The sequence below is a fragment of the Peromyscus eremicus genome, chromosome 4 (assembly GCF_949786415.1).
Source record: "Peromyscus eremicus chromosome 4, PerEre_H2_v1, whole genome shotgun sequence".
NCBI lineage: Eukaryota > Metazoa > Chordata > Mammalia > Rodentia > Cricetidae > Peromyscus > Peromyscus eremicus.
In genome coordinates this window covers 124,736,219-124,807,497 of record NC_081419.1, presented here as the reverse complement: position 1 = coordinate 124,807,497, position 71,279 = coordinate 124,736,219, and the positions used below count along the sequence as shown (strand labels likewise).

The following is a 71,279-nucleotide window of genomic DNA, read 5'->3' as shown; positions in this document are numbered from 1 at the left end:
GGGTGGGGGGACATATAAAAAAAACTGCTAGACCCTGAGGCCACACTCTTAGCTAAGAGAAAACTAAATTCAACTCTGCAACACCACACAGGATTCCTCTTGGGGACAACAGAAAGCATTCTGGGGGACTCACCTCCTGAACTAGAACGACACTAATTAGCTTCACCAGCCACTCTTTCTCATGTTGAATCAAGTGAGTCCTTCAGGGGCTTGGATGTGGCTCATCTGGTAGAGTGCTTGCCCATCACATGTGAAGTCCTGGGTTCAATCCCCACCACCACATAAACTGGGCGTGGTGGTGCATGCCTGGGATCCTAGATTCCAAGAGTGAAGGCAGGAGGATTAGAAATTTAGGGTCATCCTCAGCTACATAGCAAGTTCAAGGCTGGCCTAGAATATAGAAGACTCTGACTCAAAAAATCAAACTACCACCACAACCAAGAGGTTTTTTCTCTCTTTGGGACAGATTCCTATTTTACAATGGCTCATGGGACCAGCAGAGACACAAATACACTTGACTCTGAGTGGCCACCCTTGCTGAGGAGATGAGTGTGTGTGGAGAGTCCACAGCACAGAATCAAGGAGCGTCTTCCCACAGAGGAGTGATGTGGGGCCACACTTCCAATCCTGGGTCAGCAGGGATAGTTAGCACCTTTTTCCTGGCCACCAGTTCCTACCACAGAGCCTGGAACACGGAGGCTCTGGCTTTTGGCTCCACCCGGCTTTTCCTTTGGGTGGGATCTCCCTGGGAACAAAGTCTGAGCTATATAATGTACATCAGAAGCCAGGATGCACAGAGTCCTTCTGGCCTCCAGGCCAAGTGTTACCTTGCTTGGTCATGGAGTTACACTGGTGTTTTGATGTTTGTTTTGTTTTCCAGTCCTTGGGATACAACAGAAGGCTGAGGATCTCCTCTCTGAACTCCCTTCCCTTCCCAGCTCCACCCACTTCCCTACACTCCTCTCTCCCTCCCTTCTAACCCCTTTCCTTATGGAGTTCTTGGGCCAAATGGCCCTGAGTTCAAACCTTCCCCTATCCGAATCTCACGCAGGTGGGCAATCTTTGTGCCATACACCTGTTTACACTTGTGACTCCAGGTATTGTGGCAAGGGGAAGCGCCAAGGGCCTGCCCTGGAGGCCTTGTCGGCAGGCACTTGCTCTCTAACTCTGCCCAGCAACCCTGCGGTTCTAGGACTGAGGCTGGGAACATCTAAAGGAGCAGCACCCCACCCAGGTCTCCCTGGGACTCACCCCTGCCTGCCTTGCTGAAGAGTGGTCTCTGACTGAGCTCCAGTCCACAGGTCTCACTCTCTGAGCTGGCTATGACACAAACTAGAATCAGCTGAAAGGAGGGAACCCCAACTGAGAAAATGCCTCCCCAAGATTGGACTATAGGCAAGCCTGTAGGCATTTTCTTAATTAGCGGTTGATGGGGAGGGCCTAGCCCATTGTGGGTGGGGTCATCCCTGGGCTGGTGGTCCTGGGTTCTATAAAAAACAAAACAAAACAAGCAAATAAAAAACAGGCTGAGAAGCCATGGGGAGCAAGCCAGTCAACAGCACTCCTCCATGGCCTCTGCATCAGCTCCTGGCTCCAGGTTCCTGCCCTGCTGGAGTTCCTGTCCTGACTTCCTTCTGTGATGGGCAGTGATATGAAAGTGTAAGTCAAATAAACCCTTTCCTCCCCAAGTTGCTTTTGGTCATGATGTTTAATCACAGTAATAGAAACCCTAACCAAGACAAGCCCTGTTCCTGGGGCCCATCAGAAGATGGGGGAGCCTCAGGAACCGGGGCTTGGGGGTTGGGCTGGGGTCTGTCAGGGCTGCTAATTCTTTCTCCAGGGGTTGTCTTGCTGGACACTGGCAGGTTTGACACAGGGCACCTTTGGCTTCCTCGTGCCGCCCTGTACCCTCTGCCTGGAGCCCTCGAAAGTCTGCAGAACGATGGCAGCCCATCCCAGGGTCTCCTCACTGGCATCAGTGGGGGAGGCAGGCAAGAAGAGCCCTGGTGACAGCTCTGTGACACCCAGGCCAGACATTTCTCGAGCCCTTCCCCCACCTGGACTGCCAGACGGCGGCGCCCAGGCAGGCAGAGGGTCTGGCGACAAGGCAGGATACAAACCATAACAAGGGTGGTAATCACAGAGCCACTGCAGCATCCAAGGGCACCGAGGGGCCAGGGCTGGCAGGTTGAGGCCATCCAATCCTGCCTGAGGTCAGGCAGCTTCACAGATGAGAGGCTGGGGCCCTGGCAGGGCGGAGCCTTCCCTGAGCTTCCTGCCTTTGCTCTCTCCCGGCCAGGCCATCAGGAGGATCTGTGGGCTAGGACCTGGTACCTTTGCAGCCAAGCTCACAGGATGAGGACGATGTAAGGAAACCCAGGACCTCCTCAGACACAGGGCCCAGCAGGGGAAGGCGGGACAGAACATATAGGCAAGTAAATGAACCTTAGGAGTTTGGTGGGGGAGAATGCCATGAAGACCCTAAGACTTAAGACAGGAGGAGTCTGGGGACCGCCACATTGGGGGCCACATGTGATCCTGGAGCTTAGACATTATGGCAGAGGGAAGAACCCCAGGAAGACTGGTGAGGAGGATGCTCTGGACAGAGGGAATAGCCAGTGCAAAGGTCCTGAGGTTGAACGGCTTGTCATCCTGGAATGGAAGGAAGGGCGATAGGATTGAGTGGAGAAGGCAGGAGTCAGTGTGACTGTCAGGCATGGGCTGTGACAAAGGCCAGCTCTGGTGGGCAGCAGTGGAAGGCCTTACCTGAAAGCCAGCCTTGGGGGTGTAGGAGGGAGAATCACTGGAGGAGAAGAGACAGGGATGTCTCTGTGCCCTCCATGTGACAAGCTGGTCCCTCCCTGCCTTTTTTCTTGTTTTCACTCTATGTCTATGGCAGAGGTTGAGAGACTCAGGAGAGAGACTCAGGCCTGAATCTAGGCCCCCAGAACCTAGACCACAGTCTCATCTTCCAAAGAGCCTGGCACATAAGGGGACAGTCTGAGAGTCCTGCCCCGACTCACCTTGTGACCTGTGGCTGCTCCATGCCCTCTGGGCCTGCCCCTTCACTGTTCAGGAGGGTCGAGGCTGGAGTCGCGCTTCGCATCTGTCTGTCTCTGAGCAAAGTCTTTAGCCCCTGTCTCAACTGTGGAATGAGGATGGCCTGGTCCCAAGGTCACCACGAGGTAGCTGATCAGTCACTGTCGGCTCTTCCCATCCTTTGCCTCTCTATGGCTGTTGCTAAGGCTGTCGTCAGGATAATGTAGAGCCTGACCTGGGTCCCTTCTGGCTTCAAGGGGGGGGGGGAGTAGGTGGCTCAGTAGTCAGTGCGTAGGAGGGTGATTAATGACATTTGGATTCTCAACCTAGGGTGGGCGTGGGGACAGATCACTCCTTCAGGACTGAGTCTTCCTATTTGTCCCAAAGTCTTTCTACCTGGGCCCTGCCCTCTTCTCTCACACGGAGGCACTTTCTCTTCACGTTCCTGAAGGCTGGCCCTGCTCTTCTGCGGAACAGTGACCTGCCTGTGGGTTTTATGGCTGGAGCTCCATTAAAACGCAATTAAAATGCAGAAGGCGCCTGTGTCCAGAGCGCTGGGCTTGGTCCTAATCACTCCCAGGCGTCTTGGCTAAGTGGCCACCGGCTGCTGGCTGCCCTCATCCTCCACTGGAAGGGACGAGAGCAGACCCGGAGCCAGGCTTCAGGCTCTTGGCCGGGGAGTGGAGGGCAGTTGGTCATGGCTCACGGGCAGAGCTGAGCAGCGGCTAGGAGCGCAAGCTGCGGTGGCAGCCAGCCTGTGTGGCTTGTGCGGCTGCTGTTTGCTGGCTGCAAGGGAGGTAAGTGCTCTAGGATCGGCTTCCCCATCTGGAAAATGGGATGATAAAGCTCCCTTGGGAGAATGGCTCTGGCCCACAGGCAGCACTCAATACACCCACTGGAAGGCTCCAGCCCTCCAACTCCCCTACCCTCCTTCCCAGCTTCCCCTCTTCCTGCTACTACCACCCGCCAGACACCTGGGGAAGGGGCTCCAGGCAAACTTTAAAACTCTGTTCATGCCTCTACTTACTCCTGGACCATTCCTTTCCCATTCCCAGCTCCCAGCTCCCTAGGATGCTCACTGCACACACTGGCCAGCAGCTATATTTCCAAATAGGTACAAGGGCTCAAAACATCCTCATCAAACTTGAGCTGCGCTCGATTATGTGCCCAACACAGCTCTTAAAAAAGAATTCTGATATGACCGTTTCTGATTCAGTGAGGAAAGCTCTGGAAGGGTGAGTTAAAACTCTTTCCGTGCATGCACTCCTGGCCCCACTTCCGGCTCATTCCCAGCTCCTTACGCAGACGGTTCCCCAGAATTCACACCGCCCGAACTGGCCAGCAGCTTCCTTTGTCCCTGGAACAATGGGCTCTGCACAGAGCCTGTCAGCACAGGGACTCTGCCTCGGGCTTTTTCATCACCGCATAGTTTTCCCAAGTGTGGCCAGGCCACACGGCTGCTGTTGCTGGGCAGCTGGGCTGCGGCTAACGTCCTGTTACTAACAGGGCTGTGGGGAAGTCCTTACTGGTGCCACTATGTCCACACAAGCCTGCTTCTCCAAGAAGCATCCTAGACAGGAGGTCAGAGGACGTGTTCTTTAATGTAGGAGTCAGCCACATTACACCCTCCAGCAGACTGGTCTAGACTGTGCCCCAAGTGTGGCGTTCCCAACCTCTCCCCACCACCGGGCTTCTATAAGTTCTTTTTCTCACTGCTGTGATCAAGCACAAGACTAGAGGAGGCTTAGGGGGTTGGGGGTGGGGTTATTTTGGCTCACAGTTCAAAGACACAGTCCATGGCTGCAGGGCATCCCTGGTTACAGCAGCAGGAGATCACGTTGCCACTGCAGTCAGGGAGCAGAGCCGGGTGAATACTGCTGTGCAATCCATTTCTCCTTTGTTTCATTTTTGTGTATGAATATATGTGTACATGTGTGTGAACACTTGTGTGTGCTGGTGAGCATGGACGTGTGTGTGTGCTGGTGTAAATATACATGAGTGTATGTGTGTGAAAGAGACACACACACACACACACACACACACACACACACACACACACACACACAGAATACACACAGAGAAAGAGGGGGGGCACAGAGGGTAACATTTGGTGTCTTCTTCAGTCTTTCTCCGCTTTGTTTTTTTGAGACAGGGTCTTTCACTGAGCCTGGAGCTTCAGCTGGGTTGGACTGGATTATGGGTGTGGACTGCCCTGCTCAGCGCTCACTCTCTTTTTAAATACAGGTTCAGGGATCTGAACTCAGGTCCTCATGCTGCGCACATCCTCCTCTTTTCATATTTAGGAGTCTAGCCCGTGGGGCGATGCTGCCTACAAGAGTGAGTCTTCCCTCCTTACTCGATCCTTCTTGGAGACCTGTCTCCTACACGATCCCAAGACAAAAGCCTGACAATAAAAGAGAGCCATCCCACTGGCTTTCCCCAGCCTCAGGCCTCTCTCTCCTCCCTCTTCACTCCTAATTGCTAGAGATGGCAATTCCTCTGTGCCCTTGGCAACCAGCACCGGTGGACACCAGTTTTCATGCCCATCTCAGGGGACAGTGCCACAAGTACCCACAGAACTTGGGTTCATGGGTGCATAGGATGGTTAAGAAGTGCTTTGATGTAGGAGCTCTGGAGCCAACCAGCCATGTTCATATCCAGCCTCTGCCATCTGCAGGCTGTGTGACTCTAGGCAAGTTACTCAATGTCTCTGAGCCTTGGTGGGGTCATCAGAAGAGTCAAGATAGTAGGGGCACGTGGTTCAGGGGCTTCTGTGCGATGTAGATGACAGAGCACACACTGGTTGAATCTGCATGGGATGCTCCAGCTTCTGGTGTGGTCACCTGCTCTGTGGCACAGAGGCCAGGAGGGAGGGGATGATTGTTGTAAGCCTGCAGGGACCTCTGGCCTGCCTGGCTTATGGAATCTTTACCAGGAAGGGAACCCGGGCATCTGTAAGGCATGGGGCTGTAGCTGGGCTGTCTGCTCCCCACCCCCACCCTCTCTCTCCTCATGGATCTTATGTGCGGCTGCTCTGTCCCTATGGGGAGGGTGGCTGGTCTGAGGGTGGCTGGACCTGGCTGGTGCACAAGATTTCCAGGGCTGGGGCCCAGTCCACAGTTCAGGCCTGATGAGGAGCAGATGTGTGCATGCACCCCAGGTCCTCCTGCCCTCCTCCTGCCCTCCTCCTGCCCTCCTCCACTGTCCTCTGTGCCCAGGGCACGGATAGCTTCCAGATGGGCTGGCCTCTGAGCTGGCCCTCAAGTGATTTTGTCAGGGTCTCCTCAGGGGCAGGACGAACTAAGGGACCCTCACTGGCTCTCTGTCCCTCTGGCCTTAGAGGATACCTGACACAGCACCTTGGTTCAGCCCCAGTGACCCTGCTTAGGGGCTCAGTTTCCCCAACTGAGAAAGCATTCTCCACCAAGCTGGCCTGCTGAGTGTGTGTCTCGGGAGGCAGGAGGGGAGGGCCTCAACAGCAGAGGGCCTCCCCCAGTAGCGCCTCTGGGGAAGCAGCTTCCTCTGTTTCCATTTCCCATTTGTTTTTGGAGGGTGTACTCACCAGCCATAGCATGAAATCTCAATGTTACAACGGGACACTGTGAAGAGCCAATGTCCCAGACGCCTGCCCTCCGGACCCCAGCCCTGTTCCCAGAGGCAATTCTGTGGTCAGTTCCCGATGATTTTCCCAGGTATGTTTTATACACACGTAAGGAAACACACAGAGAGTGAGCATTGGTTCATACACGTGAGCCTGTGCTGTCCTTGGCTATCCTGACAGACCTCTTTAGAGGTGTCCCTCTATCCCACTAGGACAACTGCATTCTTTCTGATGCCTATGAAGATGGTTAGAAAACATCATGGAGTCAACATGGGCACTGAGACACCAGAGTGGATTCCATCCAGCAATGTGCAGCCCCTGAAGACATCCATGGCTGATGGCCAGTACCAATGCTGTGGCTGTCATTTCCCACAGTGCTGGTGGGCCAGCCTGCCCCCTGGCAGTCTGTAGGTGAGGGGCACAGGTGGCTTCTGATGTTTTATTTTTGAGTTAAATTTGCCATAAATGCCATCTTCTGCATTTGTGGGAGGGTAGGCAATACTTTCCCTCCCTCCCTCCCTCCTTCTTTTTTAATAGGTGGTCCAAAATGATCTTAAACTCCCAATCATCCTCAGCCTCTGGAGTGTGGTCACAGGCTTGCACCACTTGACCTGGCAGGAGGGTAATTGTCTGTCTGTCTTTCCTCTCTTTCGCACGCATACGCCACAGCATGTGTATGGAGGCCAGAGGACAACCTGGGTATTGGTCCTCATCTTCTACCTTTTTTTGAGACAGGGTCTCTCCCTGCTACCATGTACTGCCTGGCCTGAGAGCTTTCTGGCATTCTCCTGTCTCTGCCCCCAATCTTGGCACAGGGGTTCTAGGATTACAGACATGTTACTGTGTCTACTTCACACCGGTTCTGAGGATCCAAGCTTCATCTTCCCTTTGCCAGTTCAGCCACCCCCTGACCCCCAGGGAGGATAATTTTCCAGAAGTAAAATTGTATTCTATATTCCTATTAAAACAGGAAAGAGACTGAGAGATGGCTCAGCATTCACAGGCACTTGCTACCAAGCCTGAGGACTTGAGTTCAATCCCTGGAACTCATATAGCATCACAAGAAAACTGACTCCTATAAGTTGTTCTCTGCCTTCCACCCATTAGTGTCAATGGCAACACACACACACACACATACAATACACTCATGTACATACCACATACACACTCACGAATATATACTCATGCAACACACTCATGCATGCACACACACACAGGCATTCACAATCATACTCATGATTAAACACTCATATACACACACTCATGCACACACACACAAATTAAGAAGAAAATTTAAAGGAATGAAGACAAGCTCACCACACCTCATGTACTCGAATACCTTGAAGAAGAAAATCAAGATCTAAATGGAAAACATAATTTATAAAATTTCTGGACAAAAAAAAAACAGGAGAAAATCACTGTGATTTTTGGTCAAGCAAAGAATTTTCAGATATGACAGAAAAACGACGAACGATAAAAACTGGAAATTTTTGACTTAAAATGTAAAGTTTGGAGCCTGCTGGGGATGTCTTTCTGTACACTGTGAATATATGTTTTTCCCATTAGTTAATAAATGGCTACTTTGGCCTATGGCAAGGCAGCTTAGAGGCAGGCAGGAAATCCAAGGAGAGAAACAGAAAAGAGGACAGAGTCAGGGGAGGCGCCAGCCTGCTGCCCAAGGAACAACATGCCAGCAGATGGGTAATACCACAGCCATGTGGCAAAACATAGATTAGCTAGCAAGAGGCCTGCCATAGACCATACACTTTGTAAATAATATTGAGCCTCTGAGTGGTTATTTTATAAGCGGCTGTGGACTGTGGGGCTGGGTGGGACTGGACAAACTTTTGACTACAGGAGCCTGTCCTGGCAGCACATATCTATCATCTCAGTAGTCAGGAGGTGGAAGCAGGAGGATTAGGAGTTCAAGATCATGCTTGGCTATATAGCAAGTTCAAGGCCAGCCTGGGAAACATGACACCCTGTGTTAAACAAAAACAGCCCACCTTCAACTCAAGCCAGCAACAAAACCCCAGCAACAACAAAGTTCTGTTTTAACAGCATGGACCCTGTTGAGAAAATGAAAAGATAAACCAGAGACTAGAAGATGCAAGCAAAACCAACACTTGGTAAAAGGTTTGCATCTACAAGATATCTATTATTGTCTGTCCATTTATATATCTCTATTTCTATACTTGATCTCTATGTAGAGAAACAAGAAGAGAAAGTTTTCACAATACGAAGGAAACAATCCAATAAAAAAGAATAAAATTTTTTAAAAATACTATATTTATTATTTTAAAAATATTTTTGTTTATATATTTATTTATTACCTGTATGCACGCTGGTACACATATGCATGGCTAGTGACTGTGAGGCCAGCAAAGGGTGCAGGATCCCCTGGAACTAGAATTATCACCATGTGGGTGCTAGGAAGAGAATCTGGTTCTCTGCTAGAGCAGTGAGTGCGCTTAAACCCTGAGCCAGCTTTCCAGCCCCAAGATGCTGTATTCATAAGACGTTTCTATCGTGTGACAGGTCCTGAGAACACAACTTAAGGAAGGCTTCCTTTTTTGTTTTGTTTTTGTTTTTTGTTTTTTTGAGACAGGGTTTCTCTGTGTAACAGCCCTGCCTGGTCTGGAACTCCCTTTGTAGTCCAGGCTAGCCTTGAACTCTCAAAAGATCTACCTGCCTCTGCCTCCCGAGTGCTGGGATTATAGGCATGCACCACCACCACTGCCTCCACCACCACTTGGCCCTTTCTTTTAAATTTTTGCTCGTGGTTTCAGAGGCTTGGGTTCATGGTTGCTCGGCTCCCTCCATGTGTCTGAGAACATTATGGCAGCATGAGTGTATGTGTATGACCCTCACTTCATGGTGTCTGAGAGGCAGGGAGAGGGGGGACAGAGGAGAGGGAGGAGCAGCAGGAGGAAAGGGAGGTCTCAAGGGTATGGTCCAGTGACCTTAATTCTTCCAGAAATGCCCCACATCTTAACATTTCCAGAACCTCCACGAATAGTGTTATGAGTTGGGGACCAAGCCTCCATCACGCTGATTTCAACCTCCAAGTCCTCAAAGGCTCCTCTCCATCTCATAATTCAAAATGCATTTGGTCCATCCCAGAAGTCTTCACAGCTGCTTGGGTAGTTGTCACATTGTTCAAAATGGTAAGTCCAGAGTCTCCTCTGAGTCTAAAGGCAAAGACCTGTAATATCAAAAATGAGTGACATACTTCCAAGACACAAAAGCATGGGATAAGTATTCCCATACCAAACAGGAGACGTTAGGGAAAAAAAAAAACAGAAAGAAGCAGACCCAAGCAAGATGGCCACCCAGTATACACCAAATCCTGTAGCATCATGTCCCACATCAGGGAGGCATTCACACTGGTGGGATGTGAGTCCTAAAGGGCTTGGGCAGACCTGCCCTGTGGCCTTGCCCATGGCAGTCCACGTAGCTTCTGTCTTGGGCTGGAACTCACTGCCTGCATTTTGCTCGGCAGATATCTCACGTTCTTGACATTTCCAGTATCCTGTGATCTCCATTACAGCTTAGGCTTCATCCTCACAGTTTTATATGTCAGCCTCTCAGAGGCCTCCTGTAGGGACTCTGACCCTGGCACACATCATCTGACCCCCCTACTTCCAAGGCCTTCCATTTGAATCTAGGTGGAAGCCATGACCCCAGCCTTTCATACCCTTTCAAAACACGCATCACTTGACCAACACCAAGGTCTGCCACCAGTGTGGGGGTCCCCTTGGACCACAGAGTATTGGCCTCCAAGTGCTTGGCAGCTGAAGACAGTCGATCTTGGAAAGACACCTTCCCTAGGTGATCCTGTGTGAGCAGGTGCCTAGGTGATCCTGTGTGAGCAGGTGTCCTGCAGGTACTCTTCAAGTAAGGGAACATCTTTCAGGTGACTTTACTCTTTCACACTGTCTTAGGTTTTTATTGCTGTGAAGAAATACCATGACTACAACAACTCTTATAAAGGAAACATTTCACTGTGGTGGCTCACTTACAGTTCAGAGGTTCAGTCCACCGTGGTGGGGAGCATGGCGACATGCAGGCAGGCATGGTGCTAGAAAAAGAGCTGAGTGTCCTACATCTTGCAGGCAACAGGAAGTCTATTGACTCACTGGACCATATCCTGAGTATATGAAATCTCAAAGTCTGCCCCCACAGTGACACACTTCCTCCAGAATATGTGTGCCCTCCAGCCTTGAAGTTTGGATTAAAGGTAATGTGTCATCCAGCCTCTGTTGGTGGTTTTTACTCTTATGGTGGGTGTGTGTACGTGTGTACACATGTGCACATGTACCATGGCCACATGAGGACAGCTTGTGGGAGTGAATTCTCTTCTTACCCGCTATGGGTCCCGATGCGTGCTCAGTGCTGCTCAGAACCCATAAGGAACGGTGACATTTGTGATCTCAAAGAGCTGCGTGGCCCAGAGCGGCTCCGTTTGCTCATCCGTGAAATGGCTCTTCCTGTACTTGGCTGTCCGAGGAGGAAACCGCCAAGCACAGAGGCTGTGCTCAGAGGACCAGGGATCTGGTGGCTCCACAGGCTCCTTCCCTGTCTCTCCCCTTTCTCCATCCCTCCCAGCTTCCTTTCTCCCCCAGTTTTTCCTTCACCTTCACTGTAATTTACTACTACTACTACTACTACTACTACTACTACTACTACTACTACTACTATTTAAAGCTAGCATTCAGAGAAAGAGGTTTAAGTTGGGTGTAGTAGCACTCATCTTTAATCCCAGCACTCGGGAGGCAGAGGCAGGCAGATCTCTGTGAGTTCAAAGCCAGCCTGGTCTACACAGAGTTCCAGGTCAGCCAGGGCTACATACAGAGAAAAACCTGACTGAACAAAACAAAACACAACAACCAAGAAGGGGTTCCACCGTGGCGTTCTCAAACACGCCCATCATTGCACCTTGTCTTTATCCTCCCCTCCCCCAATCTCCATCCCCCTCCTTCTTGTCTCCTTCCCGCCTTTGGCTTCCATGTTGCCTATATTCCATTATCTTCTCTTGTCCTCCTCGTCCATTTAGACTTCTTCCTCTCTCACAGTTCCATTTCTGTTCTCACGTCCTCCATTCATGGGTGTGAGCGCCTGTGTTTAACCAGATTCCTCACACGAGAGAAAAACACGGTGTTTGCCTGTGCTGTACAGTTTCTGTCAACGTGACACACAGTAGAGTCATCTGGGAAGAGGAACCTCAACTGAGGAACTGCCACCATCAGATTAGCCTATGGAGCATGATTTTGATCCATGATTGACGTGGGAGGGCCCAGCCCACTGTGGGAGGCGCCATCTCTAGACAGGTGGGCCTGGGGTGTATTAAAAAAAAAATGTCCGAGGGCCGGGCGGTGGTGGCGCACGCCTTTAATCCCAGCACTCGGGAGGCAGAGCCAGGCGGATCTCTGTGAGTTCGAGGCCAGCCTGGGCTACCAAGTGAGTCCCAGGAAAGGCGCAAAGCTACACAGAGAAACCTTGTCTCGAAAAAAAAAAAAAAAAAAAAAAACAAAACAAAACAAAAAAATGTCTCCAAGTTACTGCTTGAGTTCCTGCCCTGGCTTCCCTCCCTTAAGGGCAGACTGTGATGTAGGTAGGATGCTGGTGGAGAAATGGGTACTGTTGGTGGCCTCTCCCCCAACCCAATTCAGCCTCAAGGTTCCTTTCCCAGCTTTCCAGACACTGCTGCCCCCTGGTGACCTAGACAGGTATAGGACAAGCAAAGCATAGAAGGGGGAGCTGGTGGAGGAAAGAAAGGTAAATAGATCAAGTCTCCCTGAAGGAGGAGTGTCGATGTGAAGAGGATGCATGACTTCATTCAGGGGTTGGTGACAGAATGAAAGGAATGATGACAGAAAGAGTTACCTGTCTCACGGAGCCTTGCTGAATGCCTGGTGTTGACACCTCACTGAATTGATTCCACCACCATCCTGGGAAGGCCACCAGGGTGAGGTGCTCACTCGCTCAGGGCCAAGCAGCCAGCCAGGCACAGTGCTGGAGACATGCCCTGTGACTTGCTGACACACTCTATGGCTTCACTTCAGGGAGGACAGAGGGACCCAGAGAGTGGAGGCCCAGTCCTGCAGAGTCTGGGCATCTGGACCATGTCTTAGAAGCATTACACCCAGAGCCTGCTCGGAGGTGGAGGAGTGGACACGGCCTGTGTGGACATGGACATGGAGGTGGAGGAGTGGACATGGTCTGTATGGACATGGAGGTGGAGGAGTGGACATGGTCTGTGTAGACATGGACACAGAGGTGGAGGAGTGGACATGGCCTGTGTGGACATGGACATGGAGGTGGAGGAGGGGACACGGCCTGTGTGGACAGGAGCAGGCTTGCTGGGAAGCAGTGGATGGTGCAGCTTTCAAGATTGGACCCTCAGTCTTTGACAAGCAGCTGGAGCTGCACGCTGTGGGCGGGAGGAGTGTCTCTCCTTAAGTTCTAAACATCGTCTGAAAGAGGCTTCCTTTCGGAATTTACGCTGAAGCCTTTGGAGTCCTTTTAAGGGCATCTTAAGACCAGTTTTCGTGATATTTTCCGACCTGCTGTTAAGGTCAAATGGCTTAAATTCAAAAGGCATGGAAGTGAAGTCAGGCCCTCACTGCCTCCCTCCAGCTCCAGCCTTTGCCTAGTTCCCCCAAGCCGCCAGGGTCTTCTTTCACACAGGGTTGGCCCACGCCTGCCCTGCACACCAAGGGCGGTCCTCTCCCCTCCACAGCTGTCTCACCCTGCACTCTGTGATGGGATCTGCTTTTTCTGTCAGCAGGTCCATCACTTAACCGTGCCATCCATCACAAGGCCCTTCACGATGCCTTTATGCCAGTTGGTATCCACGGAGAGTGTATATTCACAGCCCTCCTGGGTATTTCTAGTTTCCTTGTGTGCGGTCATATATGGGACTAGAGGAGCAGCCGTGGACCCAGGAACCCTTGACATTTTGATTGTGGGCCAGTGTAAGTGAAAGGGGAACCGAGGCAGTGGGTGGTGGGACCAGGAGATGTGTGCATGGCCGTTGTGGGGACACGGTCAGCCTTCTAGAGTAGCTGGGCCGAGTCTCACACCTTTGAGGAAGGCGGGGGAAATGGAGACTTGTGTAATCACCATTCCACCTCTATGAAAGATGGCGTCTTTGTGATGGGCCACCATGATTTGGATTTCCTGTGGGAGGACCTGTTCTGCTCTCCCGTGTTGTGCAAAGCAGGTCTCGTCCTTCAGGAACAAAACAAGCTGCAGGAAGGGTCATGGAACTCAACCTGTAGATACCCCACGAGCTGAGGGTGAGGATGGTCCTGGTCAGTGTGTGATGTGGCTGTGGTGGGGTTTTTTGTTTTTGTTTTGTTTTGTTTCCATGTTCCCACTCTATTGCTTTCTTTCTAAGTCTTGGATTCCCTGTTTATAAACAAAAAACTAATGAAAGAACCCACTAAAGAGTGTTCTGGTGAGGATGGATTTAGTGTTCCCTGTTAAATGGCTGGCCTAGCTTCTTGCTCCAACAGCGTGCTTAGTTAATGTCTGTTGAATGCAAATGTAGTGAGCAGGCCGATCGTAGGCACTTAAGTTTCTAAACCCTTTCTCACACACTGCCTTGCTGAAACCTCACACTGACACCATGGAGACTACTTTTATCCCCTTTCACAGATGAAAAGACTGAGGCAGAGACTGTGGGTTCTCGTCTGTGGCTCATAGCTGGGCGGGGGTGCAGATGGCATTTGTGACTTTGTCCTCAGTTCTTACACATCTCATGTCTGCCCTAGGAGATAGATCTCATGATCAGTCCAATCCAGCTGTGTGCTGCTGGGAAATGGCCCTCTCCTACCCCAGGAGCAGAAAATGGCTGTTCTTTTATCAATCATGCCCTCGGGTTCTGAGGGTCAGGAGCCCAGGCAGGAGGGCAGCCTTCACTGGGGAGACTCCAAGCTGGGGCTGGAACCATCGGCCTGGAGGAGCCGCTTACTGGCCCTCCGCCTTTTCCCAGCGTAGGAGAGGGTGTGTGTCTGTCCTGCCTCACGGAGACAGGCAGGTGGCAACCCAGGGCTGTGGGGTAGGCTGAGTGATAGAGGCCCAGGACAGGAACAGCAGCCTCACCTTGGGCCCATGGTCCAAGATCTGGACGCTTCTGAGGCTGAAGTTGGTATGGGAATAGATCTTGTGGCCCTTTGTATAAAGTGATTCCACACAGCCTCCCTCATGCCTTTTGCTATCAGCGGGCTCTCTGGGCTTGAGATCTCTGACCAATGGGCTGTGGATGGATGTTTTAACCCTCTTCCCAGAATGCCTCCTTTGCAAAAGGCCTTTCACACAATGGGAGTTGACTGAGCACACAGGAGACAAATGTCCAGGTCTTTATCACCAGCATCCTGCTGTGTGAAGCACACAGTAGGCATCTTATGCATTTTATACTCAGTGGATGAGGCTGACGGATCTGGATGAGTCCCTCTCTTCTATAAGCTGGCTGACAGGGTTGTGAGTACAAACAGGAGATAAAGGTTGTTAAAATTCAGGTATATAGGAGGGAGTCAGAAAAATGTGAGTTACTGTGGTCTCCACTGAAGAGAAGAATCAAGAGACTCTTAACCTCTACCACGCACCAGGCACTAAACTAATACGGAACACCATCACCATCACTATCATATTTATTGTTAGAATGTACATTTCCAAGTCAGAAGGGTTCCACGGGATGAATGAAATTTTCTTAAAACTACTTGGGATGTTCACGGTCGCCTGGGGCTGGTGTCTGCAGAGGTCAGTCAGTACGGCTCTCCTGGAATGTTGGCTGGTGTCTTTGGAGTCAGGCTTCTGTTCTGTTCTTGGAGTGGCCTGGGGCCGGGGTCTGGACTCTAGACATTGTGTGCTGCTGTGAAGGCCATTCCACTGAAGTCACTGGTCAGTTGAGGTGGGAGGCAGTCTCTCCCTGTCCTCCAGGACAGCAATATGCCCCCAAGCTCAGAGAGTGGGCAGCAAACAGGCTGGCAGTTCCTGATTGAGTCACACCCTCTAGTGGCTGTATGTGGGAATAACAGGCAACCCATGGTGACCCGTCTGGTGGAGATGGGGACAGCGTAGGTACATCAGGCCTGGTTCAGTCTAGCAGGAATGGCAAAGGGTAGGAGGGGCAAAGTGTCATCTCTGCCACTAGAACATCACTGAGGGGCCAAACAACCTCACTGGCCTTCTCCATGACTCCAGAAATTGGGCATTTCTGAACTTTTCCAGCTTTGCCTACAAGCAACGTTCAGATGAGTTCTTGATGACATGGAGCTTCCCTTACCAGGAAGGTGGGAGAAATGGACCACAAAAGTGTAGTAGTTGGCAGAAGCCCTAGGTTACAGTGGGGGCCCTGGGAGAATCATTTAAACCTTGAAACATTAAAACAATATTTAAAAAAATACCCAGAGCTCTCAGTTAGGGGCAGAATATCAGGTCCCCCACCTCATGGGAGAAAGAACACGGCTAGATAATGGCAGGCCAGAGAACAGGTCCCGGAACAGCTGTGGAATTTAGAGCCTCCAGTGGCCCAGGGCTTGAGAACTCCAGACAGAACATATCTCCGTCTCCAATCTATCCACACACTCAGACCTTTGAGCTGTGGGGTCAGAGCTGGAGCTATGGCCCTCAATCCAGACCCTGAACTCAGCGTGCCCTTCCCCTCAACTCAGCCTCGAGTAAGTTCATTTGTCTCATTTGCTTCTCAGATTGTTCATAATGTATAGGTCTGGGGTGGGACCCCAAAATCTGAAGCTTAAAAAAACCCTTAAAGCCCAGCACGTGGCTGGACCTTCCAGATGCAGGCAATGGGACGAGTCCAGCCTTGCCTCCTCTTCGTTCATCAAAAGGAGTAGTGCAAGCCCCAAGAGGACATATGGCTTGGCCCAGACTCACAGTCAACCGCTCACAGGCTGAGCTTACACCAGGTTACCAGGAGTCCAGGTCACAGCCATGACTCAGCCACCATGCTCTTTCTGGTGGCTCTGGGTTTCTAAGAAGTCAAACAGAGGACAAGTGTGGACCTGGGCTGTAACTAATTCATGATGCTGAGGCTTTGCTAGGATATGTCATCTTTTACCTCTGGCTGAAGCTCACGTGATCGATCTCTCTCTCTCTCTCTCTCTCTCTCTCTCTCTCTCTCTCTCTCTCTCTCTCTCTGTGTGTGTGTGTGTGTGTGTGTGTGTGTGTGTGTGTGTGTGTGCTCACATATGTATGCCTGTTGTGTACAAGTGTGTAGAGGCCAGAGGATAACCTCAGGTGTTGTTTGTCAGGTGCTGGCTACAGTTTTGGAGACAAGGCTCCTTACTGACCTGGAGCTTGCCTCTTGGGGCAGGCTGACTGGCCAACAGCCGCAGGCATCTGCATGTCTCTGCCTCCCTGGTGCCATGAGACCACAAGGGCATGCCACCATGCCTGGCTTTATTCATGTGGGTGCTGGGAGTCACACTCAGGTCCTACTGTAGCAAGGCAAGCGTTTTAATGACAGAGCTCCTGAGTCCCCTTCTTAAGAGGATCTGGAAGCACTCCAGTGGAAACCCTGTCCCGTCAGTCCCCACGAACCTTGGCCCCCTCTCAACCTGAACACTCTGGTGGAAGCTGCCCCAGGGAGTTTAGAATCTGCTACTGTGAACTTCTGGACATGGTAGTTCTAACCCTATCTGATGCCCAAGAAGCTCTCATGAGTTTCTTTCTTTTTCTCTTTCTTTAAAAAATAGCCGGGGGTCTGAAAACAAGAAAGCATTTCAGGGGTGTGAACTTCTACAGGGAAGTGGGGAGCCTGGCCTGGCCAGCAGGGGATCCGGCTGTTCTCCGTGGGACACCATGGAGGAACACAGCTATGGGATCAGGAGTGTGCTGAGGACCCTCACCTGCCAAGTGTAGAGTGCATGTGAGGGTTACTGCCTGCGGGTGTGGGGGGGTGACATGACATCACATGGAGCGTCTCTCTTGCCTGTACCGCGTCCTTCTCCAGCTGTCCTTGAGCTCTACTGCCCAAACTCCTCCCCAGCAACGGTGGCAGCTCCTAGGCCAATGGCAGGGGTAAGGACAGCCTTGCCAATTAGTTTGAGCTACTTGAAGGCTCCTCCCAGTGTCCTTCCTGCCTGGAGTTGGAGGAATCCCAGTAGAGGATCCTCAGGATGTCCACACAGGAGGTGGGTAAGTGGGAAGCCATCCCAACTGCTGACCCGGCAATTTTCCTACTGCTTCCCCAAACACCCTCAGGCTTCTTCACAGACATGATGTGCTGAGTGAAGGCCATCACTTCCTTAACTGTCGGTTTCTCTATGGGTATGATGGGCAGGCAGGTAGGAGGGTGGTGAATAGAGTGGGTGGGAACAGCTCTAAGCTCCACTTAACTTCAATAGCCTTTGAGATGACAGACTTATTCCCTCAGGAATAAATGTCCCACTTGATTCTGTGCATGGGTCCCCCAAGGCCTTGGGAGGGTGGTCAGCTGGGGGAAAGGTCACGGGCACTATGGGAGGGAGACCAGAGGGGGCACTGAGGGTGTGTTGCAGGTATTTCCAAAAGGATGTGCCAGTGGGCCTGAGGCCACTGTCTAGCCAAAGGGTCCCTAGTGACTCCTACACCACCATCCTGGACAAGGGGTGCAAGGGAGATCCTGGAACCCATCCCCGGTAGCCTCATTGCAGAGGCCATGGCTGGGTGCTGCAAAAATGGCCGTGAGGGACTGGTCCTGGTGAAGGGCTCACACCTCAGGTTACAGGGTCTCTCTGGCTCGAAGCTGGGCTCCCAGGACCAGTCAAGTTGCACCCATCCCTATTCCTCCTAAATTGTAACTCTGCAAAGGTGGGGTCAGGGTAGAGTCACAGAAAGATCTGGAAGAAATACGTTGGCTTTGAGGTGTCGAGAGCCACATGGAGAACACAGGCACAGTCTCTTATGTGTGTCAGTGAATGGGTTGGGGGTGAACAGTGAAGAATAGAAAGTAAGGCAGGTAGAAACAAAAAACAAAAGGTGCACAGAGAGAGGGAAAGGTCCAAAGAAGAAACCAGAAAGTAAAGAGGGGGATGAGGGGAGAGAAGAAAAGGGAGATGGATAAAGTGCAGCAGACAGACAGGAAGGTAAGACAGAAAGAGGGAGGATGTGGGAAAGAGCGGAGCAGGGGGAGAAGGGAAGTGCAGCGAGCCAAGGGCAGAGGCCAGATGATGGAGCTGGAGCTGGAGCCGGTCATTGTGAGCCATGCTGCTGTGGCCTGCGCTCCGACTTCCTGTCCTTGCGCTGGCGTCGATCCTTCCGGCTCTTCTGCCTGGGATTTCTCTCTGTAAGAGAGCACAGGTCCAGGGAGGTCCTGAGAGACCAGGGAACCCCAAGTATTCCCAGCAGGCTTGGAGTGCTGGACTCAAAGTCACCCTGTTTTAAGTGTGGGGCTGCAGGTGAAATTGTTCGGGACAGAATCCTCCTCGGTGATTCCTAGGGGGTCGGGAGGACACTGACCTGAGGAGGGTGTTGCCTGGAGTGGAGGTGGAGCTGGGCAACGGCCTCACAGGGGACCCCGTGCCTCTCCACGTATGTTAATAAGACTTCCTGCTGGAGACTCAGTTTCTCTGCACAAGTCCCTGTCAACTCTCCGGCTACTTCCAGCCAGGCTCTGCCCTCACCTGCGTCCCTGCAGCCCAAAACCCCGAGATATAGATGCGGGCCGGATGACCCAGAGAGTATGGAGAGTAAATGCACACAAAGCTACCATTTCTAGCCCATTTGACAGGGAGGGAAAAGAGGCTGGTCTCAGCTGTTCCCACAGTACAGCTGCTGCAAATCCCAGACTCAGGTCTCAGCTAGACCCAAGCATACCCTACCAACCCTGGAGGAATACGGCATGTGTCGAATGTGAGCACCGGATTAGGCCCTTTTCTCAGATAAGGTGACCAAGGGCTGGTCAGAATGAACTTGCTCAGTGGCCTGGGGCACCTGGGGCCAGTTCTGATTTCCCTTCAGAGAAGCTCATCTGGGCTGAGGCTGCTTGGGTGACCAGTGGCCAGACGGCCGAGGGTGTGGACAGAGTCCCAGCATGCTGTCTTTAGGAGAGCTGAATGTCCCCTGGCAGGGTCCTCTGCTGGCTTCCTTCAGCAACCCCCCCCTTTTTTTTTTAATGAGATTTATTTATTTATTATGTATACAGTGTTCTGCCTATGTGTATCCCTGCAGGCCAGAAGAGGGCACCAGATCTCGTTACAGACAGTTGTGAGCCACCATGTGGTTGCTAGGAATCGAACTCGGGACCTCTGGAAGGGCAGTCAGTGCTCTTAACCTCTGAGCCGTCTCTCCAGCCCCGGCAGCCTCTCTTTGCTCACTTGTCATTAGCCCCGTCTGCGCTTTCCTGTGGTGTTCCACTTGGCTTGCACGCCTTTGCAGGGATCTGCCAGCTCCCTGGGGCATCCTTCCCAGTGTGTGTGTGTGTGTGGGGGGGCACTCCTCTGCCGGCAGGAAGACAGACTGAGGTGTGTCTGGGAGCCAGGCCAACCTTACATTTCCAGTTTATAAAGTGTCTCCTCACCCAAGCCATTTTCTTATGCTCTTCGTCTCAAGGTGGTCCCTGGGGAGCCGTGTGCTCTCAGGACTGACGACATCATTCAGGGCGCTGCTTCCCAAGGGCACATAGCAGACAGGGAGAGACCTCTGAACCCTGTCACAGACAGGGCAACAACTATTCCTCCAGGGTTAACTGTGTTCTCGCAGAGGCAGGGCCTCAACATCTCCCTTTGCAGGGCAGACTCAGTGGCACCCCATAGACTAGGCTGCCCACTTTTGGGCCTTCCCACCAAATCTAAAGCCTTGGAGACACTGTGCAGGCCACAGGTGAGGGTGGAATCTGGGGACATATGAGAGTACTACCAGGGAGGTCCTTAGCAGCTTTGAAGGCTGGGATTGGGAGAGATGAGTGATTTTTGTCCCCATCTTTCCTCTACGCTAGCCTGCTAGCTGCATCTGCACACCTTTCACACCCACTCTCTCACTCACTCATGTACCCTCCCACCCACACACCCTCCTACTTACCCAAGCAACCTCCCTGTACACCTGTGTACCCTTCCACTCATCTATCCATGCACTCACAAAACTACCTGCTTACCCATCCACTGACCCTCTCACTCCCGTGTCTTTCAACCCACGCACCTACCCACCCACCCACCCATCTACCCATCCAACTAACTCCTGCTTACCCACCCATCTGCCCATCCACTCATACAACTATCAACTCAGTCACTCACCCACCCATCCACCTATCTTCCCTCCACCCATGCATCTACTCATCCCACAAAGTCAACATCTGGGTCCTGTTCCAGCATCAGAGGCAGCCTTGGCCTCCAGAGACCACAGACACCACACACAACGGCAGACGGAGCAGGGCTTTTCCCTAGAGGTGTCACTGCTGTGACATGATGTGACCAGTGATGACTCTGGAAGGGGAGCTCCGAAAACTTCTGAGTGGACAAGGTGCCTGGGCTGAGGCCCATACGAGGAGGCTCTGCAGCCTTCTGGGAACTCAGACAGTAAGCATATGCCACTCAGAGCGATCACCACAGTGTCTGCAGCCACAGCTCATGTGAGAAGCATGAGCTAGTAGCATCCTGTGAGAAGGGGCTTTCCTTGAGTTTTGGGTGTCTAGTCTCATCTAGGTCCCACTCACTGTCCCAATTGCTCATTGTGTATGTGTGGGTCGTGATGGTGGTGGGAGAGTCCCTGAATTTAAATTCTGCCTCTGCGATGTCCCAACTGTGTGTCCTATGTCCTGGCTCCAGGTCTTTCACTGTTGACTACGACTATTCTTCTTTGCCACTGATTAACATTTGACCTCTAGGTCCACCTACTCTGGCTATGTGACCCGGGGGCAAGTGACTCAAGCTCTGTGGGCCTCAGTCTCCCCAGATGGGATAATAACTACACCTACATCATAATCGTTGCGCAGATCAAATGAGCCAGTGACTGTGGAGAATTTAATACGCCAGGCTCTTGGCCTTAACCTTGATTTTTTGGTGCTGATGACTTTCATACTTCACAGCTCTCTCTTCTGGGGGTTCTTAGTGGTCTCCATTGGAATCTGTGGTCTTACCTTCCCCAGTGAAGGGGCTCCTGTGGTATGTAGTGGGGTGGTATAGGCATACCCCCCCCATTCTACTGTTCCATAGTTGACAGCATCGATTCCTCAGAGCTGAGGTCTCTTTGCACGTGCGTGCCTAGGTTTTAGAGTATTGCACTCAAATCTCTATGGCAACCTTGGCTCTCTGCATTCCTGGGACCTGTCTCCCACTGATCCCTGTACGCTGGGTCAAGCATCTCCTTCTTGGCATCACGTCTCTTTTGTATCACAGTGTGGGTGTTACACTGCTCTGCACCCACAGCCCCCACTTCCCAGGCTTTCTCAGGAACTCCACTAGAAACAGCAGACTTTCCCAAAATCCTAATTGGAATTTTGGAAATGGGGGTCTGGGTACGCCAATCAGTCTTCCGACTGTATCTGGGACCTTTCTCTGTAAGTACCCCATAGGTGATACTTAGCTCACAGGAAGGGCTGGCAATCAGGGACCTTTCAGGTGGCCTTCAGATGCCATCTGTGTGTGTGTGTGGTGGAGGGTGTCTCTGCCCCTGGAGACTTAGAGCTCACCCATGGATTGTTCCCAGTGCAGCCCTGCAGGCCTAGGACTCACCTCCTGGGCAGGGCCTCTTTATAGGACATTTCCTGGACTCAGATAACACTCGGCAGCTTGCCGTCTCCTCCTGCTTAGCTGGGCCAGCTTCCCGCACCCGGGTCTCTAGGCCCCAGCCTGAGCCACAAGTCTTTCCATTGTGTATGCAGGGACTCCAGCTGCCCCATGGGCTTGGCTCACACTCTTCTGTGGGTGAAGAAGGAGACAGACAGGTGAGTCAGATGGTAGTGTGTGCCTCTTGGATGTAAGGACCAGCAGTCTGAGGATCTCCACCTACTAGGGACGCAGTCTATGGCTGGTAGCAGAGAATGCACACAGAGACTGCAAAGAGCTCCATGAAGGCTGTGCTAGAAGCCAGAGCAGACTCCTGCCAGTGAAGCAGAAGGCTTCACAGAAGAGGTAACAAAGCTGAACTATGCCTCCTTGGTCAGCAGGATTTGATAGGCCAAGTGGCTGGAATTCAGAAAGGTGCAGGAACTGGGGGCAGACATAGAGGCAGCTGGCTGCTGAAAGGTTCTCAGGATCAGGGTTCTAACTTTGAACTCGATCAGTTGTAGAAGGTCAAAGCCACCCAGTGCTGTTGTGAGGGACAAGGAGGTGATGGGCAGAAACTTCTCAGAAGAGGGAATGTAGTTGTGTGGTCGCTACATGAGTGTGTGGGTTTACGTGGATCTGTGGAATGAAGACATAGAGGCATCTTAAGAATGAATTTAGCCTATCATGGCTATAGGAGGGGTCCAGCCTGGAAGGACTGAAGCATTCTTTTCTTTACTTAGGGCATATTTATTTATTTTTTTTATAGTTTAGATAGTTAATTTTTGTACCTTTAAAGTAAACCAAAAAGAGCTCCTAGAGACCAAATGTCAGGTGCAATTTATTTGAATTATCAGGTACCTCAGTTTTTTGGTTTTTTTGGAACAAGTTTTGTATAGGCCTTTGATCCTTGGGGGACTCTCTGATCCTTGACTCTTGGACAAGATTCACATAAGGTGATAAGAGAAACAAAAGGTGCCGGGCGGTGGTGGCGCACGCCTTCAATCCCAGCACTCGGGAGGCAGAGCCAGGCGGATCTCTGTGAGTTCAAGGCCAGCCTGGGCTACCAAGTGAGTTCCAGGAAAGGCGCAAAGCTACACAGAGAAACCCTGTCTTGAAAAACAAAACAAAACACACAAAAAAACAAAACAACAACAAAAAAGAGAAACAAAAGGTAAGAGAAACAAAAGGTGTGGTTAAACAAAGGAAGGATTAGGGAGGGCTAGGGGCTGCTCTCTGGAGCCAAGCCAGGAGCTCAGCAGGAATGTCACTACAACGGAATTTCAGATACATCTGGTTCATTTCTGAGCAGGAGGCAGCACCCAGCTCAGGGGACAGTGAATGTCCCATCTTGCAGTCTTAGGTGCTGAGGGCTGGAGCAGGAACAGGTGTACAGAGCAGAGTGGGAACAGGTCTCCAGCCAGACCCAAGGTGGCTATGCTGCCACTACCCTATGGATTCACCTGACAAGTCCAAGGTTGGGCACCTACTGTGAGACCCAGAGTTGCAGGTACAGAAAGGTAGCTGCACCTGCCTCCCAGAATGTCCCTGCCTGCCACCCAGAATGCACCTGCCTGCCTCCCAGAATGTACCTGCCTGCCTCCCAGAATGCACCTGCCTGCCTCCCACAACTCACTATGTTGAGATACTGCAGGAAGGCAGGGGTGCTTTGTGCAGTTCTGGAGGGCACAGAAGCTGTAGGAGCCCAGAAGAGGAATGGACCACACCCTTCAGTCCGGGGAGCCTTCTTGGAGGACACCATGGTACTGAGTATCCAGTGGGGTGGGAAGGAGAGGTAGAAGGTGCTTCCAGTGAATGGAAACCCCACAAAGTCCCCAGGATGCTGACCTACAATAGGCAGGCCCAGCCTGGAAGAGGAGGAAGATGTGTAAAGAGGTCACAGATGGGAACCGGATTGCCCAGGGCTCTGCCAGAGGCTAATAAGAGCCGCAGAGGGCCTCGAGCAGCAGCAGCATTTTGCAGACTGGTGTCTTCTGTTTTCTGGTCATGGACGGGAGTGCAGGCTCAGAGACATACCCAGGAGGTCACACCAGAGAAGAAAGGTGTAGGGAGTGATTGACGGGCTGCGTCCAGGAACTTTACACCACTTCAGAATTCCTCTCAAAGGTTCTGCACCTAACGTGCTATATACCAACTGCATGTCCCTTCTGTCTCCCACTGAAGTGTGAGGACAGAGATCTCAGCTACCCCCAGGGGTCCACCTGTCTCTCACAGTGCCGGGGTTACAGAGAGCACCCACTGTGCCTGGCTTTTACGTGGGTGCTGGGGACCCACCCTTTCCTCATAGAGCCATGTCCCTGGCCCTGTGTTTCTTTCTAATAATCTTCAGAGAAGCCCCAGGACACAGATGAAGTGACTTTCTGAGAAGCTACGGTAACACTGTTTCTTCTTGCCCTGCTGGTGAGAACACTCTTGGTGACAATAGTAATGCCAGAGTTGGTGGCACAGTATCCATGATCTTGATAGCAACAGTGACATTAGAGCCCCAAAGATTCTCTGTGTGCCAACAGGGGGCTGGGCTGCCCATCACCCCAGAACATTTCAGGTCTCCTGATGTCTCCCCCAAGGCTAGGGCCTCACTCACCCTGGCACTCCCGGGTACTCTGGTGAGTCAAGGTGCCTGGTGGACAGGTGGGCAGGCACTTCCCTTTGTATAGATGAAAACGCCTTTTGCACCGGATGCAGAAGTCCTGGCTGAAACAGCTGTCACACGTGGCCCCACATTCTGCAACAGAGCCAGGGACACACGAGTCATGGGTCTGCCTGAGGTGGGAAGGTCTCTGTGCAGGTCACTGGGGTCTGGATACAGACACACGAGTCATGGGTCTGCCTGAGGCGGGAAGGTCTCTGTGCAGGTCACTGGGGTCTGGATACAGACACACGAGTCATGGGTCTGCCTGAGGTGGGAAGGTCTCTGTGCAGGTCACTGGGGTCTGGATACAGACACACGAGTCATGGGTCTGCCTGAGGTGGGAAGGTCTCTGTGCAGGTCACTGGGGTCTGGAGTCATGGGTCTGCCTGAGGCGGGAAGGTCTCTGTGCAGGTCACTGGGGTCTGGATACAGACACACGAGTCATGGGTCTGCCTGAGGTGGGAAGGTCTCTGTGCAGGTCACTGGGGTCTGGATACAGACACACGAGTCATGGGTCTGCCTGAGGTGGGAAGGTCTCTGTGCAGGTCACTGGGGTCTGGATACAGACACACGAGTCATGGGTCTGCCTGAGGTGGGAAGGTCTCTGTGCAGGTCACTGGGGTCTGGATACAGACACACGAGTCATGGGTCTGCCTGAGGTGGGAAGGTCTCTGTGCAGGTCACTGGGGTCTGGATACAGACACACGAGTCATGGGTCTGCCTGAGGTGGGAAGGTCTCTGTGCAGGTCACTGGGATCTGGATACAGACACACGAGTCATGGGTCTGCCTGAGGCGGGAAGGTCTCTGTGCAGGTCACTGGGATCTGGATACAGTATCTTGCCACCAGCTCAGACTTGTACACTGTTGAGCTGGGCTGCACATGAGGAGGCCTTCCTTTTCTTATCTAAGTTGAAACTGAGCACAGGAAACAATAGCTAGATGTCACATAGCCAATTTGGGCTGAGAGTGAAGCTCCCTCACCCTTTACCCACATGACTCAGAGATTAGTAATAATTTGTCCTAGGTCACAGTGAAAATGGAGGAAAGGTCAGGACCACTTTCCCTACTAGAGCTAGACCCAGAGGAGGAGAGAAGCCTGCTGAAGGCCATGCAGAACCGAGGTAGACATGGAGGTTCCCTGCCCTGCTTGTGCCCAGAGCTGCTGGTGTCCTCTTAGAGCTGATGGAATCAGGGAGGAGTCTACCTGGCCTAGGGCTGGCTAAAACCAGCAAGCTCCAGCTTGGCATGCTTCTGCTTCCCCCCAGGGTATGTTTGGGGAGAGGGTAGAATACGGGGTAGCTCTACCCAAGCTTGCCTACAACACGGGAGGAGACACGTACTCTTGCACCTGTTGGCCTCCTGGCCACGGATTCCGAAGAAGCCGAGGGGACAGTCGTGCACACACTTGCCGTACTGACGGATACCTTCCCGGCGGATGAACAGGAAGAGCCTCTGCTGGCAGGTGGAGCAGCCGTTCTCCTCCGAACATATGACACAGCCCGTGCAATTGCCCCCCAGACCAGTGCCTGCTGCAGCCAGACCGGGGGGGGGGGGGGGGAGAAAGAGAGTCAAATCACACACGTGAGCTGCTTAGATGGACTCATTGGGCTATTAGCTGGATACAATAGAAGACCACATTACCAAGCATCCTCGACTACTAGATATCATGCGATCAAAATCCGGCGAATGGGACATAGAACTAGGCGTTTATAGACTGCTGATGTGACAGAAATCAATGTCTACTTTGCTCAGACACTTTTACCTGGGCTTCTCTATTACAGGCACATTTACGCTTTACTAAAGCAGTATTTCTCTCTCTCTCTCTCTCTCTCTCTCTCTCTCTCTCTCTCTCTCTCACACACACACACACACACACACACACACACACACACACACACACACACACACACGGGGATGGATGAGACATCACCCTCTTTCTCAGCTTCTGAACTCCAGTCCCCACTGTCACCATCACAAAGGCTGCCCACCATCGGGTTCGGGTAGCCCAAGGGAGGAAGTAGGAATGAGGCTGCCAAGCTGAGGGGGAGGTGAACAATTTTGTGGAGTAGAGTGTGATGCTCCATGACAAGGCTCGCAGGGAGGCCTTTGTGAACCAGGTGAGATGCTCGTCTTAAGCCCCGCCCTGCCGCCAGTCCTTCCTTGCGCCTCTCTGAGCAGAGAGGCCTGGAAGGGTGGGGCGGAGAGCGGCAGCAGGACGCCCACCAGACTTCGTGGCAAGCACGAGGCGCTTGCGGTGAGGGACTCACGCAGGAGCCAGGCCATAGGGTCTGGTTATGTCTTGCAGAGGCCGGTGCCCAGAAGAGAGGTAACAGTGGAGACCACTGGGGACAGGTGGTGGGAAGAGTTGGATTTGAGCAGGAGTCACTAAGGAAGGACATGGAGAGCATTAAGTTGCTCTGTTTTACACATCATCAAGCCGGGACATTGAATGAGCTGGTTACCACCCTGGCTGACCTGAGCCCTCAGAAGACGTCATTCTTGGCTTTCCAGCTCCCAGCCCTTCCTTTCCCATCAGTGTGTTTCTTCCCCACTGAGGTGCCAGGGCCTCCCTAGAGTGGAAACTAGGGGCCACCCCTACTCCTGGCAGCAGAGGGCAGTCCTCACAAAGCCTGGATGATATCTCATGCCTGGTACGCAGTAAGAGACCCATGGGAATGTCCATGGTCTCTGCTGGACTTGGTGGGTTCCTGTCGCTCTCTCCTATCTCCCAACCCAGAATCCTGAGAGCCTTCCACCTCATCACCCAATTTCTGTTTCTTACACCCGAGGAGCTGACTGATGTGGGTGGCCCTCACAGAGTCACACTGTAGCAGATGTGTACTCTGTGACACTGTGTACCCTGGGTACTGGGCAAGAGTGCCAGTGCCCTCGGTGAGCTTGCTCCAGAAAACAAAACAAAACAAAACAAAACAAAACAAAACCATGCGGAAGTGGGACAGAAGAGTATAGACCTGGGGTCTCCAAAGTTGCAGGCAGCTGGCAGCCAAGAGGAAGTGTGCAGCCACTAGAGGGCCCTGGACTAGAGAGAGCCACACCACCAGACCAGACCCAGATGGAGCCAGGCTCTCCCACTCACTCAGCAAAAGCTGCCCAACCTGGATGACACCAAAGACAGACAGGAATGAAAGGAAACGTCTCCTTCTGCTAACGTAAGTCCTGGAGACAAGCATCCAGTAAATTCGAAGACGTGCCTTCTCACACCCAGCAGTTCAGCCTCTGACCCCCTACTCCAGAATGGCTGTGTGACTGGCTACTTCCGTGTTGATGTTGAGGCAAGGTAGGAAAAAAAACTTAAGGACCTGAGAAGGGAAAAAGCCCCTCTGCAGTCTGGCTGCAGACTCACCAGCAGAGGCGCATCAATCTCAATATAATCAATCAGCATCTACCTGAGGCCTTCTCTCCTTCCAGCTGGAAACCTGACACCCCAGAGACACCCCAGAGTCTCAATGATCAAAACAGGGACTAGATATAGGGGTGGGTCAGGTACTGTAGGAACCCATTTAACAGGGACTAGGGAGGTGGCTTAATAGACAGGAGCACTAGCCAGTGCTTGGTGGCAGTATCAAAGCAAGGGGCCCTGAATTCACATCCCCAGCACCCACATAAAAGCCAGGACTAGCCAAGTGACTCCAGCATGGAGGGGTGGGGACAGGTGGATCCCAGGAGCCTGACTACCAGCCAGCCTAGCTAATGGTGAGCTTAGGTTCAGTGAGAGGCCCTGTCTTGAAAAGACAAAATGGAAGTTAACAGAGAAAGATACTTGATGCCCTCTTCTGCCCTCTGAATGGATGTGCATTACACACACACACACACACACACACACACACACACACACACACACAGAGAGAGAGAGAGAGAGAGAGAGAGAGAGAGAGAGAGAGAGAGAGAGAGAGAGAGAGCAATGAAAAAGCTCCCAAAGTCCTTTCCATTGTCACCATTAGGACACTTGAGTGTGACTCTTCTTCTAGACACACCCCACCTCACTGTGCTCTTGGTTGTGTCATATTCTTTTCCCTGAGCACCTTTCTATTTGTAACAAACTCAACTCTACTTCATGCTAGATTGTCCTGGAATGCTTTTCTGTGTTGAAGCCAAGGGGCCAGTTTTATCAGAGTTGAGATTAAGGGAACTTCTCAGGCCCCAAGGGTGATTTAGGGAGCTGTTCCTCCATCCCTAATAGCCACAGGAACAACTGTAAGGAAAAAGAGGTTTATCTGAGCCCAGAGTTTTAAAGCAGTTCCATCCGTGATGGCAGAGAAATCATGGTGGAGCAGAGCAGTTCATGGCTGTGTGAGTATGTGGCAGAGGCTGTTCACATCACAGCAGGTCAGGATGCACAGAATGAGAGAGGAGGTTGGACCGGGAAAATTTTCCAAAGGCTACCTTTAGTGACAGACTTCTACCGGGCAGCCCCCACCTCCTAACAGTTCCAGCCTCTCAAAATAGCTTCTCCAGCTACAGAGCAGCATTCAGAATCCCAAGTTGGATGAGCCATTTCAGATCCAAATCATTACAGGAAGTCTAGGGTAAGGCTCAAGAATATACCAGGTGATCTGTCACTACCCGTCACCGACTCACTCAGGAAACCACAAAGCCAAGAAACTCTTGTGTATCTGTGCCAAGAGGCCCTGACAGAGATGTTTACCACAGCACGGCTTAATAGTACACAGTCACAAAAGAGAACCCACTTTGGGAAGAAGAGATAAATACATGGTGGTGTAGTCATATGCCACAGCATTACATCACACACACAGCATGACCATGATAAACGGTGGAAGCAGAATCAGTTATCATTGTGGATGCAGCTCAAAGCCAACACTGAGAAGAAAGAGCAAGTTGTGTGATGAGTCATGTAGACGTTACCATCTGTATCAAGTTCCACAGCAGAATCATGATTTGTAGCATTGCCTGTGCATGGGGTATCTGAAGAATGAGACACGTAAGGGTGTATGCACACTTATCTCAGTATGGGGGCACCTCTGGGGCAGAGGTGAGAGAGGGGTTGGGAAAGGAGACCCGAGACCTCATTCATATTAATCGTATTTAACTTCCTAAAACTTTGAAGCAAATGTGTACACGGAAAGATTTGGTCAAAATGGCTGACGAGGGTGGGTGGGCAGGTGGGAGGATGGGTCGGCCAGTACATGCCTGCCACGAAAGCACGAGGACCTGAGTTCTGACCTCTGGCACCCATGCAAAAAGCTGGTTAGTGTCGAGTGTGGCTGTAATCCCAGTGCCAGGGATGCAGAGGCAGGGGGATTCCCTGGAGCTTGCTAGCCATCTAGTTTTGCCAAATTAGACAGCCCTGGGTTCAGCAAGAGACCCTGATCAAAACAAAACAAACTAACTAACTAACTAACAAACTAACTAACTAACTAACAAGGTAGAGACTAATTGAGGAAGACACTCAGTGTTGACCTCTGGTCTCCACATATTCATGCACATATGTGCCTGTAACACAAGCATATACACACTGGAATGTTTATTACATTCATTTTTCTTTTTTATTATAGACTTGAAACAGTTTGCCACATTTAAAGAAAAATAAATTGAGCTTCTCTGGTGCACCAGAGCAGGGGAGGGCTACATTTTTTCTTAAAGATTATTTTATTATTTTGTGTGTATCAGCATTTTGCCTGCATGGATGTTCATGCACCATGAGCATGTCGTGTGCCCACTGAAGTCAGAAGAGGGCATCTGGTTCCCTGGGATTGGAGTTAACAGACAGTTGTAACCCTGCCATGTGGGTCCTGGGAATTGAGCCGGGGTCCCCTAAAAGAGTGGCCAATGATCTTAATCATTGAGCCATCTCTTTAGTCCATAAAAATACATTCTTTATTCCCCCTTTCTTCCAGATCCCCCCCTAAGCCCCATCCTGCCCTCAAGTTTAGGTCATGGGTAGGAAGGAAATGAATTATGGAAGTGGAAAATTTGGGGGCAGTGGAGACCCAGCTTCAGGCTGCTAATCAGCTCCCCCATTCCTCTCCTTATCTTAAGGAAGGGACCTCTGATTTTTAGCAGATTTGTCTAAGAAGGTACTGTTAAGTGGTCACATGTCTAACCCTGGCCAGTGAGATGGGAGTGGGTATGTCACGGGCCACGCCCAGGAAGGGCCCACACTGCTCTTCTCTCCTCTGTCTTCCCTCTGTTAGGGTTTCAGTTTTGATGGTAGGAGCCTTGGCTGCTCCCTGTGGCAGAGGGATCTTGAGAAAGGCACTGGTACAGCCACCACATGAACCCATGGCTTTAATGGGAGGAAGAGAAAATCTCACACCCCTGGTCTGGGTCATTGGCCTTGCCCGGGCACCAACGCTTGCGATGCTGGAAAGGTTTTCACAGTGGTGTTGGTGGAGATGAGGGTGCTCCCCATGTGCTGTGCACTAGGGAAGCCTTAGGAGCTGAGCTGCCACCCAGTGATGAAGGGCAACTCAACTGACTCAAAGTGATGGATCCCAAGGAAACTTGGACAAACTACAAGTTACATTCTGTCATTGGAGCGCAAGGTGAGGTTTTCCCTGCAAACTGGACTTGTGGACCAAGATGCCCTGATGTGGGGGTGTTGCCATTTTGCATCTGAGGAAAGCCAGGCTTGAGGGGAAAAATGACATGCCCAGGGCAATAGAGAACCAGGAGGCAGAGACCTCCTGCTGTTCTCCCAGAGTGCCAGTACAGGGCTTGTCCGTGACAAGCACAGGCTGGGACACTTGCTTGCCTTCCACAGGACTCCACATAGCAGGAGTGGCAGACACCACAAAAATAATGCCCGAGCAGAAGACAAAAGTACCCTGAGACTTGGGTAGAGAAAAAATGTCTCCAATGTCAGAAGAACTTACAGATCACTCAGCCTGACCCTTGTAGTTTCATTGGTGACCCTGAGACTAGAAGGGGCAGGGCCTTCCTCAAGGGAAAAAAAAAGTCTCAAACCAAGGAACCCCCCTATTGGAACCACAGCACCCTTTGGAGGATGCTGACTGAGCATGCTGAGAGCCAAAGAGTCCTATAGGAACCGTTCCCTGACTTTGAGAGTCAGAAGGTAGGCACGTGATGAATTTGTGTGTGTGTGTGTGAAGGTTGTGGTCCAGTTTCTGGCTGCATCCTTGACCCAGATAGGATAGAGTGCCCTCTAGTGCTTCAAGGTTGTAACGGCATCTTTTGAACTTTCGTAGTTGGCCTTTATCACATCTTTCTTTACTCCTTAGAAAGAACAACTTAATCCTAGCACTTGGGAGGCAGAAGCAGGTGGATCTCTGTGAGTTTGAGGCCAGCCTGGGCTACCGAGTGAGTTCCAGGGAAGGCGCAAAGCTACACAGAGAAGCCCTGTCTCGAAACCCCGCCCCCCCAAAAAAGAAAAAACAACGGGGTCCCTTCAAGGTCATGGGTGCAGGAACCTGAATGCTCACTTTATGAGCGAGAAGCGACGATTGCTCAAGTTTGGACAGTGATGCTCCAGAAAGATCCAAACATATTGATTCTTAAACCTGACTGTGACAGAGTCCCAGCGAGGCGCAGGAAGTGGTTAGTTTGGATCCAACTCTGAAATGAACACACTGGGCATTTCACAGTGGCGTCCTTGCTACAGTCTCCTTTCCCTGAGCAAAGGGGCTGGCCACCAGGCGCACTACCTGGTCCTGGCTCTGGTCTGGCTCACCTGGGCTGGTCAGACATAGCTGTGGAAAGTGACTTTGGATGAGAAATGGTGGTTGGGACTGTGCTCTGTAGCTAAAGACAGTGGCAGGCAGGGTGGTACATAGGTTTTCCCAAGGTAAAGTGGCCACTGGTGGGCACTGGCATCTTTTCTGGCTAAGGCTAGTCCTCAATTCAGCCTGACTTTTGAGGTGCATGTGGAGCCATCTACACTGACACCCATCATGACTTGAGCAGACAGATCACCGTGTAACCTTGACCTTAGTCACTGCTGGTCCAGATACAGATACTTTCTTTTTGTAAGTCAATAGGGTCATGTGTTATTTTGTGTCTGGTGTGAGTGTTGTGTGGTATGATGTGTGTGGTGTGGAATGGCATGTAGTGTATGTGCGGTGTAATGTATGTGTTGTTTGTGTGGTGTGGTATGTGGTGGGGTGTGGCATGTTGTGTATGTGTGGTGTGGTGCATGTGTTGTTTGTGTGGTGTGGTATGTGGTGGGGAATGTGGTGTGTGTGTGTGTGTGTGGTGTGGTATGTGGTGTGTGTGAGTTTGTGTGGTGTAGTGTGTGTGATAGTTCATGTTTGTTTTCTTTTCTGCACTGTGGACCTGGGACGCTGTGGATGGTTGAGGCTGGTGAATGCTGCACAAACCAAGAACGAAGAACACACAGCGCAGAGCCAGGAGCTACATCTGCATTTAGAAAGGAACCTCCATCCCACCTGGTCTGCCCCAGAGGCCCCCACACTCTCCTCGTTTCTCACGCCACTTTGAGTTAGCTTTCCTGTCACTTGCAACCGAATGATTTCTGACTAATACAGAAGCAGAGGGAGAAAAAGAAATAAACAAATCAGAGGCAGAGAGGGAAGCAGCAGCCAGGAACCTCACCAGCTCCAACAGGCAGCAAAGCTTCTGAGGGCCTTCCAGGCCCTCCCGGGGCTTGGCTCCCTCATGGCTCCGAAGAAAAGAGCTTTTCCACTCCAGTTAATGCTCCTCTGTCAGCTTGCAATCAGAAAAGCCCCAGCTCTCTGGATAGGAAACAGACCTGGTGGGCAGCTGTGCTCCTGCAGAACAGAGGGGCCCACAGCACCACTCACTCCACTGCCCTCCGTGGTACTCCGAGGAAACCCCAGGTCCTTCTTCATGTCAGGTGGATCCTGGCCTGAATCCCTACCCTATCCCAGATCAGACACACATTTATAAGTGAGCACGTTGGGGCTCTAATTGCAACCTTGCGAACTTCCTTGGAGTATCAGAGTTGACACCCCATGTGATTCCCCTGAGCAACCATCTCTTCCAACTGAGACCAGCTACCTGCAGGGGAAATGCCAGTTGGCCCCACAGGTATAGCTCTGCCTTGTGCCAGCAGCTGCAGAGGTCTGAATGACATCTGAGTCACCTGTCTTTCTTCCAGTACCTGGGGAATGAGTTAGGACTTGGAAGTCCACTCTACAGAACACGGTAACCACCTAAGGCTTGACAGTTTATAAGGTGACTCTGGCTCATGATAACTCTGAATGGTTGCCGTCTTGGTTAGGGTTTCTATTGCTGTGAGGAGACACCATGACCACGGCAACTCTTATAAAGGAAAACATTTAATTGTGGTGGCTCACTTACAGTTCAGAGTTTACTCCATTACTGTCATGGCGGGAAGCAAGGCAGCATGCAGGCAGACATGGTGCTGGAGAAGGAGCTGAGAATTCTTACATTTTGACTCACAGGCATCAGGAAGTGGTCTGTCCTACTGGGTGTGGATTGAGCATATTTGAGACCTCAAAGCCCTCCACAGTGACATACTTCCTCCAACAAGGCCACACCTCCTAATAGTGCCACTCCCTTTGGGGGCCATTTTCTTTCAAGCCACCACAGCTGCTGAACCTTTGAGATTTTTTTTCTTTTGATGGGGGATGCTAGAGATTCAGTGGTTACATGCTTGGAGGGGGGAGCAGTGTGTGAACCTGGGCAAGGTCCGTTACCACCCTGAGCCCTGGCTTTTCTAGGTATAAAATGGCATGATGACGCCTATCTTGTAGGGCTGGCATGATGGAGGGTGGAAGAGCCTGTGATGAGCTCAGAGCCCAGCACACAGCCAGCCTGAGAAACTGCAGCCATTGTCACCAAGTTGAAGAGGATGGTGTGATTTCTGTCTTCAAAAATCTAAAGTATCTAAGATGTGTACAGGTGAGCAGGTGGAAATCCTGGCTCCTCTGCTTGATGAATGACCTTAGACAAGTCCTTTCACCACTGATGCCTCGGTTTCCCCACTTGAAGACTTGAGGTGGCAGCTTCCAGCCCTGAAACCTTATATATAACAGCATAACAGCAAATCAGCAGACGGTCTCACACACAGCTCATTCACACACTGAAGTGCCTATCCTGTTCCTTGTCATGACCCACAGTGGAACTGTGGACCACTATGTGCCCCTTGTCTCACATGGGGCAGGGGCATGGGAAAGACTAGAAGGTAGATAGCAAGGAATGGGGACATGGCCTTCTGCCACCACCGAGTGACATCAGACAGTTTTGGTTTTGGATGAAGGGCAGGTTTGTTCTTTCCTCTGGGGACAAGGGATGACAAAGATTCCAGGGTGAGAGTCATCTGTGTCCTGAGATTGGGCCCCAACACCTCATATAACAGGGATTAATGACCCCCAAAATAGGGAACTACCATTTGGAAACTCTGAGTTTTTTTTTAAGGTCACCTCCACATTGACATACATCACAGTCACCTTTGCCCCAGGGGCTTGTGTGGACACCTGGGACCCTGACAACATCATGATGTCCCAGATAGGTTCATCTCAGCAGACACAGTGTGCCTGACATTAAATTGCCCTTTGTACCCAGGCCAAGTGTACAGCCCCACACTTTTTTTTTTTTTAAAGAGTAATTTGGACAGATGGCCAGTATTTATAAAATCAAGGGATTTCACATAAAAAGCTGGAATTTGGACTTCTGGAAAAATCCAGAGCATCTGCCAGTCCCAGCTTGCATTCTCACAGTGGCAGTGGCTGGGTTTGCCTGAAGTGATGCTCTTGGGTGCCAAATGCAGACCCTCAAGCTTCTATGCCCATCCTGGTTGCCAAGGATGATGGGAAGCTCCAGGTCTCGCTGGGCTTGGGCAGCACTCACATCCACTTCCCCCTCAGAGACGATGGGAAGAAGAGGGTCTCTCGTCAATTTTGATTTTAGAAAGGGGTTTTTGCCATGTTTCTCAGGCTGGCCTTGAATTCTTAGGGACCCTCCCTTAGTCTTCCATGTAGAAGGAACAATAGCTGTGGGCCACCGCACTGAGCCAGCAGCATCCATCCCCTCTGGGTGTATACAGATTGCCCTGAGGGTTGATGGAACACCCCCAGCGGGGCCTCCCATCAACATTATACTTTGGGAGGGCTGGCAGGACCTGGAACCTGCATAGTTTATGGGTCCTTGCTTGTAGTCTTGAAGTCACACTTTAAAATCCACTAGTGGAGAGCAGGTTCAAGGCCAGACTCTGCAGGTTCAAATCCTGGCTCTGACCCTCCCCTCTTACCTGTGTTATCATGGACTAGCATTCTAACCTTCCTGTGCTCCAGCTTCCCATTTGTAAAGCAGAAATCCTGTGAGTTCAGCTCATAGACATTCATGGAGTTGCTGGGCAGTGTTGACAGATAAGAGGGTCTCGGTGACATTGCTATGCAGCTGAGACCTTTACCACCTACCCTGACTCCACCAATCTGTAGCTGTACTTCTTCTGACAATCAGTGCAGAACCCGTTTATTTCAATGCCAACATTTTTCGGGGCAGAGTTTCCTCATAATTGGGGTGTGCCCAGTGAAGTATGCCTTGCATGAGAACATGGTTTGTCATGGTGGACTACAGATTTAATACAGCCGTCCTCAGGACTCTCAGGGTGGGAAGGTGGGCGGGGGTGGGGGAGGCAGAGAAAGATCATGGTCCCTGCTCCAAGATAAGTAAGTCTAGAAGTACCAGGGCAGGACCTGGTCTCTGCTCTGCCCTTGGGAAGGATCCAGAACTCCAAAAGAGGAGCTGTAAAGAGAAGGCTAGTCAGCACATCTCAGATATCTTCCTGGCAATGAGCGACGCATGTCACTGATGACCAAGGGGAAATGAACAACATCTGGGCGCTCGCCTGCCCCCTTTGACGGCCACATATGGGAGGCAGTTGCCACCGCTGGAGGCTGGCTCTGAGGGCCAGCACATTCCTGCCTTGGGGGGCAGATTGCACCATCCAGACTCTGGAGATAGCTTCCGGCTTGGAGGCACCAAGAGAGCAGGCTTAGGGGCTTCTAGGCCACCGGTTCCTTCTCAGCACCACGGAGGGATGTCTAGAGGTTACACAGCCAGCAGAATCCAAAGGCTTAACCTTGGTGTTCTGCCATCACATGCCTCTTCAAGCCTCCACACAGTGAGGGCCACAGGCCCCCTCAAAAAGATCTTCAGAAGCCTTCCTAGGGCAGGGGCAGCACTGGCTGCTTCGGGCCTGACCCACCCTCTGCCTTCCTACTCTCCTTCCGTCCCTCCCAGAAGCCATGGAACCGGTCAACAAGAGCTTTTGAAATCAGGGGACAGCGGCTTGGGATCACTCTATCTACAAGAGGGACCTTGGTTGTGGACTGTCCCTCTGGTGCCTCACATGACAGGAAAGAAAAGGACTGTTTGGGTCCCCGTGTGCCCCTGGGACATGGTTGGTGTGCACTGACATCTTGTGATCATCTCTAACAGATTGAGATGCCCCTGGATGAAGCATGGAGAAGGCGTTGGCCTTCGCTCAACAGCGCCCCCGCCTGGCCTTCTGGTGGGGTGTGGGGTACAGGCCAGGTCTCTTCTCCCATCTCTGCAGGATCACCCTGGACCACCAGCTGCATACCGCTCTGTTAGCTACTCAAGAGGAGAACTTGGACTGCTGTCCCTGGTGGGAGGCCTGGAGCACAGAGCAGCCCTGGTGATCCCCAGAACCGGCGAGGTAGAGACAGGACTCCTCCTTCTGGGGCCTTGCAGGATGAACATGCTGAGACAGGAAGCTGGGGAATGTGGGAGCCACCAGCTGGCTTCTCCCAGATTATCTCTGCACAGCTCAGCCTTCTGATAGCTGCCAGCGCAGAATCATCAGAGCTGCCCCCAGGGGAAACTGCTGGAGAATTAACTGGCCTGGCCTGGGTGTCAAATATGTAAAACAGTGTAAGACGAAATTTAAAAAAAAAAAAAAAGGGTCACGGAGACAGGTTGGTCAGTGACGTGCCTGCTGCACAGGCTTGGAGATCCAGGTCAACCCTAGAGCCCTAGAAAGTGGGACATGGCACAGGCTTGTGATCCCAGTGTTGTCAGGTGGGGACAAGGAGGATCCCGGGAGCTCGCTGGTCAATCAGCCTCGTCTAACTGGTGAGCTCCAGGTTCTGTTACAGACCTTGTTTCAAAAAAGCCATGATGACTCTTGAGGAGTGACATGAGGTTGACATGCCTTCCACATGTACAGGCACACATGTGTACCTGCACACCCACTCAGGAACCCCTGTAAGTGCGCACACACACACACACACACACACACACACACACACACACGGGGAGGGGAAGGGAGAGGAAGAGGGAGGGAGAGAGAGAGAGAGAGAGAGAGGCAGAGGCGTTATCTTGTAATTGTCCTAGGGATCAACTCACAGTCTGTACACCTGTCACTTAGCAAACACTGACAAGCTTTCCATGATGTAGGGAGGGGGCTGGTTGTGTATGTCACTGTCATCAAGGGCTGCTTCTGTGACAGCCGTGCCTGGCCTAAGCGGGTTCTCATCGAGTGCCTGTTACACAGTGGGTGCTAAATGAGTGTCTGCTGGATGACCTTGAGGCCCAGCAGCTCTGGCGCTTTGTGGCTCTGTCCCTCCCAGGTGGTCTAAGTTCCTAGGGTAGCCAGGGGCACAGGCTGCAGAGGCAAATGGCCTGAGTTCTAACCCAGGTGAGCCTCCATAAGCCTCAGTTTCCCTTCCTGTAAAATAGGGATCAATGTCCTCAGGTGTAAGGTCCAGTGTGATGGCCTATGTGGTATGCTCAGAACATCTGGCAGGTGGTAGGGGCCTGGCAGTCAGACAGCTGTGAATACATAACCCTCGGAAGTAGGTTTTATTAACTCCTAGACAAGGAAGCTAAGACACATAGGAGAGTAAGCTGCCTGGGGCTACACAGATTCTGATAGTGAGCTGGGGTGTAGAGCCAGGAAGTCTCAGTAAGTGGAAGTCACTATTATTTTGAGTGCTGAGAACGCAGACCCCCAAACAGCTTCAACCAGAGCACCCCTCTCCTCATGAAGTGGAAGTCAGCTCTGGAGCATCAGCCTCTGGTGCTGAGAGAACCTGGCCCTGCTTCAGTGAGTGGCAGTCAAAGGGACAGGATCAGGCCCAGGCAGATCCAAGGGTGGACCCCTTCCAGAGAGCTCAGTCTTCTTAGCCATGGGGACTTGGAGATGTCAGAGTTGGGAATCTAGTTTGGATCTCCTGGCTCCAGGGAGCATATTTAGAGTCTGATGTTTATGTGACCCCTCCCCATGGGCTCCCTCCTCCTCTCAAATTCTACAATTAGGAGAAGCCCTGATGTGGCCTCTTGTCCAGGGATGTGTGGCCTTGGGCAAGTCCCTGCCTATTTCTGGGCCTCAGTTTTTTTTTTTTGTTGTTGTTTTTTGGTTTTTCGAGACAGGGTTTCTCTGCGTAGCTTTGCACCTTTCCTGGACCTCGCTTTGTAGACCAGGCTGGCCTCAAACTCACAAAGATCCGCCTGGCTCTGCCTCCTGAGTGCTGGGATTAAAGGTGTGCACCATCACCGCCTGGCTGGGCCTCAGCTTTTTAATCTGTTGGATGGATTGTTAAAATGTGCTTCTAAGGACTCAAGATTCACTTATCCATCCATCTGTCCATCCATCAGTCCATCCATCCATCCATCCATCCATCCATCCACCCACCCACCCACCCGTCCATTCATCTAATTTATCTTACTGTCCTTCCATTTACCCATCTCTTCATCCATCCACTCATCCATGCATGCATCCATCCACTCATTTGTCCATCCAGTATTTCTTGAATACCTACATTATGCCATGCTCTTTCTGGTCCATAGGAATGCAAGGGCAAAAACAAGAATCAAAGCCTCTCCCTCACCTTTATTGGATTTATTAAACAAAGGTAGAGATAAACCGTATCTGCAGGGCTTTTGAGAAAGTTACAAGAAACAGTACTAGACTAGAGATGTAAGCTTCTGTCAGACTCTGCCTTGTTCACCAACGGCCCTCATGTAGCCTGCACAGTGCCTGCTGCATGTGCGAGCTTTAGATGTTTGCTGAATAACCTTACTCCTCTAAAATGTGAAAACAAACTCCCTGTGCTCTCCCCTTTCCCTGAACCAGCTGAACTGGTCTAGAATTAGGGTCCACCCATTCCTGGACTTTCTGGGAGGGGACCATCTCTCTTTGCCACCTTTCATCCCCTCCCGTGCACCTCTCCAGCCTGTGGGTGTCTGTCCACAGAGCACTAAAGGATGGTCCAGTGGTGACTGGTATTTCAGAATATTTGTTTGCACTGTAAAGATGTGTCTCTTCCTAAGACAGTTGCAACTGATTTAATAAAGAGCTAGATGGCCAATAGCTAGGAGGGAGAGAATAGGCGGGACTTCCTGTCAGAGAAAGAGAGAGAAACTGGGAAGAGGAATCTAGGTGGGCGATTTCGCCAGCAGACTGGGAGCACATCAGATGTGCTGTACTAAGAAAAGGTATCCGAGTAACATGGTAGAGCAGAGATTAAAAAATATAGGTCAATTAAGTTATAAGAGCTAGTTGGGAAAAAGCCTAAGCTAAGGCCAAGCTTTCATAATTCATAGCAAGTCTCCAGGTCATTATTTGGGGCTGGAGGTGCAAAGACAGCCCAACAAGAAAGCTTGCTACTGAATGGACCAGCAGACATCTCCCCAGTTCCCACATGCAGCTGGGCTTCTGGTTTGGAGGGGCCTGAAGGATGGGGAGACTGGAATGCCACACCCCAATTTAATTCACACTTGTTGTCTACTTGATAGACTGAGGATGAGCGAACTAGTAGGAGATGGAGCAGGTGGGGCAGGTGGGGCAGGTGGGGCAGGTGGGGCAGGTGGCCATGTTGTCACCATTTGGCCAATTTATCATCCCAGCGTAGGGACACCAATGGCGGCGACTGAGACTGATTTAAGATGGAGATTGGTACCTGGAGGGGTGCAAGGCTTCAGGGTCCCGCAGTGGGACAGCCACCATCCATGCAGTGGAGGTGCACCTGGCACAGTCCCTCCTCTCCACTCACTGGGATAGGCCCTGAGTTTTCCAACTGCGGGAATTCTGGAGGTGACAGCAGCAGGAAATTCTGTCCCTACTCTTTCTGCACTCAACATACAGGCAATGCTAAAGTTGGGACATCATCCCCAAAGATCCGTATGTGAAGACTTGGTCCCCTAAGGAGAGGTGGGGGAGTCTTTTGGATCTAATGAGACCCTCAGGCTATTGGGGAACATGCTTGGCCTCTCCATCTTCCTCTTCAGCTTCTCCCTTGCAACAGAGCTGATGAACTGGGACTGGAACCTACAGCAAACTAAGCAAAACCTGACACAGCCGTCTCCCCAGAGGGAAGAGCCCGGCTGTGACAAGAGGATGGGCATGTGAGGAGGAGTACTGGAGGTACATACGTGCAAAAGACTCAGTCCCCTAAAGAGAGGGGGGTGAACCTCTGGGGTGCAGCGTCTAATGAGAGGCCTCAGGTTATTGGGGCACACACTTAGCCACGCTATCTTTCTCTTCAGCTTCCCCATTATGAAGAGTTTCCCCCACTATGGGCTTCTCCACCATCACTTCCCTGTACCCCATCAGGGGCCTCCACATACTAGTGAAAAAAAAATCAAAACACACAAAATATTACTGGGACCTACTGGATAGGCAAACTGAAGAAGACCACCAACACCTGCCACTCAAGAGGAGGTGAGTCCTGCTGTCTCCAGCACGGAAGGTAACAGCATTTTACTGGGGGTACTCCGTCAACAAAGGGTCCTCACTGAAGGATAGGAACTCTTCTTAGAGGCACACAGTGAATTCTTGGAATCCAGGGCTGAGACCCTTGGATCTGAATGTGTGCTTCTGACTCTTCATCTCTCCAGCTACCTTTTCCTCCCTATGGATGTGGGCACAGCCCCTGACTCAGAGGCCAGCTCTTCCACACCCATCACCGCAGCCTGTTGGGACTGACAAAGAGTGGGACTGTGCCACTCCAGGTAACATATGCCTAACCATCATCTGGTCATGGAGCTGAGGCTCTTAGTTGGGCTGGCTCAGTGGTGAAATGCAGAAGACAGAAGTAGGAATGCAAGGCCGACCTGAGTTCAACCAACCTGCTCTCAGATCCCAGATCCCCACTATACAGTTGCCTGACCTCAGCATGTGCGTATGAAGGATGGGCCAGCCACACAATGTCTACAGAGAACTTACTGTCCACTTTCTGTAATGAAAATATTAAGAAAAAAATACCTGTGGACAGAACATACAGGGACTTTTTCTTGTTATTCCATAAACAATATAATAGAACTATTTACAAACAGTTACATTGTATGTGGCCTTGTTTGTGACCTCAAGGTTATATGGTATCTTAATTACTTTTTAATTGCTGTGACAAATCATCATGATCAAGGCAAATTAAAAGATAAATCTGGGTGGTGGTGGTGCATTCTTTTAATCCCAGCACTTGGGAGGCAGAGTCAGGTGGATCATTGTGAGTTCAAGGACAGCCTGGTCTACAGGGTGAGTTCTAGGACAGCCAGGCCTACACAGAGAAATCCTGTCTTGAACCCCTCCTCCCAAAAATAGCATTTAATTTGTGGTTCATGGTTCCAGAGGGCAGAGGGTTGAGTTCATGACCATCATGGCAGGGAACATGGTAGCAGGCAGGCAGGCATGGCATAGGAGCAGTAGCTGAGAGCTTACTTACATCTTGATCCACAAGCAGGAGGCAGAGAGAACAAACTGGGAATGGTATGGGTTTTCAGAAATCACCAAGCCTCCAAACCTACAAATCCCATGACACATCTCCTCTAACAAGGTCACACTTCCTAATCCTTCCCAAATAGTTCCACCAATTAGGGATCAAACATTCAAATATATGAGCCTATGGGGGCCATTCTTATTCAAACAACCATACATGCCCATATGCTGTTATTCAAGGGACTTAACACCTGTACATTGGGCGTCTTGAGGTGGTAGAATATTAAGAGATGATTGTTTTGTGTCAAATACTGTTCAAGGCACAGGGAGACTTCAGTGGACAAGATAGTTCACTAGACTAGACGGAAACATCTAGACAAGTGGAAGTTTCCATCCTGAAGGAAATGGGATTCCAAAGCCTCTCTGGTAGCAAGTAAAAGGTCCTCAGGCTGGAGAGATCAGAGAAAGAGTAGGTGCTGAGGTTAGAGGATGGAGGCCCAGACACTAGGGTGGGTTAACTGTAGTTGACTTGTCCAAGTTCTGCATTAAAAATATTTTTTAAAATGCCTGTTGTCAGAATAGGCAGGGGATTTTTCTTGTTATTCTCCAAACAACACAACAGAACTATTTACGAACAGTTACATTGTATGTGATCTCAAGGTTATATGCTTGGATGGTGTTAAGTTTTCTGGATTCAGGCTTGGAGGTGACTGGAGAGGGATACTCAATCAGGCCTGCCATCCCAAGTACCACCCCCCAGGTGTTGGACTTTTTCTTGTTATTCCCCAAACAACACCACAGTACTATATAAACAGTTACATTGTATGTGGTCTTGTATATGACCTCAAGTTTATAAGCCAGGATCATTTTAATTTTCCAGGATTCCAGCTGGAAAGTCACTGGAGGGGCATGATCTGCCATCCCAAGTACCTTCCCAGGTGTTGAGGAGAAGGGGCAGGACATGCAGTGTGAGAGTGCAAACTAACACCATAATAGGCTCCTCAGTTTTCTGTCAGAAGCCAGGCCTCAGTTTTAGTTTCCCGGAACTGGGCAAGCAGTTCTTGAGAAACACCACGAACAATGGGTAATCAATCCACAACACCCCTGACAGCAGGGACAAGGGAGATGGCAAGATGCCTGATTGGCCCCTACAGTATCTCAAGTCAATGACCAAATAAAGACAAATCCTGTATCCCCCCGCCTTAGGACTTGCCCAGATATGACCAAAGATGGAAGGACTGTAGACCCAGCCAGTCAGAAACATATTAGTGTAACTGCCTCTTAGTAAGCCAATTATATGTAGGATGACCTAACTGCTCCTGAAATTCCTGTAGCTGTGCTTAAAAGGAGCTTATGTGCTCTTTCCTGGGTTGCCACCTTGTCATGTGGCTGACCCTGGCATGCTGCAATTTTTTCTCTTGAGAAATAAATGCTCTTGTTGATTGCATATGTGAATGGTGGTCTTTGTGGAATGACTCGTGGACCCTAACATTTGGTGCATTGGCTGGGAAGTCCCCCCAAGACTCCTGACATGTTGAGCAAGTGGAAACCCAGCCAGTAAGTGAGCAGTCTCTGTCTTGGTCTGTCATTGTTGTGTACACTGTGTTCATGTCTCTGGGAAGCTTGAGCTAAGTGAATCTGGAAGCTCGGTGAACCAGGCAGACATGCTATTGGCAACTATGCCAAGTGGGCTGAGAGATGTACTGGGTCCACCTGGGAGGGACCGGGTCCCTTTAGAAACTGAGGTGGGACAGGACAGGATGCTCCTACAAAGCAGAGCTCACTTACAGTGAGAAAAGCTGTTTTCCTGATTCTGGTTTCTGTTTTGCACATTGTACTTGTACATTTTCATCTGTGTCATTCTTGTGTGTCTTTGTCTGCTAACCACTTTCATTCTCCTAGGAGAGATGGGGCAAACAGCCTCTACCCCCTGAACATTTTATTGGATCATTTTAAGGACTGTAGGGCCCAGGCTGATGACCTGGGGCTAATTGTCCAGAAAAGAAAACTTTCCATCTTTTTAGGAATGAATGGCCCACATTTGATGTAGGATGGCCAGAGGAAAGAATCTTAGACCTCCCAACCATTTATTGAGTCAAGAACATAGTCTATGGATCACCAGGGCACCCTGATCAGGTTCCGTATATTACCATCTGGCAGTTCCTTATAGAGAACCCATAAATGGTTAAAACCTCACCCCACCCCCAAGACAGTTGTGGCTGTGGCTGCTGAGAAGAAAGAAAAACCAAAAGAAGATGTCAGACCACGGCCTTCTGCACCCCTGTACCCTGTCCTTCCATCTCCAGGCAACTTGGATGAAGAATTCTTCTCGGCCCCACCACCTTACCCCCAGACCACCTAGGGAGGGGTACCAGAGGGGGCAGAGGGGGCAGAGGAGGGATTAAGAAGCCCCCCAATCACACATGCTTGCTCTCGAAGGGAGGAGCCACTGGCCCAGGCTGACTCAACGGCCTTTCCTTTGCGTGCTATGGGACTATCTGATGCTGAAGGCGGGCAGTGTCTGGTCCCCTGGCCCTTTGCCATTAGCAACCTTTATAATTAGAAGTTACAAAACCTCAAATTTTCTGAGAGATCTGCAAGGCTCATTGACCTGTTAGATTTTGTGCTTTTCACCCATCAGCCCACATGGGACAACTGTTACCAGTTGCTCCAGGTCCTCTTCACTACTGAGGAAAGGGTAGAAGCCCAGAAATTGTTTCTGGGCCCAGATGGAAGGCCTAACACCAATGCAGACCTCATAAGTGCCAGTTTTCCCCTGACATGACCCAACTGGGACTTCAACATGGAGGAAGGTAGGGAGAGGCTAAAAGTCTACCGCCAGACTCTAATGGAGGGGGGTCTCTAGGCCGCAACAAGGTGGCCCACAAATTTGTCCAAATTGAGTCAGGTATGCCAGGGGCCTGAGGAATTGCCAGAAGCTTTCCTAGAAAAACTGATAGAAGCTTATAAGACCTATACACCTTTGGATCCAGAAGCACCAGATAATTGATCTGCAGTTAGCCTGGCCTTTGTCAACCAGTCAGCGCCAGACATCTGCCATAAGTTGCAAAGATTAGCAGGTTTTGAAGGTAAGAGGTTGGCTGAACTCATTAAAGTCACTGAGAAAGTATTCAACAATAGGGAGACCCTGGAGGATAAACAGGGGCTGATGAAGGCTTTAAATAAGCAGACTCAGGGACTCACTAAAGCCCTCTTACCTGCGTCAGGCAACCTGGAAGCTAAAATACAGGCAAGAAAATTGGCCTTTGGGGACTTAAAATGTGGAGGAAAAAGCCTAAAGCCAAGACCAGGCAATAGGACTAACCTACAAAAAGACCAATGTATCTACTGCAAAAAATTGGAGTCACTGGAAGAATGAATGCCCTGAATGACAGGGCTTAGAAGCAAAGGTGCTAGAGTTAGAAGAAATGAGTGAAGGGGACGGGACTCGGAACCCCTCCCTGAGCCTTGGGTAACCCTAAAAGTGGAGGAGAAACCATAGATTTTCTGATGAACACAGAAGTGCAACATTCTATTCTAAAGCAACTCTTAGGCCGTATGTCACAAGGGGCCACAGGGATGAACTGGTACTCATGGACTACCTCAAGATTGGTAGACATAGGAAAGGGCCAGGTAACCCATTCTTTCATGGTCATCCCTGAATGCCCATACCCATTGTTGAGAAGAGATTTGCTAGTCAAGTTAAACAGATTGGAATATCAGTGACTGACCAAGAGGGAGAGGCACTACATGTGCTCACTATGTCACTTGTGGATGAATATAAACTGTTCAGGGGCCCATCAAATCAAAAAGACAATAAAGACCCATCACAACAATGACTCCAAGAAGTTCCCCAAGCATGGGCAGAAACTGGGGGATCTGGGCTGGCAGCACACTGGCCTCCAATACTAGTACAGCTAAAAGCTGATGCAACACCAACATGCATCAGACAATACCCTATGCCCAGAGAGGCTAAACAGGGGATCACCCCCCACATCAAACACCTCAAGGACGTGGGCATTCTGAACCCTTGCCAGTCAGCCTAGAACATGTCTCTGTTGCTAGTTTAAAAGCCCAACTCCAATGACTATAGACCAGTCCAAGACCTTCGAGAGGTTAACAAGGGAGGTGAGGATATCCACTCGACAATCTCCAACCCATATATCCCCCTTAGCACCCTGACCCCAGAACAGGTCATCCACACTGCATTGGACCTCAAGGATGCTTTCTTCAGCTTACCACTGGCTCTACCTAGTCAGTCTTTGTTTGCCTTTGAATGGATGTATCTGGAAGATGGATTCAATGGACAGCTGACCCGGACATGACTGCCCCAGGGGTTCAAAAACCTTCCTACCATCTTTGATGAAGCATTCCACAAGGACTTGGGTGAGTACAGATAAGCCCATCCTAAAGTCAGCATATTGCAGTATGTGGAAGACCTCCTGACACCTTGAAGTGCCTGACACCTTGAAGCCTACAAAGTCGCCACTGAGGGACTGCTCAAGACTCTGGGAGACTTGGGGTATTGCGTGTCAGCAAAGAAAGATCAACTCTTCCAGACTGAGGTAACTTATCTGGGATACATACTCAAGGGGGGCAAGAGATGGCTGGCAAAGACAAGAAAAGAATCCTAAGGATTCCCAGACCTGGTAACTGCTGAGACGTGAGAGTTTCTGGGTTCCATTGGGTTATGTAGGCTCTGGATCCCTGGGTTTGCCAAATTGGCCGGGCCTCTGTATGAGGCTGTGAGGGGAGAAAAGGCTCCCTTCGAATGGACCCCACAAATGGAAAAGGACTTTAATGAAATTAAGGCAGCTCTACTAAATGCACCCACTTTGGCACTACCAGATGTCACCAAACTCTTCCACCTATACGTGGATGAGAAAAAGGGAGTTGCCAAAGGGGTACTGATGCAAACCCTTATGCTGTGAATATCATTCTGTATAAATAAAACACTGATTGGCCAGTGGCCAGGCAGGAAGTATAGGCGGGACAAGCAGAGAAGAGAATTCTGGGAAGCAGAAGGCTGAGGAAGGGAGACACTGCCAGCCGTGCCATGACAAGCAGCATGTGAAGATGCCGGTAAGCCACGAGGCAAGGTATAGATTTATAGAAATGGGTTAATATAAGATATAAGAACAGTTAGCAAGAAGCCTGCCACAGCCATACAGTCTGTAAGCAATATAAGTCTCTGTGTGTTTACTTGGTTGGGTCTGAGCTGCTGCGGGACTGGCAGGTTAGAGAGATTTGTCCTGACTGTAGGCCAGGCAGGACCAGAAAAACTCTGGCTACACCCATGGTCAATGGAAAAGGCTAGTAGCTTACTTGTTCAAGAGACTTGACCCATTGGCCATTGGATGGCCTCCTTGCCTCCACATAATTGCAGCAACAGTCTTACTAGTTAAAGACTCAGACAAACTGACTTTAGGACAAAATCTTAAGGTGACCCCCCCCATGCTATCGAAGGGGTTCTTAAACACCCTCCCGATAGATGGCTTACTAACACTTGGCTGACTCATCAGGCTCTGCTCTTAAACCCACCCAGAATCCAGTTCACCAACAACAGTGCTTTGAACCCTGCCAGTCTGCTTCCAGACCCAGACCTGGACCAATCCCTCCATGGCTGTTTTGACATCCTGAGCTATCTCCATGGGATCAGACCACACCCCAAGGATATCCCTCTGATGAGGGCTGAGGTAACATGGTATACAGATAGTAGCAGTTTCATCAAAGAAGGTACCAGGTATGTGGGGGCAACAACCACTGGAGACGAAGTCATGTGGGCAGAGGCTCTATCCTCTGGGACATTAGCCCAGAGGGCCAAGCTAACAGCTCTGACTAAGGCACTACAGCTGGGAAAGGGTAAGAGACTTAATATCTACACTGATAGCCAGTATGCATTCACCACAGTACATGTCCATGGTACCATCTACAGGGAGAGGGGGTTGTTGATTGTGGAAGGAAAGACTATTAAAAACAAACAATATTTTAGACCTCTTATGGGCCATATGGCTACCCTAAGAAATAGTTGTCACGCACTGCCTGGGACACCAGAAAGGAGAGGACCCCATCTCGAGGGGAAACAACCTGGTAGACATGGCAGCAAAGGAAGCTGCCCTCCAGACAGCAACAGTCCTTGCATGCCTCACTACCAAAATGGTAGCACCCACACTGTCAGACTTTCCAGCGCACACTGATCAAGAGCTCTGGAGAATTCACTCATACACTAATGCTTACAAAGAGAAAGGGTGGTTCAAGACCCCTGATGGATGAATCATTCTCCCATCAGACTTTGCCACCCAACTAGTCCAGTAGATACATCAGATTACCCATCTGGGAGAAAGAAAAATACAAGACCTTTTGAGGAGAGCACATCTTAAGGTTTTTGATGTCAAGACTAAGACAGCAGAAACTATAGGTCAATGTCTCACTTGCCGCCTCATAAATGCAAAGAACAGGGTCAAAAGAACTGGACATCAAGAAAGAGGAACCTGACCAGGAGCTAACTGGGAAATCGACTTCACAGAGGTAAAACCAGGCCTATACAGCTATAAATATTTATTAGTCTTTAATAGATACCTTTACAGGATGGACTGAGACTTTCCCAACCAAACATGAGATGGCCACAGTGGAAGTCAAGAAACTACTAGAAGAAATCATCCCAAGGTATGGCCTCCCGGTGGTCTTGGGCTCACACAATGGGCCTGCATTCATCTCACAGGTAACACAAAAACTAATTAAGGTCATGGGGACCAATTGAAAACTATTAGTCTTACTTTTTTTTTTTTTTTGGTTTTTCGAGACAAGGTTTCTCTGTGTAGCTTTGCGCCTTTCCTGGAACTCACTTGGTAGCCCAGGCTGGCCTTGAACTCACAGAGATCCACCTGGCTCTGCCTCCCGAGTGCTGGGATTAAAGGCGTGCGCCACCACCGCCTGGCCTAGTCTTACATATTTTACATTAGTATGGATTTTTGTTTATTGATATAAATTTAAAGTTAATTTTGTTATACTGTATGTTGTTTAAGATATTATGTTTATGCAACTCACTTAAAAATGTAATGTATAATTAAGAAATACAGATTAATAGTCATCTATAATAGTCAAACTTATAGTAATGTTAGTTAATCTTTCTAGGTATGCAAAGATATATTTCTGATAGATAGGTAATCTTCAAACACTTCAAAGACCTAAAGAATATGGCATTTAAAATGTTTTAATAACCTAAGGCTTTTCATGACAGTGGGACACATCTGCTCCTGGCAGCACAAATCTACTTCAGAGAAGATCATGGGCATCAAAGAACCTCCATATGGAGTTTTTTTTTTCTTTATGGTAAAACTGGCCTTTTTGGGCAAGAAACTGCCTTTGCCTTGACTGCTGACAGTAAGTATGCTGTTGAATCTGGACCAGCAGGACACAAAGAAAAGTGACTGCCAAACTTTGCCAAGACATGTAGGACAGTCCTTCAACATTTCCTGCTTCTAAAAAAGGTCTGTCAAATATTCTAGGCCTGTAGGCCAAAGATGGATACCCCTATGTTGCAGAGGAATTATGTCCGGGCAGCCTGATGTCCCTCTCATTAGGTAACATTTCATCCTTCTGAAGTCTTTGATGGAGTTGAAGACTAGATAGTCATAGTTATAATTTTTCTTAGTTATGATAAAGGATAAATTAAATATAAAACTTTAGACTTACCAAGATAGAATAGACAACTGAATGTTTTCTCTGATTTTGTCAAATACAAATAGACTAAATATTGTAACTATAATTCTTGCTTGATAATGTTTTGTTGTATATAATCTAACTATGTTAAAGTTAAAACTTTCCTTTTTTTTATTTTTCGAGACAGGGTTTCTCTTTGGAGCCTGTTCTGGAACTCACTTTATAGATCAGGCTGGCCTTGAACTCACAGAGATCCGCTGCCTCTGCCTCCCGAGTACTGGGATTAAAGGCATGTGCTGCCACTGCCTGGCTTAAAACCTTCCTTTTTAATTAGACGAAAAGGGGAAAATGCTATGGAACAATCCTCTTGTACACTGTAAATATTTGTCACTCGAGTTACTTTAATAAAACGCTGATTGGCCAGTGGCCAGGCAGGAAGTATAGGCAGGACAACCAAACTAAGAATGTTGAGAAGAAGAAGGGAGGAGTCAGGAGTCACCAGCCAGATGCAGAGGAAGCAAGATGAGAATGTCATATGGAGAAAAGGTACATGGCTAAACATAGATAAGAACTATGAGTTAATTTAAGTATAAGAGCTAGTTAGTAATAAGCCTGAGCTACCGGCTGAGCATTTATAAGTAATATTAAGCCTCTGAGTCAATTATTTTGGAAGTGGCTGCTGGGTATTTGGGAGTTGCTGGTGGGACAGAAACTTCCACTTACAGGTTATACTTTTGTTTCCACAGGAAATGAGAAGCTGTAGATTCATTCTGGGTTGAGAAAAATCAGGCTTGATTGAGGAAGACCCTCTTAAAAATCCAGCTACAAATATAAAGAAATAAACCTAAAAGAACTACAAGACACATGATGTATATTTTGCCTGCTCAAGCATAAAACAAAAAAAAAAACTTCTTTGGCTGACTTGTGTACAATGCACAATCTATACTTTTACTAATACAGATATCTATGTTACCTTTAAAAGTTTATGTATTTTCAGAGCAAAGGGACCAGACACCAGTGAAAACAATGGCCCAGGTGATCCAACATCCAGAACAGCTTCCAGGCTGCTGACTGAGATGATCCAGCCTCATGGAATACTCCAGTCAGGACTTGATCATAATCCTAAATTTTCTCAGGGTCCCCCAAAGATTACCAGCACCCCCAATCAGCAGGAAGTAGTCTAGAGAACTACAACCACATTCTCAAAAATAAATTATGGATATTTGTCATTGTTTGGGGGGGTTGGTTATAAGTTGTTATGGATACTGGTCAGGAAAAAAGCTAAACAAAGGAGATTAGATTCAGGGATTTTGTTCTGAAAAGAAAAAGGGGAAATATAGAAATGATAGGATAAAAGGGTAGATTATTGAATCTACTTTAGTCCAAAAAAACTATTAATCTTACATATTTTACATTAGTATGGATTTTAGTTTATTGACACAAATTTAAAGTTAATTTTGTTAAACTGTGTGTATATTTCTACTCTTGTTGAAGATATTATGTTTATGCAACTCATTTAACAATGTAATGTATAATTAAGAAATACAGATTAATAGTGTCTATAATAGTCAAACTTACAGTCATGTTAGTTAGGTTTTCTAGGTATGCAAAGATATATTTCTGATAGATAGGTAATCTTCAAAGACCTACAGAATATGACATTTAAAATGTTTTAATAACTTGGACTTTTCATGACAGTGAGACATGTCTGCTCCTGGCAGCACCAATGTCCATCCCTGGGCTGGTGGTCCTAGGTTCTGTAAGAAAGCAGGCTGAGCAAGCAAGAGGGAGAAACCAGCACCCCTTTGTGGCCTCTGCATCAGCTCCAGGTTCCTGTTTGAGTTCCTGTCCTGACTTCCTTTGATGGTCAACTGGTATGGAAGTGTAAGCCAAATAAATCCTTTCCTCCCCAACTTGCTTTTTGGTCATGGTGTTTCGTTGCCGCAATAGAAGCTCTGACTAGGACACTCATGGCTGTCCCTCTTGAAACCTCTACCTGTGCCCCAGCACATCGACTCTGCCCAGTCATGGATTCGAGTTGTGCCTCTTGCGCCTGCTACTACCTCCTGACCACTGTGCGGCTGGGACCACGTCTTAGTTCTGGGTTCCCTCTGGTGACAGTTTTGAAGCAGACTACATATCCTTTGTCCTCAAGGCTGGGACTGACACCAAGGCCCTGTCTGGGTGGCTCCCTTAGTTTCAAAGGTGGTGCACTGCAGTGACATCTTGCCAGGCCAAGCCCTAGGGAGGCCCTGCGCTCCCTACCACAACCCTACAAGGTGCAGGCTAGGCATACCCTATTTGCATGGACAGACAAGAGAGGCTCAGGGTGGCAAGAGGCTGGTCAAAGCATGTGCAGCAAAGAACCATGGGATGCAGACTGGAGTAGAAGCCTCTCCCTGTCCATATCTGAGTGGTAGCCCTCTAAAAGCTGGGAACTACTACTGAAAAACACACTGTCCCAGGGCCCAAAGTCCCCAGGGCTAGACCCCACACTGTGTGCAACAAGCAGGAGTTATGGCAGCCAAGCCAAGACAGGATGTGAGGGAAGGCCCCGGAGATCAGCTCCTGGGTATCTCTGATCTGGAACTGTGTGCATGTGGGGACAAGCTCTTAGGAACAGTCCCCAGGCTTTCTAAAATCCACCTTGCAAACAAATGTCCTCAGTGTGACTTCCTTTTGGATGCAAGAGAAGAAGACATCTCCATACTGGGGCCACTGGACCACATGCAAGCTGTTAGCTGGGGATGCCCCTCCTCTTGGGGAGGGCTGCCACTTAAGCCAAGGTGACCTGTCTCTAGAGGCTGAGGAGGGACACACACAGGAACACCTGCATTCATTCTTGAGACCCAGCAGCACCCTGATGATCAGAAGAGAAAGCTTAAGGGAAGGGATGACAACGATGTGGCCCCTGGCTCACACCTCTGTAATTTCCATAGGGCCTTCCAGAATGCTCTCCCTAAGATCAAACCCAGCTCAGTCCGTAAGGCAGAACAATCCTGTCCCTTCCAAAAAAATGTAAAAAGAAAATTTAAAATGTGCCTACAAAATACTTTTAAATCAATACAAAATAAAATAGAATTAGTGGGTTGACTATGGCAGCATGTGGTGACTGGATTTGACTATGGCAGCACCATGCCACGTGGTGACTGCTTTCCACAGGACTGATAAACTGATAAAACAAACCAATAAACTTGAAGAGACTCTTCAATGTTAAAATAAGATGAGTCAATAAGCAGGTGGCACCAGGGAGCCCACAAAACTGGCAGGAAAAAATCAGAGAGCCCAATAAAAAGGGGAGCAAAAAAAATTAAACTGGAAAGCTAAAACATATTTATGAAAATAAACACTAAAATGGGGTTGGGGAAATAGCTCAGTCAGTGAATGACTTGCCTTGCAAGCACAAGGATCTGAGTTTGAGTCTCCAGCATCCACATAAAAAAGCGGGTGTGTTGGCAGAGACAGGCAGATTCCTGGGGTTCACTAACCATCCAGCCTATCCTACAAAACAGCAAGTTCCAGGTCCCAGTGAGAGACCCTGTCTCCAAAGACAAAGGAGATGGTGGCTAAGGTTGGCCTCTGGCTGCCACATGTATGTACACATCTCCTCACAAACATGCACATACATGTACACACATAAACACATAAAATCCCTAAAAATATGATAATGAAAATTAATAAAAAATTTTAAAATAAAATGGCATTTAAAACAGATTTAATTCACCTGTCAAATACATTTCCATACATTACTTTTAAATGAATAGATATTACAGATTTAAAATATCATTAAAGCTTAAATCAAGATTCAAAATGTAAAAATAGTGGCCAGAGAGATGGTTAAGAGCCCTGGCTGCTCTTTCAGAGGACCTGGGTTTGATTTCCAGCACCCGCAAGGCAGCTCACAACTGACTGTAACTCCAGTTCCAGGGGAATGGGCACCCTCTTCTGGCCTCTGCAGGCATCAAGCATACATGTGGGGCGCAGACAGACGTCGGCAAAACACTCACAGAGAGAACAAAAGATAAGCAAAGTCGATTTTGAAGAGGAAAATTAAAAATTCAAGTGATTTTTAGCAATTTAAAAAATAATGACAGAAAAATATAGTCAGCACAAGACAAAAGCCGAGTTTTGTGGATCCCTGTGGCTGATGTTCAGGAGCTGAGCGGTTCAAAGGCCACCTGACTAGGATTGCAGCTTGTTGTACGTGAAGGGCAAGGCATCAGATGATACGGCGTCACTTGGGAACACATAGCTTGTTACTCATCGGTTCGTGGTGATCCCTGAACCTGGTGTGCAAAACCACGCTCACCATCATCCTCTCAGGTCACTGCACAGGGGAGTGCAGATGCTCAGAGAGGGTGGCTCACTAGGCCACGTCACACAGCACCAAGCACCGATTTTATCCTCAGAACCTAGGCTCCTCAAAGCTACCTCTGTTTAACTCACCACATCTGCTTAAGATCTTCAGCTGGTGTTAGGGCCATGTGTGGCATTACTTTTGAGCATTCCACATACTCAAGAAGCCTGCCTCCCGTGATACATGGCTGTCATCAACCCTAGCTGAGGGCCTTGTGTCTTCCAGATGGGCCACAAGCAGTGACCTTCAGGACACCGTGCAGTCAGATGCTATCACCGGCCCCGTTGTCCTGACAGGCAGCAGTGACATTCGGGAGCATGGCTGTACGGACAGCTGGCACAGAAGGCCAGGCCTGTCTCAACCCTGGCACAGGTCCTTGTCTGGGGTTTGACACTAGCCATTCCGTTGAGCACCCCTGTGTGTTAGAGTGTGCTATCCTCATTTCAAGGCTGTTTTGTGAATCAGCCAACAGAGGCACAGAACGAGGCGTGACCAGTACTGGGCATCAAGGGCAGCAGCACCCATGCCCACATTGCCACTGGCCCCAGGGCACACCTAAACTCACTAGACAGCTACAGCACTCACCAATGCCAGAGCCCTTTGTTCTGCCACCAGCTGTAGGGAAAGTGGGCGCTCTGGAGATAGGGGGTGACTCCCCGCATGTGGTCGGTGGTCCCAGACATGGCTTGATTCCCTCTTGCATTGTTGGGGTATAGCCCCTTCTGAAACAGGCATCAGAACCTCCCTGTGAGCCATGGAGTGGGGCCTGGGCCCTACAAGAAATCAATCCAGGGTGTGGACGTGGCTCAGCCCGGGGAAGCAACACCCAAGGGTGCAGGTCTCTCCAGCCAGAGGCCAAACACGGGCCATGGGATCTGAGAGAGGGCATGCGACTTGGATTAAGAAAGAAGGCTTGGGCCCCCAGGGACCTGCCTGGGGACATCGCATCTCTCCCTGTCTGTGTGTGGCCTTGGCTAGCTGATGCCTGTCCCTAGAGCACAGATGTCTGCAGAACCAAGCCACCTCAGGAGCCATACGGTAAGATGGGCCCTCAGAGGCCTGTATTCTGACACTGGACCCGAGCTCAGTCATCAATTATCTGGATTCAAGTCCTGGTTTGGCAAAACTTACTTTGTCAGGCTATTGTGTTGGAACATGAAATGGCTGATATTGGGCTGCTTTCAACATCCAAAAATGGTGATTGCATAGGCTTCAGTTAGTGCTTCCGTCTTAGCTCTGTTTACCGCTCTGTGGAATGTGGGTAACTCAGTCTCCATGAGTGGTGGATGTGAGGCTGGGAGACCACTGTGCTCAGTAGGTACCAGGGTCAGGCAGCATTTGGACCTTAGCTATGTGGTCTTGGACAAATTACCTAGCCTCTCTGGGTCACGTATTTTCTCAGTTATATGATAGGTATAATACTAATATCCACCTCCCAGGCTTATTAATCTAAGGGATGTGAGCACTTCTGGGTGTTAGGGTCCCTCAGCAGCTGGGTGGTCCCCTCAGTGTGGGCCACTGAACAGCCTTGTAGAGGCCTCGAGAGCGAACCATGCCTGCAGAGGCCGAATGCAGTGGTGACAATTACTGGTTGAAGGATTTGAAATTGCCCCTTCTGTAGGTCAAAAAATTGGGCAGTCCCCCAGGGAAACTGAAGGCGGTATGATTTCGGTGAAAAATGCGAGCAGATTGTGTGGAAAGAGCTGGGTGAGGGTGCGTGCTCTAGGAGTTACCATACCAGACGACTTCACGTCTCGACAGCATCCACAGCCACGGCTCTGGATGAAAGACTAGCCCTGAAATCACGACAACTTTAACACAGACCTTAACCAAGTCCCCAGACCCTGTGTGGTGCTGCACATCCCCAGGTCACTGAAGAAGCCTGTGAAGGCACCTGACCCTCGTCACTGGGCTGCCTCCCTCCATCTGTGGAAGGTCTCTTCGTTTCTTTCGACACCAGCTCGGCCTGGGGAAGGGCAAGGCAGGCTAGCAGCCCTCTGCTACACCTAAGGAGCCACCTCGGACTTCGCAGGCTCTGGAGCAGCAGCCTTGCTGTCCTTGGCCACTGGTCCTTCTGCACCTCCGTGGCCGCTTATAGCTGCTGACTGGGGGCTGGCCTTTTACGGCTGCCACCTCCATTTTTACAAGTGTCGATCTCGAGGGCGCGTCTGGCCCTTTTTGTGCCTCCCCACCCCACAACATTCTACAGCCTCTCTCAGGAACTCCTGAGAAAAAGTTAAGCATGGACTGCTCTGCAAATCATAATGTTCTGTGCAGAAAAGAGGCTGGTTAATGACGGCACTCGGCGCTCCACCGTAAGTGGGATTTGCTCCTGTGGGTTTTGGAATCAGAAAGACCCAGGTCACACACATTTGCTGTGTGACTCAGTCCCCTCAGTTTTCTTCCCGTGTGCGTGAGGGGGTGGGGACGGGGGGAAGAGGAGGAACTGTATCCACCAGACAGGGCTGGGCTGAAGGCCAGCATGAAGAGAACATGACGGTGTCTGTCATACTCACTGCTCTGGGACGTCTAATGCAGGAAGACCCTCAGGGCCCAGACAGATGAGTCCAACCTTCTAGAGGTCAACATTCAAGCATGCTGGGAAGGATATGGCACCAGGCTTGGGCAATCAGAAGCAAAAGACCTCGGGAATTGCTCATGGGTGTGTATGTAGCTGTCCCCAGGAGGGAGTAGAGCTGTAAATCAGACTTTCTGGGCTTACTGCCCGGCCCCTTGTGGCCCACCTGGCCTTGATCTCCTCTTGGGAAAATAGGGACCCTCCTACCTTCATAAGGTCCGGCACCTTACATCTGTCCTGTATTAGGCCAGCTTGTAAAGGGCTGAGTGCCTCAGACAGGCACAGTGGGGCAGAGAGGGGGATGGCACCCATGTTCTGATAATGGGAAGGACACACTTTCAGAGGCTCGTGAGACGGCCCAATAGACAAAGCACTTGCTGTGTGAGTCTGGCGACCTGGGTTCGGGTCTCAAGAACCCATGAAAGTCCAGGTAGATGTGGTGTCACTTGTAATCCCAGCACTCAGGAGGCAGAGGCAGAGGATCTTCCAGGCTGGTTAGCTAGCTGGACTAGCCAGAATCGCAAGCCCCAGGTTCAGTGAGAGAGTCTGTTTCAATAAATAGAGAGCCATTGAGCAAGACACCTGACATCAATCTCAGACCTTCACACTCATGCACACACATGTGAGTATGCATACATATAAACATGCACATAACATAGGCATGCACACCACATACACGTACACAAATAAAAAAAGAAAAGTATTTTATATTAACATTCACACTGCACACAGACTCACTTATGAGCACACATACTACATATTCATGTGCTTTTACACATACTTTGCATGCATGCTCACACACTTGTGTACACAGCCCTACACAGAAGCAAGCATCACTACCCTTCTCAATATTTCAAAAGCACTCTGCCATTTTCTGCAGAGTATGGTATGCGGTGGCCCCTGGCATGATCCCGGGGAGGGGGCACACAACCTAGAATATTTACTCTGGTTCTTTACAGAACCAACCTCCAACTCCACTCTACTTTCTTCTACCCTATCCTGTTCCCTTCTGTCCTATTCTGTTCCATGCCATTTCATTAAAAAACTCTGACTGCCAAGGCTTCAGATCTCGGTGTGAATTTCTTTCATAAGGGACAGCAAAAACTCTTACACACGATGCTCCATCTCAGCTGTGTCTCCTCTTGGAGCCCCAGAGTCCCTAAGCAATGTCCCCTCTTGGAGTCCCCAGCCGAGACTGAAACAATGGCCAGCCTGCCTGTCAAGGCTGGGCGGAAGAGCACTGGGCGTCCTGCCATGGCGCTATCCCTGATGGACTTTAGGGACATGCTGGGTATTACGACATCAGTGACAATGCAGTGCCCACTCATGCTGTCCTCAGGACCCAGGAGAGCCTGGCCAGGGGAGCTCAGCAAATGTGGTACCCCAAATCCCTCCATGACCCAACACTGGCCTTGGCCACAATGGGACTCCCATCTTCACCCCATCGCGTGGTCCCCAAAGCGGCCAGGCCCCCCTCCTCCTGCAGGTTGTTACACTGTGCCACTGCTCAACAGCCTGCTAAGGCTCCTCCTAGACATGACCGCCAGTCCTGACAGAGTTCCTTGCTCCATCTAGGCATAGGCTGGATGCCTCCTAAGCTATGGTTCTGTGCCCCAACTTAGCAGCTGGGAGTTCCCCATAGGCTCCCCCTCCACTCCCTTGAGGAAGTCCATCCCCTGTGCAGGGCCCCAGTACATGGCCAGTGCTCTCTCTGTGGTCTCTGCATCCCTGGTGGCTGGGAATGGGGAGGGTGTCTGGATGGCTTCCCAGGGCCACGGCAGGGTAAGTGGAAAAGCACCTCCCTTTGTACACAGGCTGGTTTCTGAGTGGCTGAGGAGGGACAGACCAGGTGTGGAGCTCAGGATCAGCTCCCTGTCTGCCTTGTGTGCAGGCTTCTGCTTCCTAGACTTAACTAGCTGCTGTTTTACCAAGAGACGCAGGTCTCAGGGCAGGATTCCCCCACACCATCCCTCAGCACCGGTCAAGGCATCACCTCGCTCTGCTGCAAGGGAACTTCCCTTTCAGAGCTGTGGCAATGTGCATCCGAGCCTGGCTCCATCTGCATCCCGTCTCTCAGGCAACATATTTTGTTCTGCACCCAGCCATTGCTCTGACCCATAGACAAGAGGCCCAGGTAGCCTGTGTGAACCCTGCCGTCTGTCACTGGCTTGCCCGTATGTGAACCCCCACTCCGGATCCGCATCCAAGGCTGGTGCTGTCATCCAGGCTCTGTACACAGTATTCCTTGCACCCGCCATAGGAAATCAAATGGGCTCAGGGGAACAAGGTCACGGGGAAGTCAATGCTCAGGAGGTATCCTCTGCCCAGCCCTCTCTGCCCTAAGAGGCCTTTGTGTACTTTCCCTACAGGATGGTGGTAAATTTTTCCTGATGCCCAAGGTGGTAGCTTCAGTGGCTCCCACTTCACAGATGTATCAGAGAAAGTGTGTGGCCTGCCCAAGTTCTCATGCCCAAGGTAGGAGAGAATGGAGGATTTGGACCTCAGCCTCACCTCATCCCTATAGGAAGCTCTAGATCTGTGAACAGGGGACACAACGTAGAGTCCCCTCATTTTGCCCCACTGCCCTACTGCCAGGCACACCAGTTCATTTCAAGAGAAATGTCCCCATCTGGTTCTAATTCGTTTATACTTAATTAATCAAAGTGTTTTGTAAGAGACACTTGAGGTCCAAGAACCCCTTTCAAGGCTTTGCTTTCATTCTGTTTTGCAGAAACAGAAAAATTAGGTTTCATAAAAAACCAGTGATGACGTTGGAGCCAGAGGAGCCCAGGTCCATGAGAAGTGGACCCTAAGGGAGGCAGTGCAGACCAGGCTGGGGCAAACAGGTCCTTCCCCATGGCTGGATACTGAGCCAAAGACTGAGGTCAAGGGCAGGGTGTGGAGGAGGAGGCAACTCAGGAAAGCAGGGAAGGGTGAGCCTTCCGCTGGCTTGGATGTCTTAGCTTAGCACCCTCCAGGCTTTTGACACAAGCTGGCGGGGAGGCTGCTCTGTAATACTACGTGAACAGATGAATGAGTGTGTGAGCGATCAGCAAGCAAGACACTACCAATATGCAAGCATCTGAGGAACACATTCTCTCGCCAAAGTCAGATCAGAGGGCCAAAGTCGATGAGACCCTGGGGACCATATACACAACCTTCCAAGACATGTCTGAGAAATGGTCCTCATGCGTATGTCTAGGTTTGAGAAAGGTCAGCCCCTCTGCACCACCTCTTCCTGGGCTCTGATAAACTGCACAGCCAAGAACTCTGCCAAACTCCACCTTTCCCAAACCTGCTTGGTCATGATAACTGTGACTGCCTTGCAGAGCAGGCTCTAGGTTGTGTAGCCTCCACCTCTGTGCCAATGGGGAAACTGAGGCCATGGGCCGAAGCAGAGGAGAAACCCTCTCATTCAAGGTCACATGGCATAAATGGGTCAGGAGAGGGACTGAAGCCCAAGGCTTCGCATCACATGAACGAAGTCACAACCTCACTAAAGATGCCTGGCAGGTGTGCGCACCCGAGGCTCAAAAGCAGCATCTTCATCCAGCTGGACCAATGCAAGGAGCATCACTCTGCTCCCAAGTTCCTGAGGAGGTGCTAGTGAGCTGGGCTAAGGGGAAAAAACAAATTATTTTCATGCCCCTCCCCATCCTCTTCCTTTCATCAGTGAGAATCATCTTAAAAGTCTAGCTCCCCTCCCCTCCAGGGAGACAAACCGAGGTTCCGAGAAAGGGAGACCAACCCAGCTCACAGGATCGCACAACACCCTATCATCTTAGATCTGAGATGCTAAGCATCTGCTGTACAGCCTTAGACAAGTCAATTTCCCTCTCTGAACTTGTTTCCTCTCCCTGCATTCACTGTAAGTAGCTAACCACGCAACAGACAAGAAACTGGGGTGACTAATGGTGACCGTGGGGTGCTCTCGTAGGCCGCGAACTCTCTAGCTCACTTTCTCATAGCTATGGTCCTCCTGATGAAGGAGACTGAAGTGTATTGCTCCCATTTTAAAGACAAGTCAGTGAAAGGAAAGGATTTTAAACATCGTTTCAGAATGGAGAAGCATCTTGGAGGACCAATGTGAAGGGTCTCACACAGGTAAACCTCCCCGAAGTCACTTAGCTGGAGCCTTCAAAGGAGGGATGTGCATCCAGACAGACTGACTCCAGCATCTGGGCTCAGTGAAGGCCACTCACAAAGGGACACCTTCAGGATCCCCAAGTCCCTGCTGCCCACCCGAAGTCCACCTGCTTCTCTCTTCTCTCTGTCCCTTTGTCCAGCTTCCTGAGAGGTTGGACCCCTAGGCCACGGCCCGCCATCCTACCTCATACCCGCTCTCCCACAGCCCCTCTGTGCACCCTGCTCCCTTATAGGAGCTACAGCAGCAATGTAAGGCTTTCCATGAAGATGGACTAGAAGCCCTAAGGGCAAAGTCATTCTCATGCACTCCCATTCAGTATTCTTGGACCCAGGCTCTCAGGCAGCGAGAACAGGTCAGAGCTTCCACCTGCCTATGGGACCACTCAGCAAATCAACCTGCATGACCTTTGGGTTCCTGCTCTACAGAGTGAGCCAGCCCACTCTGTCATTAGGGCATCATAGGGATGTGCAGAGATAGTACGTGGCAGCCTCTTGGCACTGTGGTCAGCCTTTGGCTGTTGATTCACAGACAGGCATCCAGGGTACTAGGACCTGCCCCGTTCAGGCATAGGGCTTGCTAGTCCTCTTGCTCTCCCGGCCAGCACGGGGTCTACATAACTCCATCTCTGCAGGGGCAGTCCCAAACTCACCTCCTAAAGACATCTGACTGTGGCACTGAGGAACTGTGGCACAGGACCCCCAAAGACAGTGTTTTCAGGGCCCAGTTAGTCTCAGGTTCAGGTTTCCTAGTGGCTCCAGGAGGTCCCAAAGGAAAAAAATCCCGAGGCTCCAAGAGAGGACAAACTTCTTCCAAGTCATCCAGAAGAGATCACCAGAGAGGCTCACACAGATCACTTCTGGGGTGGGGGGTGGGGAGTGACAGCAGGAGTCAGGGGCAGCGAGAGAGCCCCATGTAGGGCCTGGAGCCACTGCTCTTGATACAACCCTTTGGCCCAGGGAGGATGCTTGTGCTGGCTTCTAAGCCACTAGCTCTGCCTTCTAGTGCCGTGGTCCCAAGGATGGTTCCTTAGGTTTTTGGTGTCTGTGGAGTTAGTTACCCTTGGGACACTGCTGGGAGGCTGGGGCCAGTGAGCTGGACCACTAGCCCCTTCCCTCCGTGCAGTGTTTCTTGGGTCCAGATTGTTCGACAGCTCCCTGTGCTGACCCTGAGTTAATAGCTCAGGCGTCTAGCACCAGACAGATCCCCACCAGGCTACCACCAGCCTGCCTCGTAGCGCCTACCCCAACGCAGTCCGGCCACATCTGTACCTTGCTTCTTCCTCCGGTGCAGGGCGAGCATGTCCACCGAGTGGGCGACGAGCAGTAGCAGGCAGAGTGGCGCCCGCATCTGGGCAGCCTGGTGCTCCTGGGGCCCGAGCGCCCCGACGGCCCGGCAGCCGCTGTGCGGGGACGGCTGTGGCACGCGATGCGCATCCGCCGATTGCTGGTCGCTGCGGCCACCGGGGACCCCGCCGTGCGCCCAGGGCGCGGTGGGTCGAGTGAGGGCTTCAGCGTGGCCGCGCGGCTGGGGCGGGGAGGAGCCGGCGGCTGGGCGGCGCTTAACCCTCGGGGGGCCCCGTGAGGGTGCTGGCGGTCCTGCCCGCCCCACGCAACCCCACTCCCCGCGCACGTGCACAGGCCGACTGCAGGTACACCTACGCCCACGCAATACCGCACACCCACCACCCGTTCAGACCCTCCAGCAGCACCTTCCCTCTGCCACTTCTGATCTCCTCCGCCCGCCCCGTGCCCCCAGGACCCTCCTGAGCTGTTTTTTTTTTGTTCCAACCGTTTGTCCCCTGACTGCTTCGCCTCCAACACTCCACTCTTGCCAAGAGCTAGGCCCCTCTCTGGCGCACGGGTTCACACCTGGCTCTCTGGTGCCCAGCCCTCTCTATCTCTTGGCTCTCCGGGGTGGGGGTGTGAACCAGGCTGCTCCACTCTCTTTTCTTTCCAGATGTCCCAAACACTTTCTGGTCTGGACCCTGAGTGGTTCCTGCTGCAGCCTCGGGGAGACCCTCTTCTTTGACCCGGTGTCCAGAATCTCATAAATTTGCTTAGGAAGGGGCCTGGGACCTGGAGTGTTTCTTATCTCCGGGATTGGGTTAGTTTTAACAGTTTGAGTGCCAAATTACTCCTCCATAAAACAGTACTCTCCTGCCTCCTGTGACCCTGTGAACCAAGTCCAACCACAGTGAAGTTGCCACAGAGATGTCTGAGACCCATGAGCTTGGCCTTCTGCTAAACACTTTATGTGAGTTAAAAGCTTCAGAACAGCTAACTTCCTATTTTGACTAACTGCACATTCCAAAGGGGAAGAGATGCTCGGAGAGACCAAATGATTTGCCCAAAGCTACACAGTAGGTCGGTAGCCTTTCAGCCACTTCTCAGCACACAGTCTCATCACAGAGGGAGTGGAGAGAGCCTTGGAGGCCCAAAGGACAATCAGCTTTCATGTTTGCTACAAGTGTGACTTGATAGAAAGAGATCCCAAGGCTGGCTGTCTAACCCCTACCCCCCGCCCGCAGCCTACATGCACAGGCCTGCCCCTGGCCAGCTGCAGGTAAACGCTGTGGCTCTCTGCCAGGGCTCTCTGGTTCTGATGAATCTGATTTCTCCCTTTTATCCCAAGTCTCCAACTTCTCACCATATTTTTCAAGTTTCTCAAACCTCTTATACCTGTGTTTTGTTTTGTTTTTGTGAGACAGTGCGTTATGTATCCCAGGCTAGCCCAGAACTCACGGTGTAGCTAAGGATGACCTTGAACTCCTGACCATCTTCCTTCCACTTCCCAAGTGCTATCATTACAGGTGTGTAATACCACATCTAGTGTCCCCTTACATCCTGAGCATTTCTTGCCCTGGCTTCTTCATGGAGTGGTGGCTGAATCCCACTCCTCTTCTCCACTGACTCTTTCAGGACCCAGTCATGGTTTGACACCTCTCCAGGAAGTTGTCCCTGATTCTTAGTCCAGTACCTCTTCTGGGCAACTATAATTCTCCATTATAGATGTCTTAACACACTGGTAAGCACAGACATTTCTGTCTCTTCCTTTGCCCCAGCTACTCATGCCTCCTCTTGGTTCCCACTCTTTAGGTATAGGTCCTTTACAGGGCTTTTGTTGTGTCTCTGCCTGGAAAATTCTTCCCCTGGTCCCTTCAGAACTTGTCTCCAGCATGGCCTCCTCAGAAGCCCTCTCCCATCACTCACTCCACCTCATTCTCCTCTGCTCTCCACAGTCCCAGGAACCACTGGTCTGCTTTTGTCTGCAGCTTGCTTGTGAGTTACATAGGGTAGCAACCATCTGTGTATTCACCATGTGCCCAGTACATAAAATGATTACTCGATACTTTTGAAATGAATAAAAGTACGAATGATGGAGATGAATAAATGAATGGTTGAGCATTCACAAATCCCAAGATTCATTGTGGGACCTTGTGGTGGTCTGAACGAAAATTTCTCCCACAGGCTCAGATGTTTGAGCACTCGGTCCCAATTGGTGGTGTTGTTTGAGTAGGTTCAGAGGTGCAACCTTGTTGGAGGAAGCATGTCACTGGGGGCTTGCCTTGGGGGTTAAACACCACACACCACTCCCAGTCCCCTCTCTCTGCCTCCTGTTTGCAACCTGTGATGTGAGCCCTCAGCTCTCAGCTTCCAGCAGCATCCACAGGACTGTCATGCCGTTTCTACCCTTATGGACCCTAAAATTCTGGAACCATAAGCCCAAATAAACCCTTCCTTCTATAAATTGCCTTGGTCATGGTGTTTTATCACAGCAACAGAAAAGTAACTAAGAGCCCAAGAATTTCCTAATCTTGTGAGCCCAGTGAACCCTTTGGGCTCTCCAGAATCTGAGTTTGAGGATTTAAGTCTCAAACTCAGGATCCCTTTCCTCCCTTAGATGCTCAGAGGGTTTGGTGCTATCTCTAGGGGGCTGTCTTGGCATCTCAGCCTGCCATTCAGACCTTCCCCCAGTACAGCTACCCAGGGAGGGCATTAAGGCTGGGGATGCTGGTGATCTTTCTAGGAGCTGTGGGCCTGAGGCTATTACTCAGGAACTACTGGACACTGTCAAGAATAGTGGCTTATAGCATTTGATCCCAGAAGAAATCCTCTCAGACTGGAGGGCTCAGGCTTCCTCTCTCTTCCACACAGCAGCCCTTCCTCAGCCACAGTTTCAAGTGATGTCAGTTGACAGAAGTCTGCAAATATAAAATGGAAAATTATAGAAACAAGTATTCATAAGTGTGAAATTGTGCCCTGTTTGGAGTAATGCATTCCTCTTGTTTAATCTGGTCTTGGATTTGAATCATACCATTTTCTAGCGTATCTACTCTGTATATATATATCACCTTCCTGTTAATCACTGTGTTGACTAGGCAGTGCTTGTGTTCAAGTCACCATTATATCATTTATTAATAGTCCCAAATGGTGACACCAGTGATTCACATCTGCCAGGAAAAGCCAGAAGTGCTTCCTTTAAGTAGAAAGACAAACATAAACTATCTTGGGGGGTATTGTATTCATTTGACTTTTATTACACTATATTGTTACACTTTTCCCCTCTTTTTATTTGCTGGTGTTGTTAATCTTGTACCACGTTTGACTTATAAGTTGAACTTTATCATAGGTTAGATGTATAGGAAAAGCAATGTGTGTGTGTGTGTGTGTGTGTGTGTGTGTGTGTGTGTGTGGTATGCTTTGTTTCAGACATGCACTAGGCATCTTGGGGGGTATGTGTCTTGGAAAAGGGGCACTACTCTACATGGTTTCAAGTTTCCCGAAAAGGCAAAGGCTTATGGAGAGGACAGAGCTGTTCATTTATGTCCTGTTGACAGGAGTTCTGCTTCCCTGCAAGGGTGGCTGGGAAACGTAGTCTAGTCCAGTAGCTGGAGTCCACATAGTAGGCAGGAAGAGTGGGTGGATATCTGCAACCAGAACACCTGGACTTCCCATCAGGCCAAGCACAAGCTCCCCAGAGCCACTTGATGGCTCCTGCTCAGATGACCACCAGTCCAGCTTTGCCAGGGACGGCATTGTTTCCAGAATGCTGTGTTATCTCACCGCAAGGAGCTTGATTTCAGCATCACCACAGTCAAGATTCCTAACAAAGCCACCACCACAGGACTCCCACATGGTACCCTCATGGCTCTGCCCTTCCTCTCCCTCCTCAGCACTAATCCCTAGCAACCACTCATCTGTTCTCCATCTCTGTAATTATGTTGTTACACAAATATTATGTAATGGGATTGTGAAGTGTGTACAGTTTGAGACTGGCTTTCTGCATTCAGCATAATTTCCTTGAGAGTCACCCCAGTTTGCCCATGCGCTACAGTTGGCTGCTTTTTATTCCTGAGTGGTCTTCTGTGGTGGTGGGCACCGAATGCAGTCACCCAGCAGTTCACTCCATTAAAGACATTTGTATTTTCAAATGTTGCTTATTATGAATAAAGCCACTGTCTGTTTTTTTCTTTGTACTAGATAAAAAATGCTGTGTTGGATATTGTGATTTTTCAAATGTTTTCTCCTGCTCTGTAATTTGTCTTTTCATCTCCTTACCAGACTCTCTCACAGAGCAAATAGATTTAACTTCAATGGGGTCCACTTTGTCATATTTTCCTTTTTATAAATTATGCTTTGTGTTCTAGTTTGCTTTCCTGTTGCTGTGACAATACCATGGTCAAACACCATGACCAAAAGCAACCTGGGGAGGAAAGGGTTTATTTCACCTAACAGGTTACTGTCCATCTTGGAGAGGAGCCAGGGCAGGAGCTCAAGGCAAGAGCTGGAAGCAGAAACCATGGAGGAACAGCACTTACTGACTTGCTCTGCTAGCTTTCTTGTACAGCCTAGGGATGGTACTGCCCATAGTGGACTAGGCCTCCTACACCAATTAGCAATTAAGAAAATGTCCTACACTCATGCCCTCAGGCCCGTCTGCTGGAGGCAATTCCTCAGTTGAGTTTCCCTCTTCTCTGGTGTATCTAACTGACAACCAAGATTAGCTATCACACTTTAAGTTTCAAGTCCAAGAACATTTGCTGGTGTTGAGTGTCAAAGGCTTTCACCTATGATTTCCTAAAAAAGATACGTCTATGTTTAGGTCCATGGTTCGTTTGGGATTTGATTTTGTGAAAAGTGTGGGGCCTAGGTCAAGGTTCATCTTCTGCTTGGGAATATCCAGTTGCTCCCGTAGGATCTGGTATTACTGTCTCCACTAGCATTAGTACTCTGCCTCCATTGAACTGCCTTAACTCTTTTATCATAAATTAGTTGGACATATTTATATATGGATTTATTTTGGGATTTTTCTATCCTGCTCTGTGGACTGTATGTCTTTTTGCCCGTCAACACCACATTTTGGGGGCTTAGGAGATGGCTAAATCAATAACGTGCTTGCCATATTAGCACGTGGACCTGAGTTCAGATCCCCAGCACACATGTGTAGAGCTGGACTCAGCAGGCTCTAATCGCAGTGCTGAGGAGGCGGAGTCAGGCAGTTCCCTCGGGATCCGGCCCATTCAGCAAGCTTGAGGTTCAGAAAGAGACATTCATATAAAAAGTAAGATAGGAACAGAAGATGCCCAACATTGACCTCTGGCCTCTATGTGCAAAGCACAGGCACACGTGTGTAAATGCACACACAAAATACTACATTGTCTCAATCTCTGTGCCTGTATAGTAAGTCTTGAGTTTAGTTAGGCCCACTCCTCTTACTTAATTATTTTTCAAAATTATTTTAACTGCTCTCCTTCTTTTGTCTTCCTATATACATCTTGGAATAAGTTTGTATCTATAAAAAAATCTTACTGAGAATCACATTACATATGCCTATCAATTTCTGAGAAGTATCTTCAATCTACTGAACTGCCTCATCTACAAACGGTATGTGTCTCTGTCTACTTAGATCTCCTTCGGTTTCTTAAGTCAAAATTTCATCAGTTTAGCACGGCATTCTCATCTATGTTTAGTCTGCTTCAAATCTATTTCATTTCTTTTTTCCCCTAACAAGTTTCAGTGCTATTGGATTTTTAATTTTGCTGTCTCTATCTTCATTACTAACTTATAGAAATATAGACAATTTTGTGTATTACTCTGACATCTTGTCACTTTGCTGAATTTGCTTATTAGTTCTGTGAGTGTATGCACACACACACACACAAACACACACACACAAACACACACACACGTGTGCGCGCATAGAATTAATGTACACACATATATAAGTTTTTTTACATAGGCAACCATATTACCTGCAAGTAGGTACCATTTTCCTTTCTTTCTGAATTTAATACCTTTTATTTCCTTGTTTCGGCCTTGTTGAACTGGTGAGAACTTCCAGCACTATGCTGAAGGGGACCGATGAGAACAGACATCCTTGACTTGTTCCCAGTCTGGGTGTGACAGCTTCCAGCCCTCACCAGTGAGCGTGACATTACCAGTCAGGCTTTTGTGGATGTTTTTCATCAAGTTGCGGGAATTCTTTTGGTTGCTGTTTTTCTGGTTGTTAAAATTATGAATGGATTTTGAATTTGTCAATATTTTTGTGTATACTGATATAATCATTTAACTTTTCTTTTATCTGTGGATGTCATACTTTACCTCCTATAGTGGAGCCAGCCCCACTTGGTCATGTTTGCTTATCTCTCTTTCTGAATGTTTTTAAGGACTTCTGAGAGTATGTTCATGAAGGCTAGTGGCCTGTAGCTTTCCTTTATGTTCTCTTTGTCTGATTCAAGTGCCGGTGCTTAACACTAGTCTTGTAGGAAGCCCCAGAGGAGCAAAGCAGAATTGCCCAGACTCTGATGACTCCCCTGACAGTGTGCTTCAATTGATTAATTAACTAACTAACTAATTAATTAGGTATTTTGAGACAGGGTCTCACCATGTAGGCCCAGGGAACCTCTATTTCTTTTGCTTCCTCCGTCCACTTGACCCCAGGCTCGCCAGCCATTCCCCTCCTTCTTCTCCTCTAAACGACACATTCTGATACTCCTTTTCCCTTACCAGCCTCTCAACTAGATCTCCAGGTGTGGGACACCCCAAACCCTTCTATAGCCAAACATCACCCCCCTCTTATCATCCAATTACAAAACCCAACCAAATATATAACTAAGGCCCACCCAATATCCATTCTCTCTTCAAAGTCTCTTATCTCTGATCTCTTAAGAAAGAATCTTTTGCATCCCACTTCTTCCCCCTTTAACACGCCCATACTAGCGGTTTAAAAACCCAACGGAGCCTACCACTTGGTTCTGGATCTCTGACTTATCAACTCTGCAGTAGTTCACCCCATAGCACCCAAATGCCTATTTTCTCCTATCCACCATCCCCTCAGAAACCTTCCACTTCTCTGTCCTTGACCTCAAGGATGCCTTCTTTTCTATTCTCCTAGACCCCAAGTCACAAAATATCTTAGCCTTTACTTGGACTGACCCAGATACTCATACAGTGTCCTGAAACTCGCTATGTAGACCAGGCTGGTTTTGAACTCACAGAGACCCACTCGCTTCTGCTTCCCAAGGGCTGAGATTAAAGGTGTGTTCCTGTCATTGTAACTCAGCGCTTGAAGGTCGACAGGAACCCTTGTGCTTCACTTCATCAGTAAGACGGTTAGATCAAGAGGTATAAAGGCTGAAGTTGTAACTCAGTGATAGGGCACTTATCTAGGTGTCCTAAGGTCCTGGGTTTGATCCTCAGTGTAAGAGCAAACAAACAAATACATGAATACACAAAAAGAGAAGCTGTAATAAGATTTGAAACTTCCTGACATGAAAGCGCAAATGTCCATGATAGAATAGAGAATTATATTCATAATGAGAATCAGGATGACCACAACCTAAATGAAAAAGTACACTCAACTGACGCTAATATCAAGATAATTAAGATGTTGCAATCATTTGACGAGGATTTTCAAGCAGCCGTCATAACAATGTTCTTGTAGGAAATTACAAATTCTCTCTAAACAAATAAAAGTGTAGAAAACCATGGTAAAGAAAAAAAAGAACCAAATAGAACTTACGAAGCTGAAAAAATTAATAATTGGAAAAACAACTTGCTAATAGTCCCAATAATGGAGTAGAAATGAGCAATGACGGACAAACCCCAGCTCCCTCCCTTAAGGGACAGGGTGGCCCAAGGCATTTCCCAGCCACTGTTCCCTCTCCCCCAATGCCAGCAGAAACTGGGAATGGCAGACCAGGCTGTAGATGATTGCAGACTGAGCAGCTGACCCTCCAGGGCCAACCTCCTTCCTGTTTGGAGTCTATTTCCTGTCCTGCGCCTATCCTGTGCCATATTTTTGGGGATCACTTTCCGTGGGAACTTGACCCCAACTCACTCACTCTCTCTCTCTCTCTCTCTCTGTCTCTCTCTCTCTCTCTCTCTGTCTCTCTCTCTCTCTCTCTCTCTCTCTCTCTCTCTCTCTCTCATTTTTCTATGCAGAGTTTCTCTCTGTAGCCCTGGCTGTCCTAGATCTCGCTCTGTAGGCCCAGGCTGGCCTGGAACTCACAGAGATCTGTCTGCCTCTGCCTCCTGAGTGAATGCTCGATTAAAGGCATGCACCACCCCTCACCCCACCTCCAGCTTGATCCCAACTCTTGATGTCAGGATCTGCTAAGGCAATTTTAGAGCAAGGCAAGATGAGTGGAGTTCCCATGATAAGTCGTGGTAGTGCAGGCGAGCTAGGAGTAACTCCCAACCCAGGGAAGTTCTCACATGTTTCTCATCTGTGCCTGCTCAAATCTGTAAGCAGAGACATCAAACCCCCAGCGACCTCCTCAGGACTTCATGTCAGTCCCCTCTTCAATCAAAACCCTGAAACCTCCATCTTGGTTGATTGTGTGTCAGGCTTTTCCCAGGGGAAGGCAAACAGCTCAGGCCTTATGGAGTACTCAGGCTCACAGCTTC

At 49.8% G+C, this 71,279-nt stretch overlaps 1 protein-coding gene across 1 annotated transcript; it reads right to left on the bottom strand.

Annotated features, from left to right (window-relative positions):
• Positions 1–18,841: 18,841 nt before the first annotated feature.
• On the bottom strand, positions 18,842–62,718 carry Rspo4 (R-spondin 4). The gene is made up of 5 exons (XM_059259659.1): positions 62,640–62,718; positions 26,345–26,533; positions 24,956–25,096; positions 22,318–22,503; positions 18,842–18,933 (listed from the first exon to the last, which is right to left on the bottom strand). The coding sequence occupies exons 1-5, from the start codon at positions 62,716–62,718 to the stop codon at positions 18,842–18,844; spliced, it is 687 nt and encodes a 228-aa protein (XP_059115642.1).
• Positions 62,719–71,279: the final 8,561 nt, after the last annotated feature.

Coding starts and splice junctions, on each gene's coding strand:
- Rspo4 (XM_059259659.1), bottom strand. CDS start 62,718: ATGCGGGCGCCACTCTGCCTGCTACTGCTCGTCGCCCACTCGGTGGAC. Junction 22,504..24,955: donor GAGTACCCGGGAGTGCCAGG/GTGAGTGAGGCC, acceptor CTTCACCCACAG/AAGAGTGTGAGCCAAGCCCA. Junction 18,934..22,317: donor AAAGAGGCCCTGCCCAGGAG/GTGAGTCCTAGG, acceptor GCTCTCTTACAG/AGAGAAATCCCAGGCAGAAG.